The sequence below is a fragment of the Gossypium hirsutum genome, chromosome A03 (assembly GCF_007990345.1).
Source record: "Gossypium hirsutum isolate 1008001.06 chromosome A03, Gossypium_hirsutum_v2.1, whole genome shotgun sequence".
Lineage (NCBI taxonomy): Eukaryota > Viridiplantae > Streptophyta > Magnoliopsida > Malvales > Malvaceae > Gossypium > Gossypium hirsutum.
In genome coordinates this window covers 111,314,653-111,386,741 of record NC_053426.1, presented here as the reverse complement: position 1 = coordinate 111,386,741, position 72,089 = coordinate 111,314,653, and the positions used below count along the sequence as shown (strand labels likewise).

Genomic DNA, 72,089 nt, shown 5'->3' with positions numbered 1-72,089 from the left:
CCGAATTTCACTCTCTTTTGCTTTCCCAGAACACAATGCTCGCAAAATTTTAATTTGCAAGCCTTTGCACCTTTCAACAATCCTTGCTTTGCCAGAATTTGCAAGGATTTTTCGCTGGCATGTCCCAACTTCATATGCCACAACTGTATTGAGTCCAATTCTTTGTTGCCGGAAGCTGCAGCGACTGCTCCAATAACTGTACTACCTTGGTAGTAATACAAGTTATTTTTCCTGATGCTCTTCAATATCACAAGTGCGCCAGATGTCACTTTCAAAACCCCATCTCTCATAGTAACAACTGAACCATTGGATTCCAAGGCTCCCAATGAGATGAGATTTTTCTTCAAACTGGGCACGTACCGAACATCAGTCAGAACTCTGGTTGATCCATCTTTATTCTTTAATTGGATTGAACCTATCCCAACAGTTTTACAGGCATTGTCATTGCCCATATAAACAACTCCTCCATTTAGTTCTACTAAATCAAAGAACCACTCCCGGTTAGGGGACATATGATAGGTACAACCCGAATCCAATATCCACTCATCTGAATGGAACGACGATGATGATGCAACCAGTGATAGTTCAGAGTCACTAATATCATGCTTAGCAACACAAGCATTTACAGCAGCTTTTCCCTTATTCTTCAGCTTTGGACAATTTTTCTTCCAGTGGCCTTTCTCATGACAAAAAGCACATTCATCTTTCCTGAGTCTGGACTTTGACTTGATCTCCCCTTTTGAGTTTTCTTCCGAGTGTATGAATGACCTCAGACTACTAAAGCTTCTGTATCTCTGATTGAGTTTTTCTGTTTGTCCTTCTTTCTCTGTTCATAACTGTATAAGGCAGCACAGACTTCGCTCAGAGATATATCACTCCTGCCATGAAGTAGAGTAGTTTCTAGGAACTTAAACTCCTCAGGAAGTGACCCCAACAGCATCAAAGCCAAATCTTCATCTTTGAATGTCTCATCCATATTCAGCAAATCAGTGACTAACTGATTAAATTTGGTGATGTGATCATTCATTGTGGTACTTGGGACGTAAGTGAAGCGAAACAGTCTTTTCTTCAAGTGGAGCTTATTTTGACTGTTTTTCTTCAAAAAATTTTCTTCAAGTGCCACCCACAACTTATTTGCAGAAGTCTCCTTTGAAAAAGCATACCTCTACTCTCGAGAAAGGCATAATCGAATTGTGCCACATGCCAACCGATTGATCGCCTTCCAATCTTTCTCCTGTACATCATCTGGTTTCTCTTCATCAATGGCAATGTCTAGACCCTGCTGAAAAAGGGCATCTAGAACCTCACTTTGCCACATACCAAAATGGCTCGTGCCATCAAAGATCTCCACGGCTAATCTTGCATTTGCAATTGTCGGTCTTGTCCACATGGACGATGTTGAAGCTCCTACACCGACCGTTTTCTCCATAATCTTTCAATATACCTAAAGAAATCTTTTCTGATGTGGAAGATCAGTTTAAACTGCAACCACAGAGCATACTACGATTAACCTTCGGCTCTGATACCACTTGTTGTTCCAATAGAGTCGGAAGCGTGTAAATTATTGTACTAAAAAATCACACAAAGTTCAATTCCCAGGGAAGAGAGGTGGATCACATAGATCTCTTAAATACCAAGTCTTTCCTTAGACAGAATATCCATTCTATAGTAATTTAATAGCACAATTAAATACTACTATTATACCCTCAAATATTGAAAGAAAAATAGGACAAGAAAGAACACAAGAGATTTAACGAGGTTCGGTAAATTATACCTACGTCTTCGGGCACTAACACCAGATGATAACTTTACTATCTCCAAAGTATTACAAACAAATAGAATTCCTTAAGAATTCTCAAATGGGAGAAGAGAGAAAACTAAGAGAGAAAGATTGGTTGGGATGAATTGAAATGAGAAATGAGAAGGCCTATTTATAGTTGAGGTTTAAGGACCAAACAATAAATAGCCCATTATCTCAAGGACGAAAAAAAAATTATCCCATGCCACTTTTTCAAAGTCAACTTTAGGGTGCTAAACTTGCACCACTTTGTATTGTTTGCCATTAATGTTGTCTCCCATTAATGTTAACAAAGAGTGCATAGATAAGTGCAATATATATGTTTATGCATAATTAAATGATAAAAATTACAACAAATGTTTTAAGATTTTTAATTGTAGATAGATTTTAATTTTAACTATCGATAATTTAATTTATACTATAATTTTAGAAAATTTAACTAGAAATAGAGGTCTTTCTTTCTTTTGTGGAGTAATAAGAATACTTTAAGAGTATTTATTTAAAAACTTTGCGTGCGTCATTTTCTTGTGGCATATTTTGATTTTTAGTTATTTTTTCGTTTTAAGTATTTTTTCGTTTTAAGTTACTTCTGTTTTATTTTTTGCTATAGTTAAACTAACTTAAAGGATTTGAAACTAAAAAATTATCTAAAATTGTATGAATTGTGAAACTAAAAATACATAATATATTCACTAAGAACCAAAAAGAACTTACACATTTTAATCTACTTTTCGAAAATTACTTGTTTTGATATTCATTCATATTACGATGCCAGCTTACTAATGGGGACCATTTAAGAAGGATAAGGGGCATCATGTGTAAGAATGGAAAACAGAAAGTGCCATTTCTTTTTGAGATTTTAACTTTTATGCCCTAATCCTTTTGGTTAAGTGTCAGTTGTACACAACATGACTAAAAACACTTGTCAATCATTACTAGTTTTTCAGTACACATATAATATTTCGTTTAGAATTTGTGGCCTTCTCTCTTAATAATATCATTTTCAGAATTAAAATTTGTATTCTTTTTTTAGAGTTAGAGTTTTAGCGAGGCTTTGGTGTTCATAATTTACTTAAATTCAATTAAAAAAATTTGAAACTCGATTCAATAATTATTGAGACAGGCTTGAGCTATTGATCAAGCTGAATTCGAGTTTTGTAATATTTGACTCAAATGACTCACGAGCCTTATCAAATATTTTATATTTTTATATTATTAAATTGTGTTATTACCCTTAATATATATTATTAACCCTTTATCTAATTATCAAGTCGAGCTTGTGCTTGAGTACAAAAATTAGTAAACGAGCTTAATTAAGCTTGAGCTCAAATAGCTTGACCATGTTTCGAACCAAACTTAAATTTATAAATAAATGTTTGATCAACCTCAAGCTAAGTATCAAATTCCAATTAAAGACAAAATCATTTGAAGCTAAATTTTAATTTTAATTTTAATTTATTTATAATTATTTTTTATAACGTAAAAAAATTATATTTTAAGTTGTTGGAAAGAACTTTAAAATGCTAAGAGAAACAATAAATCAAACTAATTTATTCGGTTTTGGATCAAAATTTTTAAAACCAGATTATTGTGTGTTAATTGAAAATTCTCTAGAATCAATTCGAGTTAAACTGTTATCTTCTTCATTGAATAATAGGGAGCTTAATGTCCTTTTTTTAAGAAAAAGAACCGGCGCCCAGTTTACTAATTCGTCAGTCCAATCGATTTAATTAAATAAATCTTTAAAAAATATTGGTTCAACCATCTCATATATATTGATTCTTGGATCAACCAATCTAATATCTCTCCAGACCAATATCTTTATACCGAAAAAACTTATACTCTATTTAAAATTTTAATCCAACTTAACTTCAAGCTTAATCGAGACCTAATATAATTATCATGAAACATTGAAAGTAAGAGAAAAGATTTTCCCATCCCTTTTTGTAAAATTGGAATATAGGCAAAATAAAATAATAGATACCAATAAGTGGTTAGGTGCAATAGTAAGGTATATTGTATTCTTAAGAGAAGAACGGAAGTTTAAATATTAAAAACAACATCATTAAAAGAGACAGTTACGAACTTTAAATATAGACTATTTTATAATTAAAAAAATAGATGAGGAAACACGTTTTTGTTAAGAGCATAAGGATAACAAGAAAAGGGGAAAGAAAGAGTGTATAATTGGTTCATTTCATCATTGCTATTTGCAGATGCTGTTGAGAAAAAATATTCCCTTTTGGCCTATGCATGGCCACAAATTTTTTATTTTTTTATTTTTTAATTCTTCATGCATTTGCGACAGCAGAAAGGTACTACTGCCTACTGCTCATCGTTAGGAAAAAAAAGTAAAAATTTATTCGATGTGGGATTTGCGAGGGAGAGATGATTGAATGGCAATGCCAAAAGTGGTGATATCACCCAAATCACCTGATTTTATAAGGAAAAAAAATAAAGTGCAAAATGCAAAATTTCGGGTTTTTTACTAAAAAAGTATAAAAAAATTAAAAATTTCTAAAATAATATACCTAAAAAGTTAATTACTGAAATGGTATAGTCAGGGTGGTCACGCCATTCTGACAGGTGGCACCACCCTGACAAACAGTACTGGTACAGTAAAAAAAAAAGAGCTGAAAACGAAAAAAAATAAAAAATATGGAACATGTGGGTGCCAGAGGCGGCACCAGTGTTGCCTCTGGCAGAGGCGGTACCAGTTATATGGGTCCCACAGGCGGCACCTAAGCACTATAAAACCAAGCAGAACCAGCAACCCCGGGAGCAAGAATCAGCAACAAGGAGAAGAAAATAAAGAGAAAGAAAGGAGAAGACAAGAAAAAGAAAGAGAAGGAAAAAAGAAGGTATAATTTTTTTTAAATAATGAAATTTTATATTGTTATTGTATTTTTGCTGTTATTATTATTGTTGATTTTTATTTTTTTGTTGTTAGTTATTAATATTGTCAGTAAAAAACCCTTATTATTATTGTTAGTAAAAAATCATAATTATTGTTAGTTATTATTATTGTAAAAAAACCCTAAAAAAGTTTATTTATATTATGTAAAGAATGTATTATTTTGTTATATGTGTTTTAGGTAGTTTTTTACCCTTATTATTTTAAAAATAAAATAAATTAGCAAAATAAGTTGTTTGAAAGATTAAGTACCATTATTGGCACTTTTGGCACTTAATCTTTCAAACAACTTATTTTGGTATTTTATTTTATTTTTTATATTATTAGGCTAAAAAATTCGTTTTAGGTTAATTAGATAATATTTATGAAATTTATTTGGCATGTTATAGATATTGTTAGAAATGGCAACATATTTGGTATTACCTGATGAAATAACGAACCTATTGGATTCTAGTTATATGCTTCGTAAAGTTTATAATCTCTTATGGAGCAAGGAAAATAGCGAGACAAAGTATAGGTTCACGAAAGTTGACTGGGAAGCAAAATGTGATTGACATACCATGGATGGATAAATTAGATGTTAGGAAATTACCAAGAGAATTTCTAAATTCAATACCCGCTATAAAAATTGAAGAGGAAGAAGATCCCGAGGAATTGCCAAATTGGACTGTAGAAGATGAATATGAAGAGAATCAAGAATATCTAAATTGGATTGTACAGTATTTTCTAGAGGAAGATACAAGGTCGGAGATGGAAGAAAACATAGAACTGAATTTAAATGGTTAAATGTAAAGATAAATGTTGTTTATGTATAAAATGGGAACTGAAAAACTATGAGCTTATGAATGAAAAAATTACATGCATATTGAGTAATTAATTTTTTTATTATAAGTAGTTTATTTGGTGTTCGGAATTATTTTGAGAAAGTTCGTTTATTTTTTAACAGATTGAGCATTTAAGATGGATAATCAATTTTTTGTATGTGTTTATTTCGATGGAATTATCTTGACAACAACCGTTGGATGCATATTTGAATGTCGACAACAAATAGCAATGAGATTTAATAGAAATGTCTCGTTGGATAATATGAAGGGAAGAATTAACGCAAAAATTGTTAGACGTTGTGGGAGAAGGATCTCGAAACTTTTTTACAAGTTTCCAGTTTCGACAGATCCAATCAAATTCACTGAAATGGAACTTGTAGACGATGAAGACGTAGAGACAATGATCGCTCTTTATTGTGGGAATGGGAGTGACAAAAATACACCGATTCACTTATTTGCTGAGTTAGCCAGTATGGAGGAAAATGAAGATCTCATTGCTTATGGTGAAGAACATAGAGCTCAAGAACCGTGCATGGTGGCTCCAATATCGTACGTTGATAGTGAATCGACTATACATGGGATCGATATCGATCTTAATGTTACACCCGATATGGATGTGGTTGGTGATGATGGTTACGATAGCAGTGGTCCTTGTTATCAAGAAGTCGATAGTGATAGTGATCCCGATGTGGACGATGTCCCCGATGATATTGACGATGAAGATGTGAATGACGATGGAAACATTAACGCGTCTTCGGTCGGGAACCAGATGCGACGTATTGTGATTCACAATAATCCTAGGCCATACATGTCGCTCATAGACCCCGATGCGGCGCATGTAGCTGAGTTTCTAGAGTACCTTGAAATACTTTCTACTCACCGACTGGCCGTAAATTCTGATCCTGAGGGGTTATTCGTCGACCAGAGATTCGAAAGTAAAGAAGAGTGCGTATTTGCTATTAAGCAGTATAGCATGAATATATCAGTAGATTATAAAGTTGCAGTGTCTAAACCGACATTATATATTGGAGAGTGTTGGAAGTCGGCGGAAGGCTGCAATTGGCGAGTACGAGCTGCATTTATTCAAAATTCGCAGATGTGGGAGATACGCAAATTTGTTGGGCCTCACACATGCACATCAACACGTATGACAGAAGATCATCGAAAACTTGATTCTAAAACTATCTGTACGTGTATCATGCCAATGGTGAAGGACATGCCGACCATTAAAGTTTCGATACTGATTGCCGAAATACAAGCACGATTTCAGTATCGAGTGTCATATCGAAAGGCATGGATAGCAAAACAGATGGCAATGGAACAATTGTATGGGGATTTCGATGCGTCGTATAACGAGCTACAAGGATGGATAGCAGCTATGCGGGAGTACGTACCAGGGACCGTCATTGAGTTACAGACACGACCTTATTACGGCCCGGATGACCAACTACAGTCGGGAAAAAGAATTTTCCATCGGATGTTCTGGACGTTTGATCCATGTGTGCGCGCATTTCCCCACTGCAAGCCATTTGTGCAAGTGGTTGGGACCTGGCTATATGGAAAATATACACAGATCTTACTTCTTGCGGTTGCTCAAAACGGCAACAGGAACGTGCTCCCGATAGCATTTGCCATTGTAGATAAGGAGAACATGGAATCGTTGGAATTCTTCCTTACCAACCTGCGGAGGTATGTTATTAGCAACGATAATATTTGTATTATCTCTGATAGAAGGAAAAGATTAATTGCCGCTATTAGACGTTCCGGTGTACCATGGAGATCCGTTTACTGCATCCGTCACATCGCAGCTAACTTCATTAGAGATTATAAAAATATAGACTAGAAAAGACAATTTATGAAAATAGGTAAATGATTGCCTTATCTTTTCAATATAAGTTTTTAGAGTAATACTGTAACTTATCTTTTCCTAATACATATACAGCGTACGAGCTAGAGCCACACATTTTTCGCCAAAGAATGACTCGACTTGAGAGTGACATGGAGGGTCAAACGAATACATCTTTCCGACAGTGGTTGGGTACTATGGAGCCGTGGCAATGGGCTCAAAGTTTTGACGAGGGCTTTCGTTATGGTCAGATGACCACAAACTTAGTGGAGGGGGTCAACGCTGTATTGTTGAAAACACGGCATCTTCTGATTTCAACAGTCTTCTCGGCTACATTCTACAGGTTGGCTACCTTGATGCCAAGAATGGGTCAGCAACAAGTTAACCAGATTGAGGCGGGACACGTGTTTGTCAAAGATGTCAGGGATGCAATGGTTGCAAACCGTCGGATGGCGAGGTCGATGAATGTAGAAATATATTCACGACGCCTTGAAACGTTTCGAGTTACGGAGACCATTGGTCGTCGACCCGGTCTACCACCTAGGTCCTATGGAGTTGATCTCCGGAATAGACAATGCGATTGCAGGAGATTCCAAACACTTCATTATCCGTGTGCGCATGTCGTGGCAGCGTGTGCTAAAGTGAACCTTAATGTTGAACAATTTGTCGATGATGTGTACACACTCAATCGCACGTTACGTGTATGGGAAAATGAGTTCCATGTCCTGCCTGACCTGTTTACGTGGGAAGTGCCTCCGATGACTTTCGAACTTGTCCCAGACAGAGGTCTACGCAGGAATCTGAGAGGTTGTCCGCAATCAACTAGAATCCGTAATGAAATGGACATTAGGGAGAAATTCGATGGTACGCGTTGTGGATCATGCAGGTTAGCTGGTCATAATCGGAGTAAATGCCCGCAACGAAACTATCATGTCGGACAATCGTCACGATCAGGTAGGAATTGAACTTATGTTGTAATGTATTTATTTTTATATGAAAAAAATTATATTGCAAATATTTTTCTATTTGTTCAAAATCCAGTCAAACTATTTTTGTACAATATAATGATATTTATCATAATATCATTTTCAACTAATCATGAACTCACCATTTCATGGATCCCATGGTCAATTACACAATAAAACTTAATATAATTATCATTAAATTCTCATGAAGCACACATAACCAAACATTCCATCGCAAGGTAATTTTTACCAATTACCTACACTCAATCAACGAATTAGTCACATATACAAACAATGTAATGGTTGAGTTTACATTTACTCAACTTGCATATATAACTACATATGTATCATCCATTTCATACGTCCATGAAATCTCTATATATATATCGGTAATAGTATGTTCCAATTTAATTAATGTTCCAATTAGATTAATGTTGTAATGTATTTAAAGTTTGTTCCAATTTATATTACAAGACTAAGTTTGTTACAAGTTTTAGTGTTTTAATGTTCAAAAATGTCCAAATTAATCTAATTTACGTTATGGTCAAATTTTGTTCCACGTTTCAAAGTTCCAATTAATCTAATTAAATATATACAAAAAAAATACAAACTTTTTAATATCAAAACCCAAGAAACCCCTAAAATTGATGGTTCGATGGTGTGGTCCTAGGGGTATATTTCTGCGGAGGTCGACGTTCACGTTGTGGGTGATTGCGACGACCAACATCCTCTTCAGTTGCAGGTAAGGGTGTCTGATACATAGAAGAAAAATCATATGCCTCGAATGGCATCGATGAACTGGAGCCGGGAGGAGTGCCATGCTGCGGTGGATACAACCCAGTAGGAGTGGAGTACTGCAGTGGATACGGCCCGGAGGTAGTGCTATAATGCGGTGGATATGGGCCGGGAGAGGTGCTGTGCTGCGGTGGGTACGACCCAAATATATTTAACCCCTAATGGTATCCGCCCCCCGATGAGCCCGGAAAATAGTCATTGCCCGCCAAATGGTTTCCCTATACTAGAGTACCATTGTATGTACTCTAACAATGGGCGCAAATCGGAAGACATATCCATCTGAGGTCTTCGAGCCATCCAACTCTCCCACACCGCAATATATCTCCGGTGCGTAACCCCCCAATGCTGTCCATGTCTCCCTCTCTTGTTCTTCCCGTGAACCTCCTCCCCCACCTGCATTGGCGGATCCGGGATGTACTGGATGCAACCAAACTATCGTAGTACTCGATCCCCGTGGTACTACTCGACTACATTGAAACTGATAATTGGTGCGTTAGTGCACCACAAATGAGAATCAACATAGGCAGACGAGGGTATAATAGCCGCAATTTCTGGTCTACGGTATGGCATCCATATAAACTGCACGATTAATACCATGATTAAAATTTAACACGGTTGGAGTAAGATATATAAAGCAATTACATGTCACGAATATTTGAATAGCTTACCCCTTCCCCGGCATGTTGTCAATCATCAGACGTTATATCGGGACAGTGTACGACCTCTCGATACCCGGATAAATACTCCATCTACGAAAACAATTTTCAAATAAATATAGTATCGTTAGAATAGTATCATTATAAAGAAATTGTCAATTACTAACAAGTTAAATTTTATCACCTGTTAACTAGTGGATATACGTATGGCTGGTGACTAACCGATGCCAAGAATGGCATCCGGTAAAGAGCCCATGATTGCAACAATATAAGGCATCCGCCCATGTTTACAGCATCAGGCTTTGTCGTTCGACAAAGCTCACGATACAACATACCTAGAACTGCAGAACCCTAACTATAGGAGCGAACACTACGCAGATCAGCTAACAGAGGTAAATACTGGAGATGAACCCTGTTGTTGTTCGAATTGGGCATCAGTACACCCCCTATGATATGCATAATGTACACTCGAGCTGCGCACACCAACTCTTCCTCGGTGGCATTATTTGATAAATGCTGAAAATTGGCTTTTAGCCATGTAAATTTCAGCTCCGAAAAATTAGACTCAGCATCGCCAGGTAAGGCTCTTAGTAGGCTATAACAAAGTGCAGTCGGCTCAGATATCGCACTTACGCCCGTGACTGCATCCCCGTCAATCGGAAGCCCAAACTGTAATGCAACATCCTTCAGAGTGACTGTGCATTCCCCACACGGCAAATGAAAAGTGTGGGTCTCCGGTCGCCAATGCTCGACCAATGCGGATATTAAATTGTACCGCAAATCGAACGTCCGGGTCAATGCTGCTGACCCGAATCCAGCTAGGTCTAAGTAGGGCATCAGTCGTGCATCCGGGGAATATCCTACACCATTCACCCGACCCCTTAATATGCGGTACGAGTCCTGACAGTGTTAAGTTACAGAAAATAGTTATAATAACATAATTTATTTTCTTAAATTACGTAGATCTTTTTTTAATGGAACCCTTACTTAACAAATAACAATATATTACCGTATTATTAACTGTGTCACATATGTGAGAAAGTTCCTTATTGATCAATGAAGCCATTGCGATGCCTGCAGTTTCAAAATAAATTTCGGTTATTAATTTTAATGTTTGATAGATTTTAAATATTTATTAGAATAACTTATAAAAAAATAGCAAACAATTTTTTCGACAACATATTTTTTTTGCTATACTACATTAAAAAATTAAATATATCCAACTTAAATACAAATATTTTTATTATTATTTTAAAATGATAATAATAAGTAAAACATTTTCGTATATTATTTTTTAAAATATAATATAGTATATTTTATTTTTTATATTATTTTAGCAAAAAATGTTTCAAATGTATTATTTAAGTGTTTTTTTATATATTACCACTTTATTCGTATTTTTTACTTTCGTATATTATTTCTTAAAATATATTATTTATGTATTTTATTTTTTATATTATTTTAGCAAAAATTGTTTCAAATGTATTACTTAAGTGTTTTTTATATTAATTTAATAAATAACCCTGACTTTGGCACCTTGTTCGTATTTTTTAATTTTTGGATTTTATTTTTTAAAATATATTATTTTCATATTTTATTTCTTTATATTATTTTAGTACATAATGTTTCAAATGTATTATTTATTTAAGTATTTTTTTATATTTTTTAAATAAATAACCCTGATTTTATCACTTTATTTGTATTTTTTACTTTCGTATATTATTTTTTAAATTTAATATTATTTTCGTATTTTTTTATATTATTTTAGCAAAAAATGTTTCAAATGTATTATTTAAGTATTTTTTATAATTTAATAAATAACCCTGACTTTGGCACCTTGTTCGTATTTTTTTATTTTCAAATTTTATTTTTTAAAATATACTATTTTCATATTTTATTTTTTTATATTATTTTAGTAAAAAACTCGTCAGCACCACTTTGCTCAAAAAAGTTTATTTCATATTTTATTTTTTTATTAATATATTTTTAGTATTTTACTTTTATACTACTTTTTATAGAAGGTTTTAAACCCCCATCACATAAAAAATAAAAAAATTAAAATAATCATAAGTCAAATAAATTTAAAAAATATATTTAATCAACTTAAAACACACTTAACAAATAAATTACATAAAATAATAAGAATAAAATATTCTTTGCCACATAACATGCATATTACTTCAATGAAAATATAAAATAAATACGAACATACCTTAATATCACTTCTTAACTAAATAACACCTTGCAAAGAAATAAAAATAAAAATTATATCTGATTTAAGCAAATCAATCATCAACAATAATAATAATAACTAAAATAAATAACTTAAACTAACATTAAGGTTACCCAAATTTATAAAAAAAAATTACCTTTTTATTTCCTTCTTTTTCCTTCCCTCTTCTTCTCCTTCTCTTTTTTTTTTCTTTTTTCTTCTCTCAAGTGTCGGCCTCCTTCTTCTCCTCCTCCTCCTCCCCTTCTTTTTCTTTCTTCTCCTTCTTTTCTTTTTCTTCTTCTCCTTCTGCTCCCGAAACTCAAGCACATTGAGGACCATAAATTATGGTCCCCCAAACAAAACAACAAAACCCCTCTGCATGAGGGGTCAAATCGGCAATAAAGGGACCTTGGGCACCGGTGCCGCCTCTGCCAGAGGCAACACTGGTGCCACCTCTGGCACCCACATGTCCCATATTTTTTTTTCCCGTTTTCAGCTCTTTTTTTTTCATTTCTAGAGTTTTTTTTACTGTACCGGTACTGTTTGTCAGGGTGGTGCCGCCTGTCAGAGTGGCGTGACCACCCTGACTATACCATTTCAGTAATTAACTTTTTAGGTATATTATTTTGGAATTTTTTAATTTTTTTTATACTTTTTTAGTAAAAAACCCCAAAATTTCCCATTCGATTAAGGATGGCAATGGAGTGAGGTCGGGTAGATGTTACTAAATTCATCCTTGCTTTATTGTTGATACGGGTTATGAGAATATAAATGTTAAAATTTGGATATTAATAGTAAAAGTATCATGAAAGTCTTTATATTAAAAAATAGATAAAAATCAGTTCATGTACATTAGTTCAAAGGACATATTTAGTGTAGCTGATAAGATAACTAGATAGTGATACGTGACATGACATGGATCAATTTTTAGCAATAGAAATGAATGAATTTTTAACAGGGGTAGTTTGCTCTTTAATTTAACATACAATGATTAATTTCCCTATTTTCTAAGTAGAAAGGGAAAATACAATTAGGCTCTTAGTACAAAAGTTTCCGGCCAAAATTAAATTACAATATGTATGTACTAGAGGTGTTCATGTTCCAAGTCGGGTTAGGCAAAGACTCGGTTCCAAAATATTTTTCAAGCCCCTATTTTCAGATCAAGTCTAGCCATCCAAAAAACTTGTTTGACTATTTAAAAATTAATAAAATATTAAAATTATATATATATTTTTTTGTTATTTTATACATTTTTATAATTAAATTTTAATTTAAAAATACTTTTTATTATTTAAATTGAATTAGTGCCGGTCTGAAGTGTAAAAATCTTTGTCTAAGCTTGGCCCAATAGGCTACCCAACTCTTAGATAGGTCTATCATGTAGTAGTTGTTCACCTTTTTTTTTAACCAAGTGGTTTAAGTGTTAGATCTTTCCTTACGAGAATGGAACTTATTTTAAGACCATTTTTTTATCTCTCCAGAGTGCACCTGAATCGATTATATCGGACTTAACCAATTCATTCAACTAATTATGTATCGATTAAATCATTTTTATCGCTTCAGTCAATTATGATCTTAATCAAGTCGATTAGTTATGGGTTGTTGAAATTTATAACCGAATTGACAGTAAACATATTATGGAGACCCTTGTACTAGGATTCATATTGTATTTTGCCCCATTTACTCAAAAAATGAGAAAATTAGTCTTTGTATGTTCAATAAAAAAGCAAATTGATCATTTTGTTAAAAAATTCATCCGTTTCTACTATTAAAAATTGGTTTACGTGCGTCAACATGTGTCATTGTTTGGTTATTTTGCCAGTAATGCCAGTTTTTAACAGCACAAATGGATAATTTTTTTTAACAAAAATGATCAATCTGCTCTTTAATCTAATGTATAGGGACTAATTTGTTATTTTTTGAACAGAAAGATCAAATGCAATTTAACTCTTAATTCAAAGCCTCCATGATAGTTTTACTAATTATTTTTTATTTGTTAAATTATACCGATAGTTATTCAACTATAAGTAGATTTCTTTTTTGGTCACCCAATTGAGTTAAAGACCTAGGTGTGTTTGTGGGATAAGTTTAAGCATGATATTAACATTTTTAAGCTTACTTAAGTCCGGTTTAGCCTAAAATATGGGCTTAAAGTTTTGGTCAACCCCACCAATATTTATTAATGGTTAATCCAAAAACCTATTTCAAGTCCACTCATATTATTTTTTAAATTTATTTGAAAAATATTTATATTTTTTAATTTAATATTTATTAATTATATATATTCATTTATTAAAAATTTGTTTAAAATGTATTATATAAAATATAAAATATAAAATTACACTATTATATATTAGAAGCTTAGAAAATAGGTCGCGTCTTAAATGCTTGAGCCTAAGTTCGGCCCATATTTTAAACAAGTCTAATTTTTTTGATCAATTTCATTGTTGAGCTTAATATTGTTATTTAAACCTTTCAAAATTTCGTGTGTACTTTCAGGCTTAGGTGAGTTGTTTGACCCTTGAATAGGTCATAAACCCCATTCTTGACGTCTTAGTTACCCTAGTATGAGAGAAAAACCATCATTATTGCGTTAGATAAACACCAAACTCCTAACCGACATCATTTTAAGGCTAAAATTTGGTAAAGTAAACAAAACAGTGAAAAGATCTCTCTAATCCCTTTCAAATTTAATATTGAGCAAATTGGTCTCTCTAAAAAAATCTGAGCAATTCAATTCCTGTTAATTTCAAAAGTGAGTAACTAAGTACAATTAATCACAACATTGCTGTAAAGATGCCATATGCCACGTTGGATGTTACGCACCCCTAGAACATCTTGGGATGGATAAGTTTTTTTAGGAAAAAAACCTCATCAGTCCTTCTCAACTTTGATATTGAGCAAATTGGTCTCTCTCAAAAAAAAATTAGGAGCAATTTAATTATTGTCAATTTTGAAAGTGAACAATTAAGGACAATTAATCACAGCATTAATATTTTCCGTTAATTTTACATAATTTTAGTTGGTATAATAATAAATTTAACTCTCGAAGTTTACATATTTTGTCAATTGGCCTTAATTCTAAAAAAAATCAACAAATTTAGCTTCAATATTTCTACATTTACACAAATGCTACAAGCTAAATTTGTTAAATTAAGACTAAGTTGAAAACATGTGTAAACTTTAAGGGCTAAATTTATTATATCAATCAAAATTATGTACCATTGATGAAAAACATTAATGTTGTTAAATTTGTTAAATTATGTACTTAGCTGCTCACTTTCGAAATTGATACGAATTAAATTGCTCTAATTTTTTTAGAGGGACCAATTTGCTCAATATTAAAGTTGAGAAGGACTGATGAGGTTTTTTTACCTAAAAAAACTTATCCATCCCAAGATATGCTAGGGGTGCTAACATCCAACGTGGCATATGGCATCTATACATCATCTTCCCGGCCCCCAGCTCTACACCACCAGATCACCACTATTTTATTATTATTATTATTTCTGTTCAAATATTATTTATTTATTTATTATTGCACAAATTGCAATTTACTGCCAAGAAATATAAACCCAATTAAATTTAACCCACAAAAAAAGAGTTCCCGATTAAAAGTTTTCCCGGAAAATTTGGATTCAAGGGAAAAAAATAGTAGTAGTTGAAATCGGAGAGTTGAAAAAGATAATATGATGGGCGGTGGAAGTGTGTATTGGGGGAGGAAAGAAACGAGTAAACGAGTGAAGGGAATAGTGGTGATGTTTGCTTGGGTTTCGATTCACGAGAAACACCTTTTGAATTACGTGGATTTATTTTCCTCCCTCGGTTGGAATTCCCTCGTTTCTCGTGCCGATTTTCTCAACGTGTAAGTTTCTTTTCCTTTCATTTTCTCATTGATTTTTTTGGAGGTTATTTAGGAAGTGAATTAGAATTAGAACAAGCTTAATTTAGTTTTTGTTAATTTTTCTATATCTTATCACATGGGTTGAGAATTTTAATGGGTTTTTGGGATTCTCATAAAATGGATTTTTTTTTTGTAGGTGAGTTTGTGCTTCTTCTATTTTGATGGTGTTTTTCAGATGCTTTCATTGTATTTTATTTGTCCTGCTAATGATTGTGATGATTGTATCATTAGGGTGTTTGAATGGGTTTATTTTTAGAACTGTATTTTGGCAATCAAAAGTGGTTGTTTGTGGAAAGGGAAGATCTAATTTTAGTTATTGAGGATGGAAAAATAAGGATATAATCATATAATATCAGCTAGAAGTGGTTAGGTTTGGGGGTGGAGTTGTTTCAACAATGATAGCTGAAAAGAATGTTAACTGTTGGTATGGTGAATGAGTTGATGGATTACAAAGAACACATTGAAGATGCAGCTTCTTGGAAGAGTGATAATGACTGTGACAATTCTATTATTGGGGCGTTTGAATGGGTTTATTTTAAGACTATATTTTGGCAACCAAAAGTAATTGTCTGTGGAAAAGGAAGATTTAAATTCAGTTATTGAGGATGGGAAAGTAAGGATATTAGCTACTGGTATGGTGAATGAATTGATGGCTTACATAGAACACATGGAAGATGTGATTCGTTGAAAGAGTGGTAATGACTGTGTTTGAATGGGTTTATTTTGAGACTATATTTTGGCAATCAAAAGTGATTGTTTGTGGAAAAGGAAGATTTAATTTTAGTTATTAGGACTGGGAAAGTAAGAATATCATATCAGCAAGATGTTTTTTGGTTCAGGGTTCGGGCTGTTTTGAAAATGATAGCTGAAAAGAATGTCTACCGCTGGTATGAAGAATGAGTTGATGGCTCACATAGAACACAGAAGATGTGACTTGTTGAAAGAGTGGTAATGACTGATAATTGTATTATTTGGGTATTCGAATGGGGTTTATTTTAGGACTTCCTTTTGGCAATCAAAAGTAATTGTTTGTGGAAAAGTAAGATTTAGTTTTAGTTATTGGGATGGGGAATAAAGGATATGATGTCAGCAAGAAGTGGTTTGGTTTGGGATCAGGGGCGTTTCGAAAATGATAGCTGAAAATAATGTTTACTACTAGTGTGAGAATGAGTTGATAGCTCACATGAACAGATATAAGATGTGCCTTGGGGGAAGAGTAGTAGTTGTTGGCTATATAAGTTATGTGTGGCTTTGTAAGATTAGAGATTTGACAATCTGTTATGGTATTAATCAAATTTTAAGATATTGAACTTGGCATTTCTTTGCTGCACTTTTCGCAAATTGCTTTCCTTGTTTCATTTTCAAGTTTTTGAAAATTTCATTTCGTATTCTTTCTGCAGGTATTATCCTGATAGGGCAATGTCCTTAGCATTTGTTCTTCTAAATGAGCTTATTGAGGTCAGTTTCATTAAGGTTTATTATCTTTAATGATGCCTGATAAATTTTCACTTGGGAGTTCCACAAAAATCTTAAAATATTAAACACCTGTTTGGTTTTTGGTTCACAGGAGCTAAAGATTAGAACTTGTCCTGTAGTATGTGTTGCTTTCTCTGGCAGTCCAAAGGCTTGTATGTACAAGGTTTTTCAGGTAAATTTTAGTTCTTATTCCAGCTCCAAATGAGTCAATTCACTTTTTGTTCTCTTATCTCCATTATTGCGGTAAAAGTATCATGTAGGCCCATTTACTAAGAGTCAGATTGCATTTTACCCCCTTGACTCAAAAAATGGGCAAATAATCCGTGTATGTTAGATCAAAGAATAAGCTCGTTCTTTCTGTTAAAAATTTCATTCATTTCTTCTCTTAAGTACTGGCATGGTTGACGAAATAACCAACCAGTTACAGGTGGCATGCTACGTGTGCCTTATGTTGACATACAAGGATCAGTTTTTAACAGTAATAATGGATGGAATTTTTAATAGAGGGACCAATTTGCTCTTTGATTTAACGTACAAGGACTCATTTGCTCATTTTTTGAGTAGAGAGAGCAAGATGTCATCCGACTCCTAATATAAGGGCCTCCATAGTACTTTTACCCCATTATTGCAGTTGAAATAATTTAGCTAAGTTTAATGTAGATTATTCAAGGAATGGGTGAAGCTCAGCTTAATCTGGTACCCTTCTTTTCTCTCCAATTTCTTGTAATGATTTGTTGGTAACATGTAATAGTTTTCTAAAATCTCAACTTTTTATATGTATCATACTAAAGTTTTTGTTGTTATTTTCCCCCTTTTTTTCATTTTGTAAAGGATGGGAGCCACTTGGTTAGAAATTGTATTTCTGGACAAATCTATGATTCTAGCCCCATAGATTTTGCAAGTGATCTGAATGCACGATTTGCTTTACATCCTGCCATACGTAAAATGCCTGGACCTTCAAAGCTCGTTTCTTGGATTGCTAAAGGCATTTCTTCTGGTTTGGATGGTCTCTATCTTACTGGCTTCGAGTCTCAACGTGCCGAGTATTGGCAGACCCTTTACTCATCAGTTGTGAGTACCCTGTAGCTGGTCCAAGTTGTTTTTAATCTGCTCCCATCAGTTAATTTTACACCTTTCCTCTTTTGCAGGACTTGGATGCTCCATACCTTATTTTATGCTCGGAGAATGATGACCTTGCATCATATCCGGTTATCAACAATTTTACTGAATGCTTACAAGATCGTGGAGCGGATATTATGGTTGTAAAGTGGGATGGCTCTCCTCACCTAGGTCTGTCCCGAACCAAGTTCTTGGTTTGTTATTACTAGAACATATTGTAGCTTCCATAAATTATATTATCAATTGCCATATATGATCAGAGCATATATGCATTCTGTATTAGGTAAAGGTAACATGGAGGCCCTTTGTACTAAGAGTTAGATTGCTTTTTGCCCCCTATTATAAAAATGGACAAATTAGTAATTGTATACTAGATCAAAGAGCAAATTGATCCTTCTGTTGAAATCCCATCCATTTCTATTGCTAAAAACTTGTGCCTATACCTCAAATAAGGTACATGTGGCACGCTACGTGTAACTGTCTGGTTAATCCATCAATCACGTTAGTTTTTAATAGAAATGATAAGTTTGCTCTTTGATCTAATGTATAAGGATTAATTTGAACATTTTTTTGAGTAAAACGGGCAAAATACAATCTAACTCTTAGTACAGGGAATTTCATGGTACTTTTACCGATGTATTATGTTTTTTGCTATCGGCTATTTCCTCTCTAGATTACAATTTACAAATGGGGTTTCCTATACTATTCAGTTAATTCAACTGAAGGTCTGAACTTTAAACCTTAAACCCTAGATAAGAACATAAGGGCATCGTAAGCTGATTTATGTAATCTTCTTCTAGATTTACAAAACCCGAGGTTTTCTGCTCTAACTTGGAAGCACCGTATCCTGCTTCCGCACTCTTTAAATGTTCAGTTACTTTGTGACACATGAAAACTTACCTACTGTCTTTGTTTTCTATTTCAGAACACTACAAGCATTATCCTATCCAATACAGAGCTGTTGTGGCCAGTTTTCTTGAGAAGGCAACTTCAGTCTATTCCCATAGGATCAAGAAACTTGGAGAAACAAATGGTATGCACGATGAGATCTCCGAGCTAATCTTCAACCTGCTGAAAGCAACAGTCAACTCAAACCAAAGCCTTAGGAGAGTTGCTATTGGACCTAGTGACCACTTTTTCTTGCCAAGTTCAGCCGAATGTCACAACGGTAGAGAGACCAATTCTAAACAAGATGAACAAAGAGAACGACTGTTCTCTCTACCTGTACCCCCTACCATTAATGCTCACAGCGTCCTCGGCCAAATTCTCTTTGATGCTTGTGTTCCAAAGAACATCGAAGGTTGGGATATTAGATTTTCGGGTTGTGTAAAGGGGAAACCATTTTCTTCTGATCGTAGGTCTTCTTGTTTCCTTGGTATCAAGTCCAGTCGTCGTTCGAGATTATAGTGCATGCCTTTTACGATTTGAACTTGGGGCATCTCATTAGCTTCATTGTTTGTTTATCTGTGGTTTTTTTTTGGCCTCTTCCTTTTTGTGGTCTAATCCTCTGGCAAGAAGTGTACAGGTAGTTCAGGAATATGAACATATATATATACTGTATTAGACTATATGTATAGGACTGTTTGTATGTGAGCTTTATGAAATTATTCTGATGACAATTTGAAAGTTCATATATATATATATGTGTGTAGGAAGATCTCCTTTTTTTTTTTTCTTTTTTCTAGTGAAACACTCATGAGAGCAAATTTGAAATAATTTATATGTATATGGTATTTATTAATTGAAATGGAATCAAATGTATTTTAATTATTACCTGAATTAATAAATTCAATTAAAGGTATAAAGCTCAAATAAAGTTTCCATAGAGGCTTTTTTATTAGGAGTTAAATTATATTTTATTTTTTTACTCGAAAAAAAGAAATATACTAATTATTGTATGTTAAATTAAAAAGAAAATTGGTCTTTCTGTTAAAATTTTTATTCATTTTTACTGTTAAAAACTTTTCATTATATATCATCATGAGGTACATATAGCGTCCCATGTGTAACTGTGATTATTTCGTCAAACATTCCAATTTTTAACATAGAAATGAATGATATTTTTAATAGAAATGATCAATTTGCTCTTTGATTTAATGTATAAGAACTAATTTGCTTTTTTTTTTAAAGACAATATAATTCAACTCCTAGTACATGGAGTCGAATTGTTAACACTATTAATATCTTCTTTTTGTTAAATTTAGGTTCATTACATTGTTATTGTTTTAGTTACATAGCTACCAAATGAATTTTTTTTATTTCAAAATACTACATCGACAACTTTAATAAAAAAAATTATTAGTGTTAACAGTTAGATTTGAATTTTTGAAATCTAAAAAGTAAAGAGACTGAATTCATGAAAATAAAAGTACAAAGAACAAATTCCAAATTTGTGAAGAGTACAATAACTTACATCATATTTTAACCATCCAAAAACGATAGTAGAGTTCATTTTTTCAAAACACTTTACCTTTTTTAGGGATAAATCTCAAAACCATACAAGAATTATGGTGTACACGAACTTTAATTTTGTATAATTTTATATGATATTTTTTAAATTTATTCAATTTTTGTAAAGAACTAACATCATTATCAGTATAAGACCATTTTATTACTTACATAAATAATTATACTTATCTAATATAAAAAAAATCAATATATTCATTTCTCTAAATGTGTAGAATTAAAACAAAATCAAAGTTTAACCTCTATATGTAATGACCCAAAAGTCAGTGGTGTAGTATAATGTTTGATGAGTGAGTCAGCAAATTCTTTAATATTTACAAGGTTAGTATAATGTTTGATTAAAGTTTCATCCTTTAATTTGGTCAATTAAATAATTAATTAAGGTATATAAATTAAATCGTAAAAGTTAATTCCTATAGATTTTTATTTGCTGAGACAACCAATTAAACAGTTATTCATTTCTAACTAAATGTCGGGGGCTGGATAGGGCTTTACATCCCCCAACTTTGTTAAGTTATCATTAACATTAACTAATTAAGTTTAGTTAAAATTAATTAAAATTAATAATTTAATTAAAGTATAAAAGATAGAAAAATGATAAAACCCTATTTTAAAGCTTCAACTTTCGGTTGATAAATAGATATTGCAATCAAGTTTTTTTTTTGTAATTTTTATGTTTTTGAGGTTCCGAAAGCTTGGTTTAATTAGCCAATGCACCAATTTGCAAAACTATTAAAGTTTTCAAAAGTTTTCAAAAGTTTTCATTGTTGAATATTGAAGCTTTTGGTATTAAATTGTTAGATTTTAGCTTAGATATGAAAAATGACTAGTTTATAAAGTTTAATTGCTAGTTTTTTAACATAAGGACTAAAGTGTAAATATTTTGAAATTGATGTTAAATTTCGATAATCATGGATATTACAGGGATGTATAAGGATGAAATTGATATTAATTTTGAAATCAAAGCTCAAATTTGAAAGTTATAGAAATTTCGGGTTTAAGGGCTAAATTGAATAAAATTTAAAATTTTAGGGAACATTTGAAATATTAAATTGAGTTGTCATATGCATAAAATAGGAAGTTATAAAGTATTTGAAATTGATAGATTGAAATAAATTATTATGATAGATCGAGAATTGAACCAACAAAAAAATAATCGAAAAAAGGAAAATTACAGATTAGTCCCTGACATTTTTTTATTGTAGTTTTTGTCAAGTAAGTTCATATGGTGTAATAATATGTAATATTAATGTAAATATTTTTGAATCATGAATTTGTTTGTGTGTAATTAAAAATTTGAATTGGTTACAATTTGGTACAAAAATGTGAGACATGGATTAAATTGTAAAGAAATGATAATATGTGCTAAATGTACTCGATTGGATATGAAATCTTTTATAATGGGATAATACGTATATGCCGACATTACAAAGATTTAAATGATTACGACTACAATATTAATGCCTGCGTGAACTTATAAATGATTATGATACGATTGGCATGCCAATAGGGTTATTTGTGCACTTTTACAGGTTTAGCACCTCGGTGCTCTCTACCTAGCACTTTGATGCTCTTTGATCAGCATTTCAGTGCTTTCTGTTCATCAGCTCAGTGTTTTTTGGTGTGATGTAGTTACCTGTGTATTTGAGTTTATTTACTAGAGTTCATTGGGCTAAATAATTAATGTAAAAGAGAAATGACATTGAAATGTTACAAGCTTGATGTTCAAAATGGAAGTTTGATGTTTTGATATCGTAAATAGAGTTGAATTGTGAATTGTACTAAATGGAATAGCGTTTTGATGTTGAATTGCTATATGACTCGGTTATGTGACAACTCACATTATCGTTGTGAAATTGTATTAAGTTAATTAGATTGTTATATTTAATTATAATTCAAGTTAAGTTACTCGTTTTAATATCTATAAACTTACTAAGCATTCGAAATGTTTACTTAGTTGTTTTTCCCTTTTTTGTAGATTGTTGGTTTGCGGAACTCATCGATCAGCTCACCTCAAAGCTCAGACTATCCAACTATCAATTCAATAGACTTTTGCTCGTTTTAAACTCGATTATGTGACATGTACATAGGTGTTTATATATGTGTTACTCGTGAATGATGGTTTGATTTAAACATTGGTTAATATTTGATTTTGGAAAGCTAATGTTCATATATGCATTAGTGTATGTTTTGGTAACTTGTGTAACTTTGTGTTTGATATTTAAATGGTAAGAATTGGAAAATACATTGATGATTATATTGAATTGATTAAGCAAATTTGATATATTTTGTTGTTTGAATGAAGACATCTTGGATAGATTGAATTGAAATGATGTTGAAAGGTTTTTGGTATCTATTATGGTATGATCTTGTGCAACTAAAGGTGTACAATTATGCTCCAAATGTGAAATTGATTAGGTTGACATAGAGTAGGTACCAAATGGCCTAAAATTTATCAAAAACAGAGTTCACGTCGAGACGAGCAATTTTCCTCGTCGCAACATCCACCGACAATATATGACATCCTGATGTTGAGAGGCTTGATGTTGCAACGTGACAAATTGTTTGGTGACATCACGACATGGAGAACGTGATGTCACAATGTCAACCCTTAATTTTTAAAACTTTATAATTTGGTTCGAATTCATGCTCAGGTTAACAAAAGAGTTTTCGCAAGCTTGATTAAGGCTCGAATTTAGTTGTGAATCATATTATGAATGTGTTTAAGTCATAAATATTTGTTTGATTGATATATTTACTGTATTTTTACGAAAGTTGCTCTGGCAATAGATGTAACATCCTGTAGCTCGGACTCGATGATCGAGTCGGGCAATGAGTGTTATAGTATAATTGCATAAATCAAAGTTCATGTATCAAATTACACATTGAATCAAAGTTCATGTATAGTTTTGATGTTTATATTTTTTTATCATAAAAAGAGTTAATCGCACCAAACATCCCCAAACTATAACCCTCATTCTAAATTAGTAGTAACATCCGCGTTTTAACTTAGGGTTAGGTACAATGATTGATCGGGTCAAGAATTAGTATAAAATTTTTGAAATATAATAAATAGGATTTTTGAGTATTAAAATTAGGAAGTATATAGATCCAATAAGAAATTAGAAAAAAATAAAAATAAAAAACTCTTTAGATAGGAAATATTAAAATAGATACATTGATTTAGTTGAAAGAATAAAGAAATTGTTATGGCCAAAGTAGGAAAAATATTAAGTTAGGAGATATATAATAGTAGAGGAAAGGAATGAATGATTAAAAAGAAGTTTAACCAAAGTGTTGTATGAGTCATATTAGGAAATATGAAAGATGAGGAAGGACAAAGTGGTAATTAGCCAAGTGGATATTTATTAGGTGTAATAATGATGGGTAAAAGTAAAAAGATGAATGACTCAAGGTCTTAGTACCAATTTGACCATTTTAATTAAAAAGGTGAGATATTTTAGTGGAATGGTGGAGAAAAGTGGAGAAAAGATGAAAGATATCATCTTTTCTCAAATACAAAACCGTGACTACTTCTTCTTCTCCCCTCCACTTCCATCCAACTTTTCTTTTAATTCTTTTCATGTCCTTCCATCATAGTTGAACCATCCAAGCTTCAAACCTTCATTTTTCTTTGAAATTTCCTTAGTAAAAATCATAGAGTTAAGGTAAGAAATGATGAAATTATCATATTATACATGTTTATTTTTATTAAATAGTACAAGAAAGTCACTTGATTGTGGTTTTTTTTAACATATAAATGTTATATGTTTTATATAAAATTGAAGAGAAAGAAAAGAAAGGAGAGGACCTAATTGAAGAAAAAGGGAAAGAGAAGCCTAAGGAATGAAGGAAGAAGAAAACACATCATCTCAACCTTTTTGTTGTAAGTACTACAAGATTTTTAAATTATTTTTTTATTAAAATGGTTATATTGTAGTATGGAATTACTTAGACTAGAAATGTAAAATATATATTTAAAAATGTAAAATATATATTTAAATTTGTAAATAGATTAAAAAAAGATTAGATTATGAAATTATGAAATCTGTAAAGAAAATTATAGGTGGAGAATATGAAATGGTATATTGTTTGAACACTAAGTAATGATGTTGTGATAAAAGCATATGTGTGAAAAATGTGTGATATTTGTGATTTGTTAAATGGGGACTAAATTGTAGATGATGGAGAAATGAGAAATCTTTTCCAAAATATTTATTTAAAGTATTTAAATGTATGAAATTCAGCTTTAATGCCCAAGTAGACAAAATTTAGAACTACTAAGCTATTAGTGGCATATCATTAAGGGACCTTATCACGCTCTCCGATTATTAGCACATTAGTACTCTCTGTTTAGCATATTTGTGCTCTTTGTATAGCACTTTAGTGCTCTCTGTTCAATAATGCATAATAGTGCACTTCTGTATTTGTTCCGTATATTCGATGTGTTCTATAAAGTCTATTTTGGGCTAAGAATATGAGTTGTGAACAAAAGTGAATCATCAATGTGTTGAGGTAAGTTTGATAACTTACAAAAGGTAAGTTAAATTTCATTAAAGTAAGGTATAGTTAAATAAGTTTAAAATATTATGTTATGTTTCATTTATCTATTTAATTCTTGTAGTGCTTACTAAGCCTTCACCGGCTTAACGCGTTTATTTTTAACGCGTAGGAACAGTTAGACTTGAAGAGGTAGGGTTAGGAGATCTCTCATCTTATCACATCCTCAAGAGCTTCAAAAGTAGGTACCATATTTTGAATTAAAATGGCATGTACACAGGTAGACCAAATGTGTTCCCATGTGTTAGGCACTAAAATGAAAACTCTTGAAATTCTATCTATTTTGGTTTACTTCAAATGAAAAGTCTTGAAATCCTATCTATTTTGGTTTACTTCAAACGAAAACTCTTGAAATTCTATCTATTTTGGTTTACTTCAAGTATTTTGGTCCATATGAAATGAATTAGTGAAACTATAAGTATGTTTGCAAATGTGGTTTGGTAAGTTAAAATACTATGTGTACAACCCAAATTCTGCCCGGGCCCAATAAAATAAAATAAACCCAACTACCTACCCAAAACCAAAACCCATTATAGCCCTAACCCAAACAAATCAAACCCAAACCCAACTAAAATCTAGCCCCAGCCCAAACTAACAATCAAAAAGAGAAAAACCCTAGCCCCTTAAATTCGGCGCCGCACCTAGAGTCCTCTGTCACCACTTGCAGCACCACCTACTCAACCGCCACAGTCGCGTCATCACCACTTGCACCTGCAAGATTAAATGAAGAAAAGACAGAAAATAATAAAAAAGCATGTAAAATGGCTTTAAAAAGCCAAGCCAATGGCATTTGTAACGGTTGGCAATCTAAAAAAATAAGAAGCACTTGATTTTGAAACACAAAAGCAAAAAAATGTGATTACAGCATTACCAAAGCACGCAAATAGCACTAAATCAGGGAACCAAAAAATAAAATCGAAAGCCTAAGGTGATTTTCTTTTCTTTTTTTTTCTCTGTCTTATTTTCGAATTCGTTCCCTCACATAGATACATATATTAAAAGCTTATAAAAAATACAAAAAAAGGAAAAAAAAAGAAGAAGGTACCTTTCAGTAGCCGGCGACGGTGGTCGATGGCGGTCCCCTCGCCGGATCCTGGCCTCGGCCAAAGAGAAATGAGGGAGAGAGAGAGCTTTTTTTTCTCTGAAACAAGACAAAATGATTTTTTTGTTAAAAAAAATTATTTTTATACCTGAGAAACGACGCCGTTTCATTAGGCCTCCCAAAAGCCCAAAACGGCGTAGTTTTTGGGGGTGACCCGCGACCTGACCCGTCCGCTTCCAGGATCCGAGTGTTTTTGATAAAGGAGCTATTTGCACATTTAGCCCTTCTATTTTTTTAATTTTATAATTAAATCTTTTGTTATTTTTAATTTTGCCCAGAAATTTTGTTTTTATTTCATTTTGGTCCCTCTTGGTGCCATGCGTTTTGGGAGGATGGGATATTGCCCATTTTGGTCCTCCCTTATTATCAGCGCGCCCAAATTGGTCCTCTTCTTTGTATTTTTATTCCAAATTCGCCCCGAACTCCTATTTTAAGTTCAATTTAGTCCTTTTATTTATTTTTGCTATTTTGCCATTATTATTATTATTATTATTATTATTATTATTATTCCTACCATTATATTACTATTATTATTTCCACTACTTTCATTATTATTATTACTATTTTTGTTTATTACTATTATTATTATACCTTATTATTATTATTATCTATTGTCAACATTATTATTATTATTACCGTTAGTATTATTTTCATTACTATTATTTTTTATTGTTATATTACTATCATTGTTATATTATCATTATTATTCTTACCTTATTATTATTACTACTACTATTATTCTTATTAACATAGTATTATTATTCTTACTATACTATTATTATTCCCCCTTTTTTTACATATTATGATTATTGTTATTAACATATATTATTATCATTAATGTATTGTTATGATTACAACTATTATTATTATTTTTCATGTATATATTAGTATTTATATTATCGTTATTATTACTATTGTTAATATTCTTATTATTACTATTATTTTGATTCCTTTTATTATTTATTATCAATATATTATAATTATTGCTATTATTACTATTATTATTATTATTAACATTTTTAAATTATTGTCACTGTCACTTTTTTATTTAACATATTATTATTATTGCTAATTTTTATTATCATTATTACTATCGTATTATTATTACTATTATATTTTCATCTATATAGATTTTCTTACTACTTATCTATTTATATTTTTGCTATTATATTTTAAGTATTATATCTATATTTATATTTAAGTATTAATATCATTATTTCACTATTGTTATATTTTTCATATCATTATTATTGTCATCACTATTGCTATCTTTTTTAGTGGATTCACATAATCCTTATTCATTCACAACTAGTTTATTATTATTATTATTTTTTCTTTTTAAATACTTTTAGCTTATTCATTATTTCTCTCTTATTCTAGCTTATGCGTTTTATTTTATTTTTGCTTTTATCGTTATCGTTCACACTCGCGTTTATGTTTATTCTGTTATGCCTATCAATACCGAAATTTATATTTGTTTATGCATTGTTTATCTTATTATTACAAACTTATGTTGTATCAACCTTTACCCGATGAAAATAACTTTTTCATAAAAAGCGATACTCCGTATTTCAGACTTTGAGAAAATCGTACCCTAACTTACTGGGTTTCGATTTTTCTCATTTAATCTAAATAACGGAATATTCTTTTAAAATCGCAACACGAGTTTTGAATAAAATGCTTATTCTCGGAGATACGAGGTGTTGTGTCTTAACTTACTGGATATGACATCTTGTTACCTCGAGATAACATTTTTGCAAACAAAGGCAATATTCGGTATTTGGAAGTTCGAGATATCGTGCCCTAACTTACTGAGTTTCAATTTTTCTCGTTTACTCTAAATAATCGAATACCCTTTTAAAAAAAGGGTTAAAATACACAAATTTTAAGTAAAAGACAAGCTCATTCTCACAAGTTCGAGATGTCATGTCCTAACTTATTGGATGTGACATTTTATTACTTTGAGAAGAGAAAGTCTTTAACATTCGAGTTTTTTTTTACAAAAAAGAGGGATTGCATTTTAAAGTCTTTCAAGTTTTCAATTTTAGACACTAAGACACTAATTAATCAACTAGGTACCAATTTTTGGGCGTTACGAGGGTGCTAATCCTTCCTCGTACGTAATCGACTCCCGAACCCTTTTTTTTTAATTTTGCAGACCAAAATCATTGTTTAAATAAATTAAAACATTTATTATAAACAACCACTTTTACAAGGTGACCCGATCACACCTCATCAAAAAGGATTGGTGCGACTCCCATATTCTTTCATTTTCAAAACCAAAGTCGATCCCGTTTTTCCAAAAAAAAAAAGGTTTTGACACCATGTATAAATATTTAAATTAAACAGTATCTAGCCAAAACTGTTTTGGCACCAAATGTAATAGTCTTTTACTGGGTTCATACAATCAGACAGGTGTAGCGGTGTTACATTAGTCCCTAATCTTCAAAATATTCCAATTATATCTCCAAACTCTTGATGTTATATCAATCAAATCCTTCCATTATTAAAATCGTTTATTTAACCATTAAATAAAACATTAAATCTTATGTGGCATAATTAAGATCAAAATTTTGAAGAAAAGTAAAAATAAAATAAAATAGGAGAGAGAGAGAGAGAGAGAGAGATAGAGAGAGAGAGAGAGAGGGAGGGAGGGCGAGGGAGCGAGGGAGCGAGGGAGAGAGGGAGGGAAGGAGGGAGAGAGTGTAATACCCCCTACCCGTATTCTGAGCCTAGAATAGGGTACGAGGCATTACTGAACTTAATATGATCAATCATGTAAAAATCAGCCATAAAATTTCTTCTAAATTAAAAGCTTTCATTCATATGTTTAATGTCCCTTATATGGGCCTACGGGGCCCAAAACATACATTCAGGGTGGTTCGGGACCAAACCGTAAACATATGAAACTTTTGCAACACTTAGAAAATTTTCACACTTTGGAGAGTCACACGCCCGTGTTTTCAACCCGTGTATTAGCCATATCTTTATAATCTAAATATATTTTCATAACAACTTATCTTGATTTCATACTATTTCATATTTAAGCTTACATAACCAAATTATTTGAAATATCATCTTTATACAAATTGTACACATGAGGTATATAATTCCATAATTATGAATAAACACATTTATCAAACATTTTCCATATTCATATATCAATGTCTCATGTCTCCATATATCAATAACCGTCATTTTTCTTATTTTTCAGATAATTATATGTAACCATTCACAAGTATGCAATTCACTGTTTCTTCCTGTCAATCACAATTTCAAATGACAAATTCATGTAAATGAGCTCAACCTCATTAAGTGTTTAAATTCTGTCACTTTGATTCACATACTCATAATTTACTAACATATTTTGTCAATTACAATCTCTAAATGACGAAATCATATAATTGAGCTCAATAATAATAATGATAACATTACTTACATTTCTTTTCCCACACGTTACATTTACAACTTATCAGCTTGTCCATTCAAGGAACGGCTTACAGATTTGAGTACATCGTGATTTGAAACCCGAAGTCTAGCTGAAGCATATAAGTGCTAAACGGAAGCTGGAAGGCTAACTGAAGCACACAAGTGCTAAACGGAAGCCCGAAGGCTAACTGAAGCACATAAGTGTTAAACGGAAGCCCGAAGGCTAACTGAAGCTCATCAGAGTTGAACTGAAATCCCAAAAGGGTTAACTGAAACTCATATGAGTTAGCGAAAGCTCGTAAGAGCTAAACAGAAAGCAAACACGAGAATTCGCAACAAATGCTGAATTTCGGTTTACTTGGGTAATTTACCGTCAATTCATCTTTTTCACTGAAAGATCGTACTCGTTTCCTGCGTTCCGTTGCTCCGAAACACTCAGTTCAATTTCATAACTTTTGTACACAATTTACTTATTTTCAACAATTAACATACATAAATATTCCAAATAAAACATTATATCATTTCTAATTCAACATTCATTGATTATAATCGGGCATGTGATCAATTTATTCACAAGTCATTCATATATTTTTCCTCCTCCTCCTCTCCATCCACATCCTTGGTATAAATAACACACACTTGTAAATAACCTTATCCATAATTTTCACTAATTACTTATGTGAATATTCAAGCTATCCACCCGTGTCATAGTCACTAAATTATTTATATCTGGAGCTAAAGAACTCCAAATTAAGATCCGGTAATTTTACCTAAAACTAGACTCACATATCTTATTACCATAAAAATTTCATAATTTTTGGTTAGGCCAATTAATACAGTTTATTCATTGAAGTCTCCCATGTTCTGCTATCTGACAGTTCTGACCCTTCTTCACTAAAAATTAATTATCTCCTCGTACAGGATTTGAATGATATTCCTATTTGATTATCTTGAAAATAGACTCATTCAGGATTCTAAACATATAAATCTTAGCCCCTAATTATTTTTATCCAATTTTTTATGATTTTACAAAGTCAGAACAGGGGAACCAGAAATCATTCTGACCTTGTCTCACAAAATTTATCATATCTCATGATTTACAATTTCATTGCTTACATAATTTCTTTTATAAGAAATTAGACTCAATAAGCTTTAATTTCATATTTTATTCATTCTCTAATTCCATTTCTACAATTTTTGGTGATTTTTCAAAGTTATACTACTGCTGCTGTCCAAAATAGTTTTAGTGCAAAATGTTGATTTCCATTTTGCTCCAAATTTCACAATTCATACAATTCAGTCCTTTCTCAATTAACCCATCAATTAAGATAATTTTCTCAATTAATACTTTTCCTAGACATTGTAAGTTATTTCATAACTATTGAAATTCAAAATTTCCACATAAAACTCTAACTTCAAACTCTTTTACAATTAGGTCCCAAACATTCACTTTCTATTCAATTCTTTCAATAAAATCAGCATATAAACAATTTAAAGCTCTAATTACATGCAAAATAATCATATACTTCCAGAAAATATTCATAGCGACTTTCAATTTCTTTCATAGAATGAAAAACTAATGAATTCAACAAGTGGACCTAGTTGTAAAAGTCACAAAAACACAAAAATTTCAAGAAATAATCAAGAATTGAACTTACTTGAAGTAAAAATATGAAAAAACAGCTTAAATGAACTCTTCCATGGTGTTTTTTCAGATGAGAATGCAGAAAAATAAAGAGAAATCTAGATAATTCCACTTTAGTCCTAACTTTGTTAAGTAAATTTTGCAATTTTGCAATTTTCCCCTTAATTCTCCTTATTTTCTTGCTGATTTCATGCCCTTGCCGTCCAGCCCAAAGAGATATTGGGTCTATTTTCCTTTTAAACCCTCTTTCTTTTATCATTTAAGCTATTTAATTATTTCCCACAATTTTGCATTTGATACAATTTAGTCCTTTTTGTTCAATTAACTATCAGAACTTTAAAATTTCTTGACGAAACTTTAATACTAATCTATTAACACTCCATAAATATTTATAAAAATATTTATGGCTCGAATTAAAATTCCCGAGGTCTCGATACCTCGTTTTCGATTCTAATTATTTTAATATTTATTTTTAATACACTATTCACTATTTCAAAAATTTTCCTAACTTCACATTTAACTTATACTCACTAAATTAATAATATTTCCTACTCATTTGTCGGATTTAGTGATCTCGAATCACTGTCCGACACCACTGAAAATTAGGCTGTTACAGAGAGTGAGAGAGAGAGAGAGAGAGAGAGAGAGAGAGAGAGAGAAAGCGATAAAACTTTGAAAATCTCAAAACTAAGATTTTTACAATATTCATTTTTCTATTAAAATTTTATTTTAAATTATACTACATGAAATATGATGTCTAATTTATCGGTTAAACTAATGATTTTAATAATAAAATACCTTATTGATATAGCATTATTACACCCCTACTCAAGCTAGACACGTGGCACTCGTGGGAGGTACTTGTTGGATACCTGAAGTCGATTCTCCACCTCCCATCAACTGGGCTATCCTCAATAGTCTAGCCTCTCGAAACCAACCAACCGCTATAAGACTACCCGTTGATAATGAAAATGTCCCCTCTCATTAGGCTTATTGGGTTTCAATGTGAACACTCCTCCAAGAGTAAACACTTTCTTCAAGGACCACTAAGGCGTACCCAAGCATAACAACCTCGTTTGAAAAGACATAATAAAATGGGTTCCACTATACATGTTCCCTCACATGCTCTACGTTGATAACCACCTTATCATGTCATCACTTTCAGTCAAATAGTATTTCCTATAAATACCCTTCAATTTGAAGAGAAAGGAATCTTCCTCCCCCATTAGCAACTTTAAGCACTTATTCTCGACAATTAATCCTCTTAGCCCTGACCAATCTACCTCATCATTCTCTTAACCTTCTTTGGCTCTTCGCCTGTTAAGGTGAACTTACTCCTCTGGACCACCACTACCTCTTCCTTTATTAAGACTTGTATCAACAAACATCAATAGTTTAATGATGTAATTAGAATCTTTTAAAGTTTAAGGACTAATTTAAAATGAGGGTATTAGTTTGAGAATATACAATGTAATTAAATCTCGTAAAACACCAACTTTTTTGATTGATTAAAATGAACGGAGCCTGATTCACTCTGGTAATCACGTTATTTTGTCGTCTCAGCTAAGGCCATGCCATCAACCATCCTCGGAAACGATCCTTTTGACAGTACCGTACCCTCACCTATACGTATGCAAATGAAAACGACGTACAGAGTTGCAGGTACACTGATTACAGTGAGACAAACAAATTCTGGGTATTTCATTAGTATTACCATTCGACATTCTGGTAGTATATAACCAAACCACTTTTAGATCAAAGCTGAAAAAAAGAAAAAGGAAAAGAGAGATTGTTTTGTTTGTTTTTTGGGGGGCATATTGATGGATGATGATGAATACCAACATGAAAATCAAGATTGAAGAAGAAGAAGAAGAACTATTTGATGATGAAGGAAATGACCGTCTCCCCATTTCTCAGCTTTTCCAGCTCCTTCAACAACGCCAATCCATATCCATGGTATGCAACTCTCTGCCCTTTTCTCTACTTGCTTAGAACGTGTTATGGTACAAAATAATAAGCAAAACCTGTCATGTTATATGTATATATATATGATTTTTGTACGTAGCTAAATGGCTGTGTTTTTAGTGTTTGTTGATTTTCTTCAGTTACTTATCTCCTTTGTTCTTTTTGTTTTTTTGTTTTCTTGAGCTATCTCTGTGGAATCTTGGATGTATTATTAAGAATCCTCATAGTATGATGTTCTTTGGATTTTTTACTCTCTTTTTTTCCAGTGTTTTTGCTTTAGGAAAACCATATAGGAACTGCAATGTTTTGGGTATAAAAATTCACTTGAATTGAATCCATTTGGTAACAATTAATACCCAAAACCAGAAAATCAGATTTGAACCAACAAGTATTAGGGTGGTTCGAACCTGTAGACAAGGGAGGGGTAACCACGATTGCCTTGACTGGTAAGCTGGGGTTCATGCATGAATCTGGTTGGTGCATCGTGTGGGAATTATTATTATTTTCTTTTGGAGCACCCCAAAATAATGGAAACCTGGTTTCCTCAGCAGGAAAATATTCATGATTGTCTACAGAAGGCTTCCAGGTTGGTCAATTCATTGATAATTTTTTGATTTAGGCTAAATGCTTAGGACTCAACGTTTTAAAAGTTACATAAATGCCAAAATTTTCAAACTGGTTCGGAATTTAATTTTTTACTACAAACTGAGGTTAAGTGTGTGAAAAGCCCTTATTTGAACACTTTCAAATAAATTTTACCCTTATTTGACCATTTTGAAGGATTTAACCCTTATTTGAGCACACTTGAAAAGGATTAGCCCTCATTTAACTTGGTCCTAATGTGAGCAACTTGTAAAAAGTTAAAGGCCAATTTCAGCATTTAGCCTTCGATTTTTATTGTCTTTATTGATTTGGTTCATCTTTATGTATCCAAAAGGAAGAGACCTAGGGATAAGAACTATAATGATCATGTTGTTAAGGGTACCAAAAGAGTATCAGAACAAGATTTTGCAAAATCCCCTGTAATAGAGAGAGCAGAACAGGTTCAAGCTAATCTTTCAGCTGAATTCCCTAGTTTCTTTAAGATCATGATCCCATCAGTGGTTTGCCGTGGGTTTTGGATGGTGAGTGTGAATATATTCATTCCCCCATTGCTTATGGAAAAATAAATCTCTGTGCAATGCACTGATTTTCTTTCTGTCTTTTTTCTTTTGGCTGTTAGTCATTACCTAAGGAATTTTGCCAACTGAATCTGCCTAATCATGATGCTACTGTAATCTTGGTTGGTGAAACCGGAAAAGAATACAGAATCAATTTTCTTGTTCAAAGGAAGGCTTTGAGTGGTGGGTGGAAAAGGTTTTCCAAAGAACATGGTTTACTTGTTGGGGATGCTTTAGTTTTCCATTTGATCAGGCCTTCCAAGTTTAAGGTATTGTCTCATATATATATACACATATACACATAAAAATATATAAGTTAAAAGAAACATGAAGTTCCTTATACTAAAATTAGATTGTATTTTATCTCTTTTATAAAAAAATGGTAAATTAGTCCATATAGTTGGATTAAATAGCAAACCGGACTTTTTTTTTAAAATTTTATCTATTTCTATTATTAAAAATTGACATAACCAAAGCGTGTCACGTGTATCTTATGTTACATTTAATGGCCAGTTTTTAATAGTAAAAATAGATGAATTTTTTAATACAATGAACAGTTTGTTTCTTGATCTAACATAGAGAGACTAATTGACCCACTTTTTGAATAGAGAGCAAAATGCAATTTGGCTCCTAGTACTAGAGCTTCCATGGTAAATTTACCATATAACAATTAATTGATGCCATTAACCATTGTCGGCACTGAATTGAATAATCAGGCCTGGCTTTGGGGGTTGTCTAGGGGTGCGGTAACCTAGGGCCCAAGGCTGAAAGGGGTTCAAAATATTATTTTTCAACTTTTAAGGGGTACAAAATATTTTTTTTAACTTTTAAAAGTAAAAAAAAAATACCAACTTTTATGGGCCCGAACTTTTTTTTTTAGCTTTTAAGGGCCTTAAAATTTTTTTACCAACTTTTAAGAGGCCTAAAAAATTTCTCTCCAACTTTTAAAGAACCTAAAAAATATTTTATTGTTTTGCCTAGGGCCCAAAAATATCAAGAACCGATCTAGAATAGTAAACTAACTAGAATAAATATGGTGTAGAACACATTTACATAGGGTACTCAAACTTGGGATCTCAACTTTGTTATTGAGCCAATGTCTTTTAGTTTCATGGAATTATAAACTAAGTTCTCAATTTGGAAACTTTTATTTGCCTGACAAAGACTAAGAGTCCATGAGCTAGAATAAAGCCTAACGTCCTACTTCAAATGCTTCATTTCTAGTAGTGATTAAAAATTTGTCGGCTTTGTTGAAAATTTCCATAAAACATCTCTTCTTTTCTCAAAATTTCAGGTATATATTGTGAGAATGAATGGCTTAGATGAAATAGATGCAGCTCTTGGCCTACTCAGATTACAAAACAGTGCAAATCAGACGGGCATTTGTAAGTGATTTACTCATCAATTGTGCTTCATTGCCATGCATATGTAGAGTTGATTTCAGTTTGGTCCTTTAACAATTACCATGCATTGACTGTGAATTGAATACAAAAGATGATGCAGGAAAGAACAATTCAAGGCCTTTTTGCAATGATATAAATCAATATGAAGTCCAAAAGTATGGCAGGTCTTTTCTTAGGGCTCAAGAAAACCAGTCAGAGAATGGCACTTTGGATGTTGGTCCACTGAAGTGGAAGGCATTAGGTTTACTAAGACTGTTAGCATTGCAGATGCCATTAGAGCTTCCGAGATTTCCACCCCGCGATCTGGTTTTGTGCCGTGGGACAACGCTTTGAACAGCTTCGATTTTCTAGGAACCGATGTTGGTTCTTTACACAAAAGGGTACACCATGTACTTAACCATACTTTTGAATCAAAACAGGAACTGAAATTGAAGTACAAGGAAGCCAAACTCGAGAGAGCTTATGCAGAACAAGAAACAAAGTCTCTCGAATCGGATCTTTCGGGGAAAAAAGAGGAAATGCAAAGGCTGGATGCTGAAATAGATGCTTTGACAGTGAATGCCAAGAGATATGAACTAATGTTTGAAGCAGCTGCTAATGCTCCATGGTGATTGACTGTTGAGAAACATTTTACTCTATATATATTGCATACCATTAATGTTTTAGCTATATACCAATGCTACACCACCACCATTCATCATTCTATAGGAAAATTTTAACTGGTACTTGCTTTTTCTTTGTTTCTTAGCATGGAAAATTAGGTAAGGGATTGATGAACTTTGAACTAAATATTACATAGTTTAGGAATTTTAGGTGATTAATGCATAAGAGATCCTTCAAAGTTCTGGGAAATTTTGACAGTTCTTGAAATCATATTCATAGTCTAGACTTTAGTGTGCTTTAATTTTCTGAATGTTCTTTGTTATTGACTTATGGATATTGTAGAAGATAGTTAAACTCTTTTATATATAGATAAATAGATTGATTGATTGAAATTCTCTCTTTGGTGTTTTTTATGATTAAATTTAGTTAAATTTTACTATTAGTCTCTCTTCTACGCATAAATTATGTATTTAATTTCTATACTTTAATTTGATACTTTTTATCTTTCCATTTTTTAAATTCAAAATTCAATTTTGATCAAATGGTAATAGTTAAATTCATTAAATTATACTATTTTTAAAATTTTATATAACAAATATATTATCACTTAGAGTAATAACATAAAGTCGTTTTCGCTTAAATTTTTTTTTTGTATGAAAATTTTAAATTATTAAAGTCAATAACACATGACTTTGAAAATTATAATATTTTAACTTAAAGACATCTTCATTATTTGAATGGTGGCATAATTAAATCTGAAATTAATATAATTGGTTGATGATGATGTCAAAATATTTAAATTTGTATTTTAATATATAGATTTTTTGTCTGATTTTTTTTCCAAATTAAATTTCAAGTAAAAAAAATTAAAAATGATTAAAAATATTACATTTTTGCAGCACCCAGGTTAAAAATATTTTTTAAAAGTTATCTGTCAAAACTTAAATATATCGAAATGGTTGAAACGAATCTTATAAAAATAAGAAAGTTAAATTATTTGTATCGGTTTAAGATCGAAATAGTACCTATCAATTATATTCGATTGAATTTTACATTAATTTTATTATAATTCGAACATAAATTATTTTTAATTATCAATTAAATCTTAATTCAATTAATAGTTATTTTTATTAGAATGGAAGCCAAAATTATAGATAAAAATAGACCAGCGACCATAATTTTGTGCACTAAAAAACAAAATTCCAAAACTAATCCTCTTCATGATCAACTAAAATTTTATCGCTGACAAAGATTCCTGAACAATCCAAAACATCTCTGAAAAAAAACCCAAAGATCAGAGCCATGAAAAGAAATAAAAATTTTACAGCATCAAATCAAAATTATATGGCTTCTTTAACCCATAGCAGGATTAGTAAAAACATCACTTAATTCACTTTCTTTTATGTCAGGAACATAAAACGAAGACCAAAACTATAGTCCCTGAAATACCAAGCAAAACCTGAAAAAAGAAAACCAAACACCCAGAGCTTTCAAAACAGTACCAGGTTCGTAAATTTCCCCAGTTTCAACTTTCAAGCCTTTTCCCTTTGTTTCTTCCCTTTATTAGTGATCCAAGTTTCTGATTACACTGTGAATCTGTTTGTTCTAACCAAAAAGATTCCCATCATCACAGTGAACATGCTAATGGGAACCAAAATAGATGAACCTCAGATTCCTGAAATGTCGTTGGATCCTCCTGAAATTACTAACCCACAAGTAAGAAAACCCTGTTTTTCCGACATGATTTTTGTTTCATTTCCTTAATGTTTGTTAGATTTAGGTTATATGTAAGAAAATAATTCCTGGGTTAGCTTTTGTTTTTTCTCTTTTGTTTTAGATAGCTAGGAAGATTCACAATGTTACGTGCACATATGGTTCTGGGTCATTTTTGTTCCTATGTCAGGACCATCAGGAACTTGGATCTTTTTGTATCCCTGTGTTTGTTTGTTGTAGGAACAAGACAGGGTCGAAGATCTTTTACTAGGATTGTTAACATTAATGGAAGACAATTAATAATGGTTGCCATTAACATTAATGGGAGATAATCAATAATGACAACCACCAACTTTGGAAAAATGGCATGGGATAATTTTTTTTTGGTCCTTGAGATAATGGGCTATTTATTGTTTGGTCCTTGAACCTCAACTATAAATAGGCCTTCTCATTTCTCATTTCAATTCATCCCAACCAATCTTTCTCTCTTAGTTTTCTCTCTTCTCCCATTTGAGAATTCTTAAGGAATTCTATTTGTTTGTAATACTTTGGAGATAGTAAAGTTATCATCTGGTGTTAGTGCCCGAGGACGTAGGTATAATTTACCGAACCTCGTTAAAACTCTTGTGTTCTTTCTTGTCCTATTTTTCTTTCAATATTTGAGGGTATAATAGTAGTATTTAATTGTGCTATTAAATTACTATAGAAGGGATATTCTGTCTAAGGAAAGACTTGGTATTTAAGAGATCCATGTGATCCACCTCTCTTTCCTGGGAATTGAACTTTGTGTGATTTTTTAGTACAATAATTTACACGCTTCCGACCCTATTGGAACAACAAATGGTATCAGAGCCGAAGGTTAATCGTAGTATACTCTGTGGTTGCAGTTTAAACTGATCTTCCACATCAGAAAAGATTTCCTTAGGTATATTGAAAGATTATGGAGAAAACGGTCGGTGTAGGAGCTTCAACATCGTCCATGTGGACAAGACCGACAATTGCAAATGTAAGATTGGCCGTGGAGATCTTTGATGGCACGGGCCATTTTGGTATGTGGCAAAGTGAGGTTCTAGATGCCCTTTTTCAGCAGGGTTTAGACATTGCCATTGATGAAGAGAAACCAGATGATGTACAGGAGAAAAATTGGAAGGCGATCAATCGGTTGGCATGTGGCACAATTCGATCATGCCTTTCTCGAGAGCAGAGGTATGTTTTTTCAAAGGAGACTTCTGCAAATAAGTTGTGGGTGGCACTTGAAGAAAATTTTTTGAAGAAAAACAGTCAAAATAAGCTCCACTTGAAGAAAAGACTGTTTCGCTTCACATACGTCCCAAGTACCACAATGAATGATCACATCACCAAATTTAATCAGTTAGTCACTGATTTGCTGAATATGGATGAGACATTCAAATATGAAGATTTGGCTTTGATGCTGTTGGGGTCACTTCCTGAGGAGTTTGAGTTCATAAAAACTACTCTACTTCATGGCAGGAGTGATATATCTCTGAGCGAAGTCTGTGCGGCCTTATACAGTTATGAACAGAGAAAGAAGGACAAACAGAAAAACTCAATCAGAGATACAGAAGCTTTAGTAGTCCGAGGTCGTTCATACACTCGGAAGAAAACTCAAAAGGGGAGATCAAAGTCAAAGTCCAGACTCGGGAAAGATGAATGTGCTTTTTGTCATGAGAAAGGCCACTGGAAGAAAAATTGTCCAAAGCTGAAGAATAAGGGAAAAGCTGCTGTAAATGCTTGTGTTGCAAAGCATGATACTAGTGACTCTGAACTATCACTGGTTGCATCATCATCGTCGTTCCATTCAGATGAGTGGATATTGGATTCGGGTTGTACCTATCATATATCCCCTAACCGGGAGTGGTTCTCTGATTTAGTAGAACTAAATGGTGGAGTTGTTTATATGGGTAATGACAATGCCTGTAAAACTGTTGGGATAGGTTCAATCCAATTAAAGAATCAAGATGGATCAACCAGAGTTCTGACTGATGTTCGGTACGTGCCCAATTTGAAGAAAAATCTTATCTCATTGGGAGCCTTGGAATCCAATGGTTCAGTTGTTACTATGAGAGATGGGATTTTGAAAGTGACATCTGGCGCACTTGTGATATTGAAGGGCATCAGGAAAAATAACTTGTATTACTACCAAGGTAGTACAGTTATTGGAGCAGTCGCTGCAGCTTCCGGCAACAAAGAATTGGACTCAATACAGTTGTGGCATATGAAGTTGGGACATGCCAGCGAAAAATCCTTGCAAATTCTAGCAAAGCAATGATTGTTGAAAGGTGCAAAGGCTTGCAAATTAAAATTTTGCGAGCATTGTGTTCTGGGAAAGCAAAAGAGAGTGAAATTCGGCACTGCTATCCATAATACAAAAGGTATTTTAGAATATGTTCACTCAGATGTGTGGGGGCCTTCCAAGACACCTTCATTGGGAGGAAAACACTACTTTGTTACTTTTGTTGATGACTTTTCCAGAAGAGTTTGGGTGTATACCATAGAACTAAGGATGAAGTGCTTAGAATTTTTCTTAAATGGAAAACTATGATCGAAAACCAGACTGGCAAGAAAATCAAGCGGCTTAGGACGGACAATGGAGGGGAATATAAAAGTGATCCGTTCTTCGATGTGTGCCAAGAGTATGGTATTGTTCGACACTTCACAGTTAGGGATACACCACAGCAGAATGGATTGGCAGAGCGTATGAATCGAACATTGCTGGAGAAAGTTCGATGTATGTTGTCCAATGCTGGGTTGGGCAAGCAATTTTGGGCTGAGGCTGTGACATACGCTGGCCATCTTGTTAATCGTTTGCCATCATCTGCATTAGAAAGAAAAACTCCTATGGAGGTATGGTCTGGAAAACCGGCTACAGATTATGATTCCTTACATGTGTTTGGAACCACTGCATATTACCATGTGAAGGAGTCAAAGTTAGATCCGAGGGCAAAGAAAGCTCTCTTTATGGGAATCACTTCTGGAGTGAAGGGATTTCGTCTTTGGTGCTTAAGCACAAAGAAAATGATCTGTAGCAGAGATGTTACCTTTGATGAATCTGCCACATTGAAAAAGGTAGCAGATAAAGATATTCAGACGAGCAATACTCCACAGCAGGTGGAGTGTACTCCAAAACAGGTGGAGTTTGAGCAGATGGGGATTTGCCTAGTTAATAAGTCTAATTCTCCAGCCACAATGGAGGAATTAGAGGTTGAAGAAGTTCTGACCCAAGAACCACTAAGTACACCAGAACCAGTTGCAGTTGCAAGGCCACGGAGAGAAATTCGTAAACCTGCTCGATTTACTGATATGGTGGCCTACACCCTTCCCGTTGTTGATGATATTCCTATCACTTATCAAGAAGCAATGCAAAGCTTAGAAAGTGATAAATGGAAAAGCGCCATGGATGAAGAAATGCAGTCTCTCCGGAAGAACAATACTTGGGAGTTGGCGTAATTACCGAAAGGTAAAAGGGCAATCGGATGCAAGTGGGTATTCGCAAAGAAAGATGGATCTCCTAGCAAGAAGGATATTCGCTACAAGGCAAGATTGGTAGCTAAAAGCTACGCTCAGAAGGAGGGAATTGACTACAATGATGTATTTTCCCCTGTTGTGCAGCATTCCTCCATTAGAATTTTGTTGGCCTTGGTAGCACAGTTGAATTTGGAGCTAGCTCAACTTGATGTTAAGACGGCTTTCTTGCATGGTGAGTTAGAAGAAGAGATCTATATGACTCAGCCCGAAGGATACACAGATGCTGGTGGTAGAAATTGGGTTTGTAAGCTGAACAAATCGCTATATGGATTGAAGCAATCCCCGAGGCAGTGGTACAAGCGATTTGATAGTTTTATGAGAAGGCAGAAGTACACAAGAAGCAAATATGACAATTGTGTGTATTTGCAGAAGCTGCATGACGGATCTTTCATTTATCTACTCTTGTATGTTGATGATATGTTAATCGCTTCGAAGAGCCAAAATGAGATAGATAAGCTGAAGGCTTAGTTGAATCAAGAGTTCGAGATGAAAGATCTAGGTAAGGCCAAGAAGATTCTCGGCATGGAGATAAGTAGAGATAGACCGAGAGGCAAGCTCTGTTTAAATCAGAAGCAATATCTGAAAAAGGTATTACAATGTTTTGGTGTAAATGAAAACACAAAACATGTAAGTACCCCACTTGCTTCTCATTTGAAACTTAGTGCTCAATTATCTCCGAAGACTAAAGATGAAAGAGAATATATGGCGAAAGTCCTATATGCTAATGCAATTGGGAGTTTGATGTATGCGATGGTGTGTACAAGGCCTGACATTTCACAAGCTGTTGGAGTTGTGAGCAGGTATATGCATGATCCTGGAAAAGGACATTGGCAAGCTGTGAAATGGATTCTATGGTATCTTCGAAAAACCGTAGATGTTGGTTTAATTTTTGAACAGGATGAAGCACTTGGTCAGTTTGTAGTTGGATATGTTGATTCCGACTTTGCTGGTGATTTAGATAAACGTCGTTCAACTACGGGGTATTTGTTTACTCTTGCGAAAACCTCAGTGAGTTGGAAGTCTACCTTACAGTCTACAGTAGCTGTGTCTACTACAGAGGCAGAATATATGGCAGTTACAGAAGCTGTTAAGGAGGCTATTTGGCTTAATGGATTGTTGAAAGACTTAGGAGTTGTTCAAAGTCACATAAGTTTATATTGTGACAGTCAGAGCGCTATTCATTTAGCGAAAAATCAAGTCTATCATTCAAGAACCAAGCATATCGACGTAAGATATCACTTTGTGCGGGAAGTCTTTGAAAAAGGAAAAATTCTACTTCAGAAGATTCCGACAGCAAATAATCCCGCAGATATGATGACCAAGGTGGTAACAACAATCAAGTTTAATCATTGTTTGAACTTGATTAACATCCTGAGAATTTGAGCACCTTCAGGTGTATGGCGCTCGAGAGCGCATTTGTAGGCACTACAAATGATAGCTTTATCGAATTTGGGGAGTTGAAGGAAGTGTGTGAAGATGTGATTATCCTAATCAAATCTTCAAGGTGGAGATTTTTAACATTAATGGAAGACAATTAATAATGGTTGCCATTAACATTAATGGGTGACAATCAATAATGACAACCACCAACTTTGGAAAAATGGCACGGGATAATTTTTTTTTGGTCCTTGAGATAATGGGCTATTTATTGTTTGGTCCTTGAACCTCAACTATAAATAGGCCTTCTCATTTCTCATTTCAATTCATCCCAATCAATCTTTCTCTCTTAGTTTTCTCTCTTCTCCCATTTGAGAATTCTTAAGGAATCCTATTTGTTTGTAATACTTTGGAGATAGTAAAGTTATCATCTGGTGTTAGTGCCCGAGGACGTAGGTATAATTTACCGAACCTCGTTAAAACTCTTGTGTTCTTTCTTGTCCTATTTTTCTTTCAATATTTGAGGGTATAATAGTAGTATTTAATTGTGCTATTAAATTACTATAGAAGGGATATTCTGTCTAAGGAAAGACTTGGTATTTAAGAGATCCATGTGATACACCTCTCTTTCTTGGGAATTGAACTTTGTGTGATTTTTTAGTACAATAATTTACACGCTTCCGACCCTATTGGAACAACAAGGATGTCATTGTTTAAGCAGTTTAGTTGCTAAGTTAGCTGATGATGTTCTATTAACACATCAATGGCAGCTCCATTTGTATTCTGGTACTGGTAGTGCTTAATTAGTCATTCCCAGAGTTGTAATAGGTTTCCCTTTCTGATTTCTCATCGTCATCGCACTGTTTTCGTGCTAAGAACTTTTTTGTAACAAGACAGGGTCGAGGATCTTTTCCTAGGATGTTGCTAAGTTAGCTGATGTTCTATTGACACATCAACGACAGCTCCATTTGTATTCTGGTACTGGTAGTGTGCCTAATTAGTCATTCCCAGAGTTATAATAGGTTTCCCTTTCCTGTTTCCCATCGTTGCCACACTGTTTTCGTGCTAAGGAATTGTTTGGAACATCTCAAACTCATAATCGAGCCTCACTTGAAACCTCAGGATTGATGAACATCGGGATAGTTTTCAAACATTGAGCTGATTGACCTCAATGGCTGCCCCATTTGTATTCTGGTAGTGCCTTATTAGCCATTCCCAAAGTTGTAATAGGTTTCCCGGTCTGGTTTCCTATCGTTGCACTGTTTTCATCCTAAGAAATTGCTTGGAACATCTCGAACTCATAATCCAGCCTTGCTTGAAACCTCAGGATTGATGAACATTGGGATAGTTTTCAAACATTGTGCTGTTTTATATGTCTATGAATGATTAGCTATGAGCTTATCTGCACCATATGTTCGAATGCTTGTCTCTCGGTTAAGGATTTGCCTTATGTTAATTACTTGCTGTGAATAAAAGAAGGATCTGATCGGTGATCTTTGATCGTGTCTGTAGCCTAATGTTATGGAGCAAGTGGAGGAGATTCAAGCGAATCTAGCTGGTAGGTTCCCGAGCTGTATGAAGACCATGGTTCGCTCGAATGTTACATACGGATTTTGGCTGGTGAGTGTCAAATATATTTGTGAGTCGGTTAGGAATGATATTACCTGTTAGAAGTTCTAACTCTTGGTTGTATGTTGACAGCATCTTCTTATGCCTTTCTGCAAATTGCATATGCCAAAACAAGATACGACCATAATTTTGGAAGATGAAAGTGGGGAAGAATATAAAGCATCTTACATTGCACAAAGGACAGCATTGAGTGCTGGCTGGAAAGCATTCTCGGCTGATCATAAATTAGTCGAGGGAGACGTTCTAGTTTTCCATCTGGTCGGTTCTTCAAAATTTAAGGTACACGATTTGATTTATTTCTCTTGTATTTGTATGTCATATAATGTGTTTTTGAATCCTTTAGCATATGTTCTTATAGGTTTACATAGTCCGAGCATTCAAATCTAGTGAAGTAGATCAATGTTTTAGGTCACTAGAAGTGGATATCCAAGCGAAGCCAATTCGTTCAAGTATGTTCTCTTTGAACTTCTTTCTTATTTAATAAGTTCTAAGTCCATTAACGTTGTTGATCCGATTGTTTCGGCCTTTTTCTACGGTGATGTTGAAAGTTCGTATGAAGAGGACAAAGAGACCCTCTAAGAAGGCCAAGTGTTTGGAGCTTCTTCCACTCGACCCATCAGATGACAATGTCGAAAATAAGAGTCTAATGGTATTAGACACCAATAGTGAGCATTTAACTGATCGATATGATAATGACAACAAGGATCCTAGCTCGGGTCTCGACGATGGCATCAAATCTTTGGCATCCGTTATCGATTTTAAAGAGATCAAAAGCATTGACAACTTCATCATTATAGTGAACGGTTCGAGAATAGACTCCGAGCTTTCACAGTACCATAGAACTAAGTACTACGAGCTTTGTTGTAGTCAGAACTCGTTCCTCCACGATAATCTTCTCGAGAGTATTAGTAGTAAATTGGCAGCCGAAATAATCACACAGATTATCAACATGGCTGAAGCTATTAGAGCCTGTAAAATTTCTACCTCTCAAGCGGATTATACTCTTTGGGACAAGACTCTAAAAGGCTTTGAGTTATTAGGCATGAATGTCGGGTTTCTTCGAGCTAAATTGAACCGGTTGAATACCCTTTCCTTAGAATTACAGCAGGGTGTGGATACGGAGAGGTCTAAAGAGCAAGATCACATGAAAGAAGAGAAAAAATCACTCGAACGGAAGCTTGTGAAACTCAAAGAGGCAATGCATAAGCTCGATACCGAGATAGAAACCTTGAAAGAAAACGCTGAGAAATATGAGCTTATATTTCGGGAAGAGGTTACAGCCGCATGGTGATGATAGTTCGTGTAAGTATCACGGGCCGAAACTTTAGTCAAGCAACTGGATGGACCGTGACATAAGCTTTATATGGGGAAGTTGTTGTAGAAATATTTTTAAGTCTTCTATTTGCCTATTGAAAGGGACTTCAATGGTGTTGAAAAATGAAGAAGCTTTCATCAATATATATTCCATTTGGTTGTATCCTATTGTGTATGTATATCTTCACGTATTATATCGTATTTAAGATATTATATATTTATGGCATAATGATGAATTTAACCTTTAGTATTTATATCTTTTGTCAATTTGGTCCTTATTCTTTTTTGTTTTTTATTTCAAATTTGCTCTCAATCCTTTAAAAAGAATTAATTGTGATTGTCAACTTTAGGAGAAATCCTAATTAAAACATTAAATTTTTAAGCATGACAATCCATGTGTACTTTATGTTTTTTTTATTTATGAAATAATCAAATTATTTACTAACGTGGCATTTAAGATAAATAGTTTCATGTCAGCATGAAGTACACGTAAATTGTAATACTATGCCAGCATCGTTAAAAAATTAATGTTTTAGTCAACAATTTCATTAAAAAAAAGTTATTTGACTTTTTTTTAAAAAGTTAATGATTAAATATAACTAAAAAAATAAGGGTCAAATTGATAAAAAATGTAAATATTGAGGGTTAAATTTTATGAAATATATTTGACTAAATAGTTTTAATATTCAAATTGATACTTATATTTTCTTGTTTAGATTATCGAATTTGGTTTCCAACACACATTTTAGTCTATTTTTGTAACTTCCTTAAAATTTGACAAGGTGGACCTATCATGTTTAGACACATGGCACATATGTCATGATGTACTTGTCACATGTAATAACTTTTGATTAGTCCACAACATCCAATTTTAATGGAGTTACAAAATGGACTAAATGTACTATAGAAGTTAAATTTAGGTATCAACTTAAAATAAAAACATAGATACAATTTAAATTTAGGTAAAGTACATTTATGGTAATTAAATTATTTGTAATTTTGCATTTTAGTCACTTAACTTTAAAAAGTTACAAAATTGTCACTGAACTATTTGAAAGTTTTCATTTAAGTCACAATGCTATTAAAATTGTTGTTGTATGGTCACCGCTTACACCAATCAAAAGCACTTATTCTTCTTATCTTCTATTGTTCAATTTTTTTTTCATAAAATAGTTTTGAACATCACGAATCTGCAAACCAGAATCCAAACAACTTTCTTTTTAGATCTTCGACATTAGCTGTCAGATCGACTTGGATTTAATGTATATTCTTTTAATTATTAATGGGTACTGATCTACCATATCATCATTGAATCGTCACTTGAAACTAACTAGCCAGACTTAAAAAAAAACCCTTAATAACATAATAACTTAAATAAAAACTTCCAAATAGTTTAATAACTTAAATGAAATTTTTTAAATAATTTAATAACTATTTTGTAATTTTTTAAAATTGAACTACTACAACGTAAAATATATATTTTTTACAATTTTTTTCTCTTCATTGTGGCTTCAAATCAACCCTTTTAACGTTAAAGGAATCCTTCCTTTAGAAGCAAAGCTTAAAAAAAAAACTGTATATAACTATTAATGACGTTTCTTTTCACTGTCGCTGTATATTTATTTAACTAATATCGAGCAAGCTGCCAAATAAAAGTTTATTTATAGTTGTTTTTCCGACTTACAAATTGGGATAATATAATTTTTGGTCCAAAATTTGATAATTAAGTCTATTTTGATATTTATATTTTTTTTTGGTCCACTTTAGTTGTTGAATTTAGTAAGTAGATCTTTTTAGTTCCTAAATTTGAAAAATATAAAAATTTAATGATATGGTACTTTGAGATTGTGCTATATCATCACTTGAAAATTAAAAAATGTGTATAAAATTTCATGTGATGATGATGTGTTATAATCTCAAAGTGCCACATCCATCGATGGTGGATAGGTCAAACCATGGATTCTCAATCCAACTAGTTTGATTAATTCAATCGTCAAACTAACAAAAAATAAATAAATAATTAGAAAGTCTTAAAAAATTTAAAAATATAAAAATTTTATTAAATCGATTCAACTTGTTTAACTGCTAGTTTTGTCCTAATTTTTTTTTACTAGTTTCAAGTAGTTCTCGAGTCAATCGATTCAACCTATTTATTTGGACCATTAAATCTATCAGCTTTTGGTCTATCCAATCTCTTGTGACAAAATCTAAGTTTAAGAATCAAAATAAATCTAGTTGCCAAGCTCAATGATTAAAGTAAACAAAAAAGAAATACAAGTTTTAAAGTGGACTTAGTTGCGAAGAGGCAAAAATTTATATTATCCGTTGTTAATACCATAGAAGCTAATATTTTTATTCTCGGGTTAATTTCTCCATACATTCTTGAACTATAACCCAAATTTTAAATTGGACCATAAGCTTTAAAATATTTTAATTGAGGGTTTAAAAATATCGATATCTTATCAGTCGAATTATTTCTTCATCTACATGTTATATTGGGTGATAAAAGCTAGTTAGAATTTAATGTTGATTATATTTAAATATATTAATTAAAATATAAATATATTTATTCTTATTGTATGGATAATTCGAAAAAAACTGTTTAAAATTTTATCCCGTATTTTTTTAAAAAATAGTTATTAATAAATTATATAATTTAATTGTATTTGAAACTGTAATTGATAATTTAAAATGAATTCCATTAATTTATTAAGCAATTTATATAATTTCTTTTTATTTATTCCTCAAATATAATTAAGGATTTACGTATTTATAACATATATTCCCTTTTTCTATAACCTTTTTTTATTTATCGTTTTAGATAATCTAATTATTTTAATTTTTTTAATTTAAAAAGAATTTATATTAAAATTTGATGATGTGTTGATTAATTACAATTTAATTATCGATAATAAAATTTAAATTATTTTAAATTATTTTCTAAATTGACACTTTGAAAGGTGATAATAATAATGAACTTATATTTAAATTATACAGTTTTTGGGTTAATTCATCAAGCATCCCTAAACTATCACCCCAATTCTAAAATGGTCCCTAAGGTTTAAAGCATTCTAATTGAATTATCAAAGTATCCATATTGTATTAATCGCGTCTTTCCAATCAACTTAGCTATCAATTTAAGCATTAAATGTAGTTAGAATATGATAGTAAGTATATTTAAAACACGTGCAAATACATGGACAACTTGAATTTAACGTATTTAAAAAGACAAAATGAATGAAATTTAGGAGAGTTTTTCTTTTTGAACATTTTCGGATTTAACACATAGTATTTACAATCAAGGTTGTTTGAACTGATCAAATTGGTCAATCGAATTAGTTATATCGAGAATTGATCAGGGTATTAGTTTGGGTATTAGTTTGGAGAAGGGAATTGAATCGGATTTTGAATATTTTTTATTTTTAATTTTTTAATAATTTTTAATCAAATTTGACAAGTTGATTAGATTGGCAAACAACGGCTTGCCCGATTCGACTACTAGTCTAGTTTTGAAAATCTTATTTATAATTTGATCCATATCTTTTAACGCCATATTTAAGCTGATATTTAACATACAAGCTAATAGTTAGACTCACAGAAGAACATGATCGATACTATACTGATACTTTGAGGACTCAATTAAAACACTTTGAAGTTTAATACCAAATCAAAATCTAAACTATAGTTAGAGGATTTATGGTATAATTAACCTTTTTACATCAATGTTTTATATAAAAAAATTGGGAATTTTACACGTAACTTCAACTATGGTTCTGCAGGCAGCCCATAAAATAATTACCCTAAACTGAAATTTTGCATGTGTGTATAAAACAGCTGGATTTTTACAAATTGCAACGTCCAAAAGCGACAGGTTCGTCTCCGATTCTCAAAAATAACAACGCATAATCATTGAATTTTCATCCAAAAATCAATCAAAATCCCTTGGAATTGAAGGTTTTTTTTTTAAAAATTATTTTTTCTCTCACGAAAATTCCCCGATTTTATTTCTCTTCGCTTTCGCGCTCTAGATGGAAGTCACAATCTTCCATCACGAGCACATAATTCACCGTTTCCAAACCCTAATTTCACCCTAGACCGAGAAAGGGGAAAAAAAGAGAAAGAAACTCTCTTGGTTTGACCAATTCGCTGCGAATTTGGATTGAAACGGCGGCGAACTGAGGAAAGGACGAGATGTTTGGCGCGTGGAATAATTTTGCGAAATCGGCTGAGGCGGTGGTTTCACGGTGGGCGGTGAAGAGGGTGTTTAAATTTTTGTTGAAGAAGAAGCTTGGGCAATTTATTTTAGGGGATATTGATTTGGACCAACTCGATGTTCAGCTTACAGAAGGCACCATCCAGCTCTCTGACCTCGCCCTCAACGTCGATTATCTTAATCGGAAGGTACGCTTTGTATTTTTTTATTGGTTTATTTCAAAACTTGTAATGAATTATGAAGAGTAAAAATGCTTGATTATAATTAAAATTTAAATTATGGGGTTTTTTTGTTGGCAAAATGTGATACGGGGTGCTATGGCTGTATATTTGGGCTTTAACATTTATAAGTAGTGCGAAATTTGAACAAGGAAGAAAAACGGAAAGGAAGAAATACGAAACAGTAAGTAATCAAGTAAATTCAGTATTGCTTTATTTTGAAATTTGATAGACAACATTAGGCTCTAGGTTCTGAGTGCGACTTTGTAACTAGGGGTTCTTGGCAAGACTATTAATGAAACACAGTGTAACTAGGGGCAGTATTCTCATGCATTAGGAAAAAAAGAAAAACATTTTTAGCGTTCTGTTGCTTTCTTATGGTTATATTGCTCTTTCTGTGCTTGATTGCCAGATTGGTCCAGCAGCATCTTTGGTCATAAAAGAGGGGTCTATTGGCTCTTTATTAGTTAAAATGCCTTGGAAGGGTAAAGGATGTCAAGTTGAGGTTGATGAACTTGAGCTGTTGCTTGCCCCTTGCTCGGAGGATCATTTAACAAGTGCAGATCAGACTTGTAGTTCCAATGATGATGGTAATGATTATAATTACACCGACTTAGGGAAATTTTCAAATGAAATGGCAGGAAGTCCTAGGAATCCTGATAATGTCCATGAAGGTGTAAAGACAATTGCAAAGATGGTAAAATGGTTTCTTACAAGCTTTAATGTAAAGATTAAAAAGTTAATAGTTGCATTTGATCCATCTCTAGAGAAGGGTGAAAAACTGGGCTTCCACAGGACTTTGGTGCTTCGGATATCAGAAATAGAATGTGGAACTTGTGTCTCTGAAGATGCTGGTTTAGGTGATGAAGGTAGAGATCACAGTTTTCTTGGAATTAGCCAACTTACAAACTTCGTTAAATTCCATGGAGCTGCACTTGAGCTTCTTCAGATGGAGGATGTTGACAATAAATCCTGTGCTTCACACACATCAGGAATGACTTTTTCTGGATTGCAGTCGTGTTCTCCATCAAATGCTGCTATTCGAATCCTGTCAGGGAAAGGAGGTGGATTTTCAGGGAATTTGAAGCTTAGCATTCCCTGGAAGAATGGTTCCTTGGACATTCGCAAAGTGGATGCAGATGTTTCCATTGATCCAGTAGAATTAAGATTTCAACCTAGCATAATTAAATGGTTCTTACTTTCGTGGGAAACTTGCAAGAAGTTTGACAAGGTTGAGAATAGTATGCACTATGAGACAGCAGACTCTATATACTTAAATTCCGATTCTCAATTCCAATCACCAGCACATGCTTCTGCCATGGCTGTCATTGATGAAGTTGTAGAAAATCATGGAAGGTTTTCTGCAGACTGTAATTCCTTGCGTGTTCAAGAATCTGTTGATGAAGTTTTGCTACCTGGTTCGCGTTTTATACCTAATTGGGTACCAATTTCCATTGGTAAAAACAAGAGGGACTGTGTTGGAGAAGAAGTTGACTTTGGTGCAAGGTTGGCCCCAGTTTCTGCAGAATTAAAATTTATGTAGAGTTTTTCTGAAAGGAACTAATATCATAAGCTTCTAAGATTTTATTCAGAAACCTATATATCATATCTACGAGTAACAAAATTTAGAGAATACCAAAGAAAAAAGCCCCGTCTAGCTTGCGTGTAGTATTTACTGTCATTGTTTCGCATGTTATCTCTGTTCATAAAAAAGAAATCTTAAGCATTTCTAATTCGAATATTAAAGAACATTTTGTAAAAATTGCTTCAATGGTTCTGCATCGACTATTACTGAGTATAAAATATGAATGAGGGAGAATTTAATGCTGAAACTTACCTCCTAAGATTATGCATTGTAATCTTTTCAAATGCGATTCTTCTAATCTGTTGAGTTTCTTGCCTCTTTATAGCGTGGACCAATTTTTCGAGTGTTTTGATGGAATGAGAAATTCACAATCAGCTTTGGGAAGTAGTGGAATGTGGAACTGGACGTGCTCTGTTTTCAGTGCAATAACTGCTGCATCCAGCCTTGCATCTGGATCTTTGTATATTCCTTCTGGTATGTGCTCTGTTTTCCTCTTCCATTGTGCCTGATTGAAATTCAATTCTTTCAGAACTGGTTAAGGGATTTAAGGAATAATTCTTTGTAGGAAAAGAAAGAGCCAAATAAGTTAGGTTTACATACCTCCTGTTTTAATCAACAGTGCTTGTTGGTGTATGAAAGTAAGACCTCTGGTTAACGTCCAGGAGGTATTAACCCACTTTGAGCATGATGGAGATTTGATCTTGGTGCTCACATATGGTCATAAATAGAGGCTTCAGAGCATAATTTGATCAATATAATTGACACTTGACACCAAAGTAGTGGGAACTTTGTTATTGTCATTGTTGTTTCTTGTACTTCCTGATAAACAAGTATTTCAGGCTTTGGCCTGTGTAATTTGGTTTGACATGTGCTTCTCCTTGTTTCTGAACAGAACAGCAGCACGTTCAAACTAATCTTAAAGCAGCCTTTGCTGGAATTTCTATTGTGTTGTCCTTTCATGATGAAGATCTGGATCATTTGTGTGATCTAATAGATCTCAATTCAAACATTCATTATTTGGGCATAGAATGCAGGGATATCTCTGTTCGCATGCAGGTAATATTTTGTTTGGAGAAGTCCTTTTCTGTTCTGTCTTATTTTTGAAACAGAATTTTATGTTTGTTCTTCATGACAGAACTACACTAATTTGAAACATGCATGAGCTTAACAGGTATGTCCTCAAGAAATGAGGTTCGAAGGAACAATGGTGCATGTTGAAGCTGCTGATTATTTCTTCTGCAAGGATGGAGGGGATGGTAGCAGTAATGTTGACAGTAAAACCTTTAAAATCAGAAATCTGCAAGATGAGGTTCACCATGCTCTTCCTCTGTTTTCCTCGTCTACGGGAGATCAATCATCAGGTGTATTCTGCGAGTTAGTTTCTACTGATTTTCCACTCAGAGACAAGGGTGATATGGTCAAAATTATGTTGTTTACAACCTCTGGGGTGACTCACTGCCATTGTACTGTGAGGTCTAGTTCATCTGGTGGTGGGTTTTCAGGGAAAACTTCTTTCTCACTGAAACTGCCACCTCTAACTTTTTGGTTTAACTTCTCCTTGCTAAAAATGTTATCGGAGCTCTTGAAGGAAGTTGGAAAATCTACGGAAATAGGTAATAACAAAAAAGCCTCATATGATGCTTGCTATGAGAATTCTGAATCATCTCATCCTCGTGTGAAAAGAAGTTCTAGCACTTGCATTACAACCTTGCCTTCAGCAGAAACGTTACGAGGCAACATATTAATCTCCAATGCAAGAGTAATTCTCTGTTTCCCTTTTAAGAGTGATGATGATGATGATGGAAGATACACTTCATGGGATCAATTTATTGTTCTTGATATTTCTTCACCATCACCATCAAAGGGTGGAATGCAAGACAATAGTCCACATCTTGATGGAAGTCTGCAGAAACAATTTCCCTCAGCTGGCACACGCTCTTTGCATCTGAACTTTGGTAATCTTTGCTTATACTCAGTCATATCTGCTCATGAAGATGGTAGTGGAATTGACTATGGTGGCATGCAGAGGCATAAATTTTCTTCTCAAAAGATTCTATCTGTCAGCAACAGGAGTGGGTGTCTTTCCTTCATTAGTATCTTTTGGCAGGAGGGTCCTGTGACTGGCCTTTGGATAGCAGAGAAAGCCAAGTTCTTAGCGACACAAGAAGAAAGCAGGAGTGGAAGTAAATCCATAGGAAAAGGTTATGAATTTGCCACTGTTACCACTGTGAAAGATCTTGATGATCTAAGTGTTCAAACCCGCCAGGAGATAATTTTTAGCACCACATGCTTTGCTCACATTCATTTGTCTTCTGTTATGGTTGACCTCGACAGTTCACAGTATAGTGGTTTGCATAACCTTTTAAAACAGATTATTACTGGATTATCGTGTTTCTCATGTGATGCAACTGGTACCAAAGAAGAGGATTCGATGCCTCAAACATCAGTTCTTCTGGAATGCGATTCTGTAGAAATTTCAATCAAACCAGATGCAGTTGAAAATGTGAAAGCTCCCATGCAGAGTGAACTTCCAGGTTCATGGGGTTGTCTGAGACTGAACATTCAGAAATTCGATTTACTATCTGTCTCAAATATTGGTGGTATTACGGGTTCCAGTTTTCTATGGTTAACCCACAGTGAGGGTACATTATGGGGTTCAATCTCTGGGGCTCAAAATCAGGAGTTTCTTTTAATCTCATGTAGTGATTCTGCAATGAAACGTGGTGATGGAGGAGGTTCAAATGCTTTATCTTCTAGGTTAGCTGGTTCAGATATTGTAAACTTCTGGGAGCCAGAGAGCTGCCAAGATTTTACATCTATAACTGTGAGGTGCAGCACAATTGTTGCTGTAGGTGGTCGTTTGGACTGGATGGATGTGATATGCTCCTTTTTCAGCTTGCCTTCAGTGGATCCTGAACAATCTGTTGAGCATAATTTACCAAAGGGAGATTTAGACACTCCCCCTCGCAGAGCTTCATTTGTTCTTAAATTGGTTGATATTGCCGTGAGTTATGAACCCCACTTAAAGAACTTGACTGTTCATAGTGAAGTTCTTGATTCAAATTCTGCTTATTCAAATGGCAAAGAAGACATGTTTGAATCTTATGTAGCTTGTCTGCTAGCTGCATCTACCTTCTGTCTTTCAAATTCAATGGTGGCAGATTCCCTAGATAATGAATATAAAATTAGAGTGCAAGATCTAGGTCTTCTTCTTTGTGAAGTCTTTGAGTGTGACAAACTTGGGGATTCTTATAGTGCCGAACAACTTAATGGGGATGGTTATGTTAAAGTTGCTCGAGAGGCACTTATTGAAGCTGTTGTAAAAACTAACTGTAGCAATGGCCTTCTGTGGATGGTAGAGTGTTCTAATTCTCAAATTTATGTTGAAACCTGCCATGACACCACATCTGGTTTGATTCGCCTGGCCGCTCAATTCCAACAGTTATTTGCCCCTGATGTGGAGGAGTCTGTTCTGCACTTACAAACACGGTGGGATAATTATCAGATGGCACAACAGAGGACTGATGAGAAAAGTAGAGACCTAAATTCGGACATTAGCCCATCTTCTCAAATTCATACTGCTACTGTAGAGTTAGAGGGTAAATGTGGGGTGGCTGGCTTGATGGATGAGATATCTGAAGATGCATTTTGCTTGGATGGAAAGGAGACCTTCCAATTCAGTTCTTCTGGGGTAGAGTTTCACCTTCCCCTTGAGGAACATGTTACTGAAGAAGCTTGTAGCTTAAGCTTTGAAAATGCTGAGATGTTTTCTCGCGATCTACCTGTTAATGGGATAGGTCTTGAAAGTAGCCAAACTTCCTTTCTAGAACCAGGTTGCTTCCCTGAACTAATAGAAAGTTACTGTCTATCTGAGTTACGCCCCCTTACAGAATTATCTACAGGACTAAAATCTTCTCATGAGGTCCTGAAAAACAGATCCATAGATATGGGGGAGGGAGATCTTGGAAGAGAGAACGGTGGATGGTATGAAGATGCTTCTTTAAGAATTGTAGAAAATCACATTTCAGAACCAAGTGATCAAGCTGGTTTGAAACCAATTGTGGAAGGCCAGCTTTCATATCATAACTCTGGTGTACCTGATAATACAGTAAACATCATAGGACGTGTACTCCTTAAGAACATTAATGTAAGATGGAGAATGCATGCTGGGCTGGACTGGCACAAAACTAGAAAGAGTAACATGTGTTCCAATAATATTCTTGGAAAGGATAGAACTGTATGTCTAGAGCTTGCAGTATCTGGGTTGGAATTTCAATATGACATATTCACACCTGGTGGAGTATCTGTGTCCAAACTTTCTCTTTCAGTCCATGAGTTTCATCTCTATGACAAGAGCACAGATGCACCTTGGAAACTGGTAATGTTCACGTTACTATTTTACTTTTATTACTAGTTCGTTACCTCTCCTATATGATAAAAAAATTTGAATTTCTCTAATCCTTGCTTAACTTGTAGGTGCTAAGATACTACGATTCAAAAGATCATCCTAGGGAATCCTCTTCAAAGGCATTCAAACTGGACCTAGAGGCTGTAAGACCAGATCCTTCTACACCTCTTGAGGAATACCGGTATACTTACTGCCTGAATAAATGAAAATTAGCACATAATCTTTTCTCTGTGAGGGTTCCATAAGCAGTGAGGAAAATTATGTGTTGTCCTTTCCATGAAAAGCGCTGCCCATATGCATGATCTAAATTAATTTATCATTTCAGTTGTTTGTTTTTGACTGGGAGGACTAGTATTCTAGTAGAGTTGGTCATTTTGTTTTTTGTAGTTTAGGTTTTGAAATGGTTTGTCACTCACATGTCTAGCTCCATCTGCTCAGAACTTTAGATACTGATCTGATTCAGATCTAAATAACTGCCTCATGCTACTACATATTATATACTCAGTAGTCAATATTTTTATGTTCTATAATGTAGTTTTTTGAGTTTTTAGCGGCAGTTTCTTGGAGCCTTGCTTTGCTTACCATTTCTATTCAGAAGGAAAAAGTTTGTATTATTAAAACTATTGCTGCCACCATAGGTTCCGCTGTAATTATTTTTGTGTTGGACGCAATTTATAACTGAAGTAAATATTAGAATCACTCTTTGTTGTCACTATTCTGCTTGCTGTTTTTCTGTTTCTGAATTTCTGTCACTTTCTTATGGTTAACCAACTTTGCTGTTGCTTTTGTTTACTTGCAGGTTACGCATTGCCCTCCTTCCTATCCGGTTACAGCTTCATCAAAGCCAACTTGATTTTCTCATCAGCTTTTTTGGTGAAAAAAGCACTTCACTTGATCAGACTACTAGCTGTCCTCCAGATACTGATTTGTTGGTGAAGAAGAGCCATAATCTTGCTGGCCATGCCATTGCAAATGAGGCATTGCTACCTTATTTTCAGGCAAGTGTGGCTTTATATTTTTTTTGCATGTTCTTGAGTCACTTTTTTTTTGGTGTGTTGGCATCTTGGTGATTGGTGTAGCAATTGCACAGTTGGTGTCCAAATTTATGGACACTTATTAGCATATGATTCTAGTTTTGGTAGGACAGTTGGCAAGCCAATTTGTTTTCCTATCTTTCTCCTTTTGGCATTATTTGTGTTCTGATACTATTCTGGTATGGATTTGATGAATAGTGTTGTGCTTCAGGGCTAATATATGATATAGTTATTGTTGGATAACCTATGAGCAGCATAACTTGAGTTTATTGGTTGGATTATTTATTTATGTATCTATTTGTCTACTTAATTTACTGTACTGAATGAGGAAATTTTGTTACAGAAGTTTGATATTTGGCCCATTATTGTTCGAGTTGACTATAGTCCTCACCATGTTGATCTAGCTGCACTGAAAGGTGGTAAATATGCGGAACTTGTAAACTTTGTTCCATGGAAGGTGAACTATTTCCTCCTTTTATCATTTTTCTGCAATTTCATTATGCATGTCCCAATGCTACATTTGATGTTGCTTTTTGTCTTTTCTTTTGTTTTTGGCTCTTTTTCTTTTGAATAATTTGTATCTTCTAATTAAACTATGAATAAAGTAGGACAATAGTTGGCTTCCCGTTTTGTGCTGCATGATTTCAGTGTCACTGTGTCATGATTTCTCTTCTGGTCCTATTAAGCCTCCTAGTCTAGTTTCCTATTGTTCCAAACACGTGCTAGACCTCCTACTTATGTAGTTCCACTGCTTTTTATGTCATCCCATAAATAATATTTATTCGGATCGAGAGAACTGCTTCTAAATTTCTATCTTCATTTGTTTATTTAATTCTGTTTAAAAGAATGTTGTGGATTGTGCTTTCTACCTGGCATTTTGGTTCATTGTTCTTTTTACTGGAATTGCAAAAATAATACAACTTCTGCTGTCTACTTATTCGTTGTAATGGTTACATCTCATAGTACTTTTGGCTGCTGCCGAGATAAGTCACATGTTCCTAAATTAGTTTCCAACTGATTAACAATGTTTCCCTACTTTCAAGCTCAAAATTAGTTGCCAACCGAGTAGTGATGTTCCCTTACCCTCATGTTCATAAATTAGTTGCCAACTGATTAAGAATGTTCCCCTCTTGTTCTTAAATTAGTTGCCAAGAATATGCATTATCTTTGTAGATTTGATGTTATTGCTGTTCCTCATTGCATTCTCATGTTTTGTAGTTTTATTTGGTAATATGCCTATAATGGCTCTCTCGTGATTTGAACTTACACCTGCAGCACCTTGTTAACTAAAATGCATTTCACTTTCTCTCTTTCCCGTTATACATGTGCATAGACTTTCAACTGTGCAAGGTTATGTGTGTGGCATGTCTTTCTTATTGAAACAAGATTTTGATGCAGGGAATTGAGCTAGAACTTAAACACGTTCATGCTGTTGGTGTCTATGGGTGGGGCAGTGTTTGTGAAACAATTATCGGGGAGTGGTTGGAAGATATTTCTCAAAATCAGGTATACCAACCTTCTGGATGTTCATTGAGAGTATTTTGTTTGCCATCTTGCAAATGTTTATTCATGATATGCTCCTCCTTTTCCTTAACATAGATTCATAAAGTATTGTGTGGCTTTCCTACCGTCCAATCTTTGGTTGCTGTTGGTGCTGCTGCTGCAAAGCTGGTTTCCTTGCCACTTGAGAGCTATAGAAAAGATCAGAGGGTACTGAAGGGAATGCAAAGAGGTAGGTTGTTTAAGCAAAATTTCTTCAATCTTGCTTGTGTAAGCAAATTTTGCCCTTGCGTGCAAGCTAAGATGTGCATTTCAGGTACAATGGCATTCCTTCGAAGTATATCACTTGAAGCTGTTGGACTTGGTGTGCATTTGGCAGCAGGGACTCGTGACATTCTGCTTCAGGCTGAGTATATGTTCACAAATATTCCTCCTCCTGTATCATGGTCTTCACAAGGCAAGTCAAAGACGAAGAAAAAGACAAATGGTAGGCATAATCATCCTAAAGATGCCCAACAAGGAATACAACAGGTGAGCAGTACTAGATCCTTGTCTTCAGGTGAACTCATTCACCCTTTTTAATATTGAGATATATGTATTCTAGTCTTAAAGTGTGACACTAAAAGTTGATGCATGCTCTGAGCAAATTATATTTCAAAGTTTTTGATGGTCGAAATTTGGCAGGCTTATGAGAGCATCAGTAATGGGCTTGGGAAATCTGCTTCTGCTTTGGTTCAGACACCTTTGAAAAAATACCAACGAGGAGCCAGTGCAAGTTCTGCTCTGGCAACTGCTGTTAGGGCAGTTCCTACTGCTGCTATAGCGCCAGCTTCCGGTTGTGCAAGTGCAATACACTGTGCTCTCCTTGGACTCAGAAATAGGTAATTTATCTAGGATTATAACGAAGGAGCCATGGTTTCTCATGACAAATGAATAAATCATTTTACTCCAGCTTCTGGTTGTGCGAGTACAATACACTGCTCTCCTCCATTTGTCACTTATTCATTCCTTTCTTTTTAGTTGTTCTCACAAAATGATTTCCAAGCGACATTTTAAATCTGGAGTAAATAACTTATGATGGTATATTTGGTTGCAGCCTTGATCCTGAACGCAAGAAAGAGTCGATGGAGAAATATTTTGGTCCCACTCTGCCACGGGATCCAAATTAATCTTGCAACCAACAGTGTCACTTCTGGTATTTTCATCTTGCTACAGTTCAAAATTTTCTATTGGTCAACGATTTGCGCATCAAAAGAAATTTTCAGCTACTTGTTTCATTTTCTTATCGATACTCAGGATTGTTGTGATAGATCAAAGTGTTCTTTCCTCGAGGAGAACACGGATTGTCATGTACCTCGACTTTTCGCTGGCGAGAGTTCGACTTTTCATGTAAGTTGAGTGAGCCTCTTAAAATAGTAATATTCATTTACTGTAATTATTCTATTGGATTTATGGTCCGCTGTTACTAGCTAAGTTACTGCCCTGACCCTATTAGCTCGGCTTTACTTAGCCGGTTTCATGAATTGTGCAATGCCTGATTTTTTTTATTTTTTTTAATGTAATCTGCTTGTTCCAGGTATACAGTTAATCAAGGCCATTACACTGATTCTTTTCTCGTCGGAATCGGATTCCGGCTGTAAGTTTTGTACAAAAATGTAATTATGTATATCAGTAATTATTAGCAAAGTTTTAGCTTTCCTATAGTGATGGTCTTTCCCACTAAAAACAGTGAGGTGTGCTGTGTGCACTGTGCATATTGCTTCTGTTTTGTGTTGTAAATAAACTCATTGCATATTTGTTATTCAGAAAAGAAAAAAGAAAGAAAAAGGAAGCAATTTGAATTCCTCTTTCAAAGAATTTGTCTGTCTTTGCTTTTTACCTATTTATTGAAAATATATTAGATTTATAGGATGCCCAGATTAATCTATATATATTATTACAACCTTCAAATATAATCTTTTCTTACCTTCTTAAATATCAGATGTAATTATAACCTTAAGCACCCCTTACATGAACATCTAGGGATGGCAAAAAAAAAAATCAATTAGTTTTTTATTTTGAAAATTTGGGTTTAGGAAAAATCCGTCTCGGCTCATCCAAATATATTTATTGCATCTCTTTTTAATTTTATAAGAATATTATAATATTTGATTTAGTTTTATAGAAATTAATATAAAAATATAGTGATGGGAATGGGTGGGATGCATTGACCTTGCTTGATTTTAAAAGAATTTAACTCGCTGTAACCTCATACTCCTAAAATAATAGTATACTTGACTCCCATGAATTCAGACATTTTTAAAATATTTTTAAATTTGTGTGAAAATGTGATTAATAAAAAAAAGAAAGATTTGTGATACCAATTTTTTTATTAGATTTGGTTGATGATTCACCTGTGGAATAGTTGTGATTTACAATGACAGCATACAAGAAAAAAGAGACAACAAAGGTTCCTTACAAAGAGAAGGGACTTGGGAAATAAATTAAAAAGAGAGCAAGAGAGGGAGAAATAAATTGTGGTGAAAGGGGGCTTGGAAAATAAATTAAATATGTATAGAGGGGTAATTTTGTAAATAATTTGGGTGAACGGTTTTATTTTAGTTCGGATGCATTTTAGTTCGGATGCGCTGTGCGTTTACCTGCGGTTAATGTAAAAATAGCAGTGGCTATGAGATTAGATACTGTAGCGATACTATAGCGTGAGACAAAAAGTAAGCTAAACAAGCAAAATACTTTAATAAATTTAATTGTAAATCAAGATTTTGGCAAATAATACTAACTGATGAATCTAAACTATTAACAGCCTTTAGTGCACCTAATGGTCATTATCAATGTAGAGTAATGCCATTCGGATTATATAATGCATCTCAAATCTTTCAAAGATGGATGGATTTTATATTTAATAAATATAAAAAAATTTGTGTAATTTATATAGATGATATTTTAATATAAATTAAAATGAGAGAGTAAGAAAAAACCGGCTCACCTCGTTACCATCCTAGTTTCCATTTGTTGGCTTCTTTTTAACATTTAAGGGGAAACAGAAAAAGTCCAACACCCAGATTAGATGAGCCAAATTGAAGAAGAAAACAAAATCTGAAAATTGAAAAATATAGAAACAAGACAAATAGAATTACATGGATTGTAAGTGAAGAACCCTAAAACTGCAGACAAATTTATACATAATCAAAATGAAAGACAAAAATACTACAGGACAGGACAGGGAGAAACACTCCAAAACCTTAAAAGAAAAAAAAACCATTGAATTGCAAAGGATTTGTTCTCCTTGTATTCCACCCCTATACATAGTTAGCTTTAACACCCCAAATTACATCATCTCTCTAAGGCTTCAATGGCACTTCTCTTCCCTACAACCAAAACATATAGTTAAAACACACATAATTATTGCAAAACATAAATTAAAAAAACACGCTATCTAATCTCACCTAATCTTGTTTTGCTTCATTTGCTAATAATATGTTCACCATGGATACCTTCATTTCTCTCCCTCTTTTTACTCACCACATTAGCCTTTTTCAACCCCAACCTCTCTTTCCACCACCCCGAACCCTTCTGCCGGAATGAACCGCCGCCATTATCACCGTCATCCACGAGCAGCGTATCTCGTAAGGTCAACTTCCTTCCATGTTTATTATCACCTTTCAAAGGCAACAACACACCCTTGAAGAAGATCTCGTCCGCCGGTATCATAGCGTAGTTTTTAACGGAGAATTCGAACTCCGACGACGATACCGGAGCTTCCCTGTAATAGTTGTTCTCATACTTGATCCCTACATCCGCAAAATCGTTAGAGAATGAAATCCTAGGGTCCATTGTAGAACACCAATGAACAATGCTTAACAGTTGTTAGAATCCACATGGAGATGTTTAGGGTTTATATATATGACATCTTGGACACTCTCATGTTACTTAGATTTGTCATCTAATGCGAGATTTATAATAATAATAATGTGGTGGGGTTAATTAATTTTAAACCCTCTTTTCTTTTTTAACTTTTGTATTTGTTCAACAATGGCTGAACTATGCAATTAGTAAGCTGGCAAATACTATATATATATATATGAGAGAGAGAGAGAGACCTAGCTAGTCTATAGTATAGTAGTGTTGCTCACTGGTTTTTGAGTGTATTGGCCAACTCATGTGACTAGGTTCCAATTATTATTAATTAAATGGTCAAATTCTGCTATTAGACCCTGAATTTTGCGTAAGTTGTGGATTTAGTACCTATACTTAAATTTGGTCATTTCCGGTCCCCGTACTTTTAGAATTTGAAAAGTTTAGTCCTAACCAAATAATAACTATTAAATTCATTAAGTTAAGTATTGTTATTTTTGAAATTTGATGTGTTCCAATATATTATCACATATGCAATGCTATGTTTATTTGTTATTTCCATACGAAAAGTTAGTTAATAGATTTAACATTTGTCGTTTGCATTAAAATTAAAATTTTAGAATTCAAAAAATATAGCCACTAAGAATGATTCAATTCGTAAATGTGGATTAAATCTACAACTTTACACATAATATAGGACTAATGATATAATTTAACCAAACAGATTTAACTGTCACCTAATTAAATTGCATAAAATTATTATAGGTTAAATTGTTTAGAAGGTCCATGTATTATGTGTTTTTAGTGGATTTAGTCCCTCTATTATAATTTGATAATTTTTAATCTCTAACTTTTCAGAACGTGTATTTTCAGTCTTGAGATTAACTTTTTTTCATTAATTCTACCCAAAAAATTGACTCAAATTATTTTTTAAAACATATATATATAAAAAAATATCAATTATTTAGAAAATGCCAATATATATTCTCATCATACATTTTAAAAAAACCTAAGTCACCTCAATTTATTTGATAAAATTAAACTAAAAATATACATTTCAAAAAATAAAATAATTAAAATTAATCAAATTATAGTAGAAAAATTAAATTAATATATATAGTATAGGGACATTGCTATAAAACTTGACTATTAATATATGCACTAATTTCATAAAATATATGCTTAACTTGTTAGTGTTAGTGAGTTGATGATTGGGGTTAGAAAAATTATCTAAGTTTCTTTTTTTGGTGAATTATAAGAGGAGGATAAAAGTCCTAATAGTAACACGATTAACATAACTCGAACTCATACCATACCTAAAACAATGAACATATTAACCATCGGACCAACACACAATATTAAAATTAAAAATATTCTAAGTTAAACAAGTACTTTTTTTATCTTTAATGTAATGGATCAATTATTGTTGAAATATAATAATAATAATACATGATTAATCCAAGTTCATAAAAAGGTGTGATGGAGATTACTTTATAAGTAGCACAACTTTACATACATATATTTGAGACAATTATTACATCCATTATCAATTTACCCCCCAAAATCCCATGTTAGGGTTCTTATATTTTAACATTATTATGTTTTGTTATTGCCATTTCCAACCATGCATAGGTTCAAGTCTTTTCAACACTTTGTAAAGCTCCATGTGGACCTTAGCTGTTAAAAAGGTGATCAAGTAGAAATTAAAGTTTATCTATACACCAATTAATTAATTAATTAATTAAAACATTATTTTACTTAATCTATTTTGACTATCAATTTGTTTTTTCTCCTTTGCCTAGTGAACTTTCACATGGTTCATTCTTTTGGTCAAATTATATAAGAGGTCCTTTTATTATATGTTCTTTTATGAATTTAGTTATGTTACTATAATTTGATCATTTCTAGTGCTTGTAGTTCCCGAAAATGTGTATTTTCAACACTCATGAGGCTTTCTTTCTTTCTATTAATTCGCATTTTTAACTAGTTTAATCCATTTATTATAATTTGATAGCTTTTAAAAATTTTAGTCTATTTATTATAATTTTATCATTTTTCACTAATTTAGTCTCTTTACTATAATTTGATCATTTCTAGTGTCTCTAGTTCTCGAAATGTGTATTTTCAGTACTCATGAGGTTAACTTTCTTTATATTAATTCCATACTATACATTTTTCACAAATTTATTCCCTTTACTATAATTTGATTTTTTTTACGAATTTAATCTCTTTATTATAATTTGATCATTTCTAGTTTCTCTAATTTTTGAGATGAATATTTTTATATTTTAGTACTAAAGCCAACCTTTTTTGAGTTAATTCCATCAAATAATGACATGATTTTTTTTAACATGACTACATGGTATATATACACCTTGACACACAAAAAATTTTGTCCAACTGTACAAAATTTATTAATTTGTTTATGTTATGTTATGTTATGTTATGTTATCATAAATTAAAATTCAAGCTGGGTTCAGATAGGCGGCGCGTTTACCTACGGTCAGTGTAAAAATAGCGGTAGTAGTGAGATTAGATACTATAGCGGTATTGTAGCACGAGACAAAAAGTAAGTTAAACATACCGCACCACACCCACCACCCATCCAAACCCACCCAAGTGATGTCAAATTATTTACTAGAATTAATTGATAAGTATAGAGATTAGAAATGATCATTATAGTATAGGGCTAAACTCAACAAAAACATAAAATACAGGGACCTTTGTATAAAATTTTCCCAATTTCCTTTTTTATTTACATGAATCCCCAAATGGGAATTTGACAAGTGTTGATTTTGGGTACTTTGAGACCTAAAAAGCTATGGATTATATAAAGGGTAAAGACAATGTGCCAAAGGTGCCAACTCTCATGGTTAAATGGAGAAAATGTTGGTCTAATTGGGCAGTCTTTGTCCCACTTTGGTCTCCCATTTTGGTAGCAAACTTGTCTTTTGTTTAATATTAATCTATACAAAGAATCTATCTTATATATTTTTGGTGTTCAAAACAAGGCTCGATTTACAATGTTGGATCTCAAAAAAGGAGGAGGAAAAAAAAAAACTCTACTTTCTTAATTCTTATTTAGGTGCTTTGAATGTAAACTAGATTAAAGTCTCTCTTTGTATTTTATTTATAACAAAATTAAATATTAATGGTTTCTTTGGATGGATGTTTATCTTTAGTATGAGCATTTAGTTTTCTTTTTGTTTCGTGCTATAGTATAACTTTAATAACTAATTTTACCGCTATTGTTATTTTTATATTAAATGCAGGTAAACACATCGCTCATTTAAAAGGACTCTAACTTTGTTGGTTTGTTTTTAGTTAAAAAAACCCTAGCAAAAGTAAACTAAGAAGCATGATTTAATTTCCTCATGTTTTTTTTTTGGTCTTAAATGTTGTTTAGAGTGGGTTTGTTGTCTTTGGGCGGATGATATTTTGAAAATTAGATGATTTTGTGTTATGAAAGGTATATTTCGACGGAATAGTTTCACTTTGTCGGATAACCTCAAACATTTGAGTTCTCTTTAGGGTTGAGTGATAAAATCTCAATAGAAAATTATATAGACATTTTAAAAGCTTTTCATGAAGGAATTGACCTCTTAAATCTAACAAATGAAAAAAGAAGAAGCTATTTCTATTTTTGCTATATAGAACAATTTGGAAACCCGATTTGGGTTTTTGAATTATAAAATGTTAGAAAATTTCATTATATACAGGGGTGGATATAAGAGTTGGCAGGGGCCTTGGTCCCCCTAGTATAAAGAAATTTTCATTTAAGTTATTTATAATTTATAAAATTTTAAATTAATAATTATAAAATTGTATTTTGAACCCAAAAATGATAAAAAAATTGATTTAATCCTCTAAAATTTATAAAGATATAGGCTATTAAAATAATAAAATTATGTTTTTACTATTATAAAAATATACAATTTAATTTTGACCCCTAAATGAAAATTTCTCAGCTTCACCCTTGATTAAATACGAGAAAATTGCTCATTGATGTGGAAAAATAAAAATTTTCATTGCAAAGGAATATGGAAAGCATTGTTTATATATGCTACAGGAAATAGGAAAATAAGGTTAAATTAAGTTATTGAAGTTGAATGAAATTTGATATATAGTTTTTGTACATAAAAAGTTCAATATTAAAAACTTAGTTTTTAGATTAAAAAATCCTAATCTAATTGTTTGACATCAAATTAGAACTGAAATTTAACGTATAAATCGATAATTAATTTGATAGAAAGACTTGATTGATATAATATTGATATTCTGAGGATTCAATTAGAATATTTTAAAATTTAAGTGATAGTTGGGGTCCATTGGGAAACAAAAAAGTTGAATGCCATATTAATGGGATGGGAATCAAACATGTTTCATCCTTTGAGCTAATATAATTAATCTCACTCTTCTAATATTATGTAATCTAATATATAGGATTTGTGTATTTACAGTTTCGGTTTTCATTTTAAGGGTTAATGTAATTTTTGGCCCTGCACTTTGTAATTAGGTTCATTGTGGTATCTATATCTTTTTTGACGTCCAATTTGGAACTTAAACTTGATAATTAGGTCCATTTTAATTCTAAACTTAGAAAATGTAAAATAATCCAAGTTTAAGGTTAAAAATAAACTTAATTTCCAAGTTCAGATATTAAAATGGACAAAAAAGGAAATGTACCAACGTAAACTTAATTGCTAAGTTCTGAGCCATAATTTATACTAACCCTTCATTTGAACAAAATCAAGACATTAAGCTGAGATCGAAGACACAAATAAAAATAAATCCCATGTGTTGATATGATAGTCAGGTGTTTACTGCTTGAATACATACTTTTTAAAGGCCAAAACTTGCCAATGCGCATTGTCCATTTGGTGCTGAAATTTTCTGTTGTTGTCTTTCTTATATCTTTCTTCATTAGCATTTATACTGATAGATGATTTTCAGGAGACACCCTGAAAAAGAACCATAACCAAGGCTTTATTTGTAAATTGACTCCTAAATTATACCTGATTTCCATATTGGTCCTTAAAGTTTTTTTAGCCAAAAGTGGTCCTTAAACAGTCAATTGTCTCAGTTGAATGCCATACACTTTTTGGGTAAAATGGGATAAATTGATAGTTTAGGGACCACTTTTAATCAAAACAAACAAAATTTAAGGACCGATTTACAATTAAAACCAAAAAAACCCTTAATGTAAGCTTTGGAATGATGAATTTTTTTTCTCACAGAATATGTAAGCCCTTTCTCCCTTGTAGTTCTTGAGGGACTGGACCATCAAGTTTGTTATGCTGAAGGAATCTGTCAATATGCAGAAAACCATTAGGTTGATATATAGGGTTAATTCCATCGGTCGTCTTCAAATTATGTTTTAGATTTTAAATTGATCCGTAAATTTCAAAACATTTTAATTGAATTCTGAAAGTATCAGTATTGAATCAGCCAAGTCTTTCAGTCAGCCTATCTATTAGTTTGTGCATTAAAAGTCAAACTCAAATTTGACGTAGAGTATGTTTAAAACACATGAATCAGATCGTAAATACGTATGTACCTAAGGCTAATGCTTAGATCTAGCATGTTACTTTCTTAAAATTTATTGATGTTAGTTTCTTAAAATTATCCATAATTGACCTACATGTTTAAAGTATGCTACATGTTAGATCCAAATTGACATTTAATGTCTAAATTGACTGTATTGCCAACGAAAATGTCTAATTGATACAATATTGATATTTTGATAAGAATGTTTTGAATTTAAGGACCAATTTGAAGTTTGGGCGATTATGATTGGTGCAATTTGTATTTTTGCTCCCATTGGGTTTACACTTACATCTCACGAAGATACTGAAGTGTGGCTAATGATTTGGGGATTGGCCCTGTAAAATTGTTACTCTCCAAATGCCTTTTCAAAGGACAAAAACCAGATTAATGCTAAAATACAATAAGTGGTTAAATTCAGTTTTGGTCTTTTTATTATGTATAAGTTTAAGATTTAGTCCCTATTGTTTAGCATAATATAACCTTCTTACTTTTATAATATCGTTAGTCCAAATAGTTAAAACTATTAATTATTTTAATTAACCTCAAATTATATTTTTTTTCCACTTAGATACTTAACTTTTTTCATCAAAACTATTACCTGAACTACTAATTTCATCTTATTTTACCCGAAAAATGTATGGTGTGCAATATAAATGCGTTACATGTCATGTTTTTATTGGATGGTATCATGTTTTGAGATAAAATGAGACAAAACTGATAATTTAAGTAACAAATTTTACCCAAAAAAAACTTTAAGTACCTAAGCAGGAAAAACAATATAATTTAAGGACCAATATTGGATTTTAGCCTTTTCTTAAAACACCCTTCCACTGAGTTTTAAGAGGATCACTTACAGAGTTTCAAGCTGATCCACTGAGCTCATCTCTGGGATGGAACCTGATATTTGATTATCCCCTAACCAACTACAACAACAACATGGTTTCGAATTAAGTTAATATATAACATAAGTCTATGTATTTTTTAAAAATTTAGAATTCAATCTTCATTTTTTTATTTTCAAGAATTTAATTTCTAATTTATTTTTTAGATTTTAAAATTTAGATTTAACTGTTAACACTGTTAATTTTCTTTTATTAAATTTTTTGATATGACATATTGAAATTAAAAAAAACTCACTTAATAATAGTTATGTAATTAAAAAATATATATTATAACTAAACTGAATTTAACAAATAAAAATTAAAACTAGGGACTAAATTTTAATTTTTTTTAAATTACAAAAAATTATAACATTTTTTAACCTTCCAATTAATAGCAATTAAGACTACAACTTGCAAGCAATGGAACTGAAGAGACTAGTGCTAGTTTTCACTTACAGATGGTGGAGTGCAGTTAAATTGCTTACTGTTGGAGCTAGAATTCCAGTAAGCCCAAGGTTGGTAAGTTGCCTTCAAATGTAACCAAATATGTGTTATTTTTTTATTAAATCTATTTAAGGGTTGAGTTATTCATTCGAGCTTGAAATAATAGATTCGAAAAATAAATTTAAACAAAAAATTAAACTATTTATTTGCCTCATAAAAAATAAAGCTTCTCAAGTTGGTATTCCGAGATAAGTTACACCAACTCAATTGGAGAAAAAACAAAAAACATATATTTAAAATTAAAAAAATAAATATCAAGGTTATAAAAGTATTTTGACCCGTATTATGACCCACATTCTAAATTTGTCTCCAAACTTCAAAAGTTTTAATTACATTCCTAAATTATCAATCTTATATCAATCAAGTCATTCAATTATTGAAATAATTAATTTAACCATTAAATGACATGTAAAATCTTGTGTGACTTAATTTAAAATAAAAGTTTTAAAACGCTTAACTTTTAATATTAAAAACTAAAATAAGAGAGAGAGAGAGAGAGAGAATGGTAATTTCTGAAAAAGTTTTGAAAATCTCAAAACCAATATTTTTACAATATTCATTTTTTTTTAAATTTCATTTTAAATTACATCACATAAAACCTGGCATCTCATTTAATAGTTAAATTAATGATTTTAGTAACGAAAGGACATTACTGATATAATATCGATAGTTTAAGGATGTAATTAAAATGTTTTTAATCTTGAAGGCCAATTTAAAATAAGGATTATAGTTTGAGAATGTTTGGTGCAATTAGCTCATAATACCATAATGTAAATATAAAAAAATGTTAAGTTGATTAATTATTTACAAATATGAACACATTTTGATAAAATTTGAATCTAAATTTTAGATTGAGCTTTAGCAAACATGAAATTTGCTAAAACTATACATAAATTTGGTTCGAACCCAATTTGGCTCCACTTGTGAATACCTTTACTTAACACTAAAAGCAAGTGCTTGCTATAAATGATACTTACAGAGAGATAATTCGAGGCATTTTTTCTTGGGAACATGAAACTCCGGTCCACGAGTTCTCCCGGGGGAGACATGGATCACCACTCCAATCAAGTGGTGGGTTGTCAAAGCCTCTTGCAAGTTCTTCCATTGCCATCACTAGGAAACATCAAAGAGCAGCACATTGTTAAAAACCAAATAAAAATGGATTATAACCATTACAATGAATGTCGAAACTAGTGATCGAAAAATACGGTACCATCTTGTGGTAATGTCCTTCCACCGAGGGGCATAAGTTGATAGATTTCACCGGCATTGATCAAAGGTGCAATGGAACTTTTAGTATCAGGGATCAGGCTGATTAGTGTTTGCCCTGATAGAGGCCAATTTGGTGCATACACAGTCACACCATCAGTTGTGACATTGAGATTACTATAGAAAGTTTTTCCATTTACCATAATGCTAAAGACTCTCCATGTATTTGTCTTTGAGTTTCTATCGTCACGAAAATATAATGAAACGTGGTATCTGGTGCTTGGAAGCAACCCTGGTGGCCACTGGACATCAAGTTTCTTCGTGGTGCTCATCGTTATTGCCGTCGCAAATGCTTCGGCCGGCGGCTTGTTCCAAAACTCCGAAGTGGTTATGCTCGATTGGCTCGAAACAACATCAGTACTGTCATCCTTGAATGGTTGCCACAATCGATAATATGGATCTTCAGGAAAGCTTCAAAAGAAGTGCGACCTAATTATAAATTTCCATCGCTCTACTTTACGAAAATTGAAAATGTTAGTTTTCTACTTCAATTGGTCAAATTTTGGTCCTCCTACTTCAAAAGCTGGGGTTTGCTAATTTATAACATATAAATAGTTGGTTTTTACTAATTCCTTAGTTAAATGAGAATTTTTCATTTTTGACACTTTCAAAAATTAATAATTTAGTTTAAGCTTTTCCAACATAAATGTTTCA

At 32.9% G+C, this 72,089-nt stretch overlaps 5 protein-coding genes and 1 long non-coding RNA gene across 9 annotated transcripts in view; 4 read left to right on the top strand and 2 right to left on the bottom strand.

The window, feature by feature from the left end:
• The first annotated feature begins 15,489 nt into the window (after positions 1-15,489).
• LOC107928006 (uncharacterized) lies at positions 15,490-20,142 on the top strand. 3 transcript variants are annotated; one of them, XM_041102349.1, is made up of 8 exons: positions 15,741-15,875; positions 16,051-17,197; positions 17,315-17,372; positions 17,482-17,562; positions 18,051-18,086; positions 18,222-18,461; positions 18,539-18,680; positions 19,435-20,142. In XM_041102349.1, exons 3-8 carry the CDS (start codon positions 17,334-17,336, stop codon positions 19,914-19,916), a joined length of 1,020 nt encoding a protein of 339 aa, XP_040958283.1. In that variant the 5' UTR covers positions 15,741-15,875; positions 16,051-17,197; positions 17,315-17,333; the 3' UTR covers positions 19,917-20,142. The 3 variants fall into 3 exon arrangements, with proteins under 3 accessions (XP_016714649.1, XP_040958283.1, XP_016714651.1); XM_016859160.2 differs by lacking the exon at positions 16,051-17,197 and having other exon boundaries at positions 15,490-15,875; XM_016859162.2 differs by lacking the exons at positions 15,741-15,875; positions 16,051-17,197 and adding an exon at positions 15,945-16,050.
• A 13,170-nt stretch (positions 20,143-33,312) lies between these two features.
• LOC107927913 (B3 domain-containing protein Os01g0234100) lies at positions 33,313-37,091 on the top strand. 2 transcript variants are annotated; one of them, XM_041102339.1, is made up of 4 exons: positions 33,686-34,800; positions 34,899-35,105; positions 36,131-36,221; positions 36,331-37,091. In XM_041102339.1, the coding sequence occupies exons 1-4, from the start codon at positions 34,765-34,767 to the stop codon at positions 36,570-36,572; spliced, it is 576 nt and encodes a 191-aa protein (XP_040958273.1). In that variant the 5' UTR covers positions 33,686-34,764; the 3' UTR covers positions 36,573-37,091. The 2 variants fall into 2 exon arrangements, with proteins under 2 accessions (XP_040958280.1, XP_040958273.1); XM_041102346.1 differs by lacking the exons at positions 33,686-34,800; positions 34,899-35,105 and adding an exon at positions 33,313-33,667.
• Positions 37,092-45,209: 8,118 nt separating this feature from the next.
• On the top strand, positions 45,210-46,574 carry LOC107927905 (B3 domain-containing protein Os01g0234100). The gene is made up of 3 exons (XM_041095712.1): positions 45,210-45,365; positions 45,466-45,556; positions 45,656-46,574. Exons 1-3 carry the CDS (start codon positions 45,210-45,212, stop codon positions 46,396-46,398), a joined length of 990 nt encoding a protein of 329 aa, XP_040951646.1. The 3' UTR covers positions 46,399-46,574.
• A 3,667-nt stretch (positions 46,575-50,241) lies between these two features.
• LOC107927928 (autophagy-related protein 2) lies at positions 50,242-61,236 on the top strand. Its single transcript, XM_016859051.2, has 15 exons — positions 50,242-50,822; positions 51,265-52,358; positions 52,763-52,911; positions 53,330-53,493; positions 53,609-56,815; positions 56,914-57,026; positions 57,645-57,843; positions 58,223-58,336; positions 59,278-59,385; positions 59,479-59,611; positions 59,696-59,910; positions 60,064-60,260; positions 60,476-60,574; positions 60,676-60,768; positions 60,956-61,236. Exons 1-13 carry the CDS (start codon positions 50,613-50,615, stop codon positions 60,546-60,548), a joined length of 5,976 nt encoding a protein of 1,991 aa, XP_016714540.2. The 5' UTR covers positions 50,242-50,612; the 3' UTR covers positions 60,549-60,574; positions 60,676-60,768; positions 60,956-61,236.
• A 1,220-nt stretch (positions 61,237-62,456) lies between these two features.
• On the bottom strand, positions 62,457-63,393 carry LOC107927894 (uncharacterized). Its single transcript, XR_005919336.1, has 2 exons — positions 62,826-63,393; positions 62,457-62,747 (listed from the first exon to the last, which is right to left on the bottom strand). It is a non-coding gene; the product is annotated as an uncharacterized lncRNA (long non-coding RNA).
• Positions 63,394-69,542: 6,149 nt separating this feature from the next.
• Positions 69,543-72,089, bottom strand: part of LOC107927895 (leucine-rich repeat receptor-like serine/threonine-protein kinase At2g14510) — a 3,948-nt gene continuing 1,401 nt past the window's right edge. The window contains exons 3-6 of the mRNA XM_016859019.2: positions 71,380-71,846; positions 71,144-71,279; positions 70,119-70,190; positions 69,543-69,704 (exon numbers count right to left, since the gene is read on the bottom strand). Coding sequence (XP_016714508.2) covers positions 69,632-69,704; positions 70,119-70,190; positions 71,144-71,279; positions 71,380-71,846 — 748 coding nt within the window. The 3' untranslated portion in view covers positions 69,543-69,631. The remainder of the gene's footprint in view (positions 69,705-70,118; positions 70,191-71,143; positions 71,280-71,379; positions 71,847-72,089) is intronic.

Coding starts and splice junctions, on each gene's coding strand:
- LOC107927928 (XM_016859051.2), top strand. CDS start 50,613: ATGTTTGGCGCGTGGAATAATTTTGCGAAATCGGCTGAGGCGGTGGTT. Junction 50,823..51,264: donor TCGATTATCTTAATCGGAAG/GTACGCTTTGTA, acceptor CTTGATTGCCAG/ATTGGTCCAGCAGCATCTTT. Junction 59,911..60,063: donor CCCAACAAGGAATACAACAG/GTGAGCAGTACT, acceptor GAAATTTGGCAG/GCTTATGAGAGCATCAGTAA.
- LOC107927913 (XM_041102339.1), top strand. CDS start 34,765: ATGATCCCATCAGTGGTTTGCCGTGGGTTTTGGATG. Junction 35,106..36,130: donor TCAGGCCTTCCAAGTTTAAG/GTATTGTCTCAT, acceptor TCAAAATTTCAG/GTATATATTGTGAGAATGAA. Junction 36,222..36,330: donor TGCAAATCAGACGGGCATTT/GTAAGTGATTTA, acceptor TGAATACAAAAG/ATGATGCAGGAAAGAACAAT.
- LOC107928006 (XM_016859160.2), top strand. CDS start 15,700: ATGATGGGCGGTGGAAGTGTGTATTGGGGGAGGAAAGAAACGAGTAAA. Junction 15,876..17,314: donor CGTGCCGATTTTCTCAACGT/GTAAGTTTCTTT, acceptor TTCTTTCTGCAG/GTATTATCCTGATAGGGCAA. Junction 18,681..19,434: donor GGATGGCTCTCCTCACCTAG/GTCTGTCCCGAA, acceptor TTTCTATTTCAG/AACACTACAAGCATTATCCT.
- LOC107927905 (XM_041095712.1), top strand. CDS start 45,210: ATGCCAAAACAAGATACGACCATAATTTTGGAAGATGAAAGTGGGGAA. Junction 45,366..45,465: donor ACGTTCTAGTTTTCCATCTG/GTCGGTTCTTCA, acceptor ATGTTCTTATAG/GTTTACATAGTCCGAGCATT. Junction 45,557..45,655: donor AGCGAAGCCAATTCGTTCAA/GTATGTTCTCTT, acceptor TGATGTTGAAAG/TTCGTATGAAGAGGACAAAG.